We start from the raw sequence: 71223 nt of genomic DNA on the forward strand, positions 1-71223 counted from the left end.
ACTGAGCAGAGGGTGCTGCTGGGAGCCCCTTCACTCTGCAGTTAGTGTCCTCACTGAGCAGAGGGTGATGCTGGGAGCCCCTTCACTCTGCAGTTAGTGTCCTCACTGAGCAGAGGGTGCTGCTGGGAGCCCCTACACTCTGCAGTTAGTGTCCTCACTGAGCAGAGGGTGCTGCTGTGAGCCTCTTCTCTCTGCAGTTAGTGTCCTCACTGAGCAGAGGGTGCTGCTGTGAGCCCCTTCCCCGCCCCAAAGCACTCACAGGCGCCACTTTCTCACTAGATTTAGAAACTTTTCACGACTTCTTAGCAATTTCATTTATAAAAAGCGACTAACGACCAATTTAGCTCCTTATTCAGAGCATCAGGGGAAAATGGAGAACTATGTGGTTGGCCTAATTTATTCCCATGCATGTGGCTCAGAGTCAGGTTCAGTAAACAGTCTATGTGTCCGTCTCTGTCCTCTCACGCAGCAGCACTGTTGTTGTCAAGACGACAACCCCACGGGGGGGCATTTTCAAATCCGGTTTCAAAAGATCCCATTTTCAGGCACCAATAACACCGGCTGCGTGTGGATAGTCGTCCAAAAACGATACTAAAGTTGTGCGGATACAGGAAAACGCGCCTCCATGTGGATTGGCCCTTAGTATAGTTGTGACATCACAACCATACAGGAAGCAGCAGCAATGTTGTTGTCCAGACGACAACGCCACCGGGGTGTTTTCAAATCTTCCCCGGTTTCAAAAGATCCCATTTCCAGGCTCCGATAACACCGGCTGCGTGTGGATAGTCGTCCAAAAACGATACTAAAGTGATGCGGATACAGGAAACCGCGGCTCCGTGTGGATGGGCCGTTAGTATAGTTGTGACATCACAACCATACAGGAAGCAGCAGCAATGTTGTTGTCCAGACGACAACGCCACCGGGGTGTTTTCAAATCTTCCCCGGTTTCAAAAGATCCCATTTCCAGGCACCGATAACACCGGCTGCGTGTGGATAGTCGTCCAAAAACGATACTAAAGTTGTGCGGATACAGGAAAACGCGCCTCCGTGTGGATTGGCCCTTAGTATAGTTGTGACATCACAACCATACAGGAAGCAGCAGCACTGTTGTTGTCCAGACGACAACGCCACCGGGGTGTTTTCAAATCTTCCCCGGTTTCAAAAGATCCCATTTCCAGGCTCCGATAACACCGGCTGCGTGTGGAAAGTCGTCCAAAAACGATACTAAAGTTGTGCGGATACAGGAAACCGCGGCTCCGTGTGGATGGGCCCTTAGTATAGTTGTGACATCACAACCGTACAGGAAGTGATGTACAGGACAGTTTGAAAACTAGCTGTGTGTTTCTCTCTGTGCATTTAGCAATTTTGATAATTTCACAGTATTTATATATCACCTCCACCTGCTTTATTATCATAAAACGACATGAAAATGGTACTTTTTACAATACGGGACCTTTAAGTTATAGCAACGTGAGATACAAACATAATTTGGAAATGTAAGTATGAGGGTCACACAGTACTTTACATCTAAAAAGTGATTTAATTAGTTCACTGCGCGGGATTAGACTGTGTAGCGTGACTCAGCTCCTCCGCTGTTTCTATGGTTTCCGTGCTAACGTCGTTTACCTCTTTTCCTCCAGCTCTCTGTGGATTTCTTCATCTTCTTCGTTTTCTTCGAGCTCCTCTTCTTCCTCCTCCACGGCCCGAGAAAACACCGACAGCACTTCACCGAAAAACGTCGCCATTATCCCCCGAGTTCACCGGAGGAAGAGCAGCAAAAGCGAAAGCTAGCCGTTAGTGCTTCAGGAGAGGACGGGCGGCAGCCATGACGTACATGCGTCACTTCCGCCGGCAGCAACATCCCTTCAAAATAAAAACCTGAAAACCCAAAACCAAACAGAATTAGTCTCAGAATAAATAAATGTATAAGTAAAAACAGGAGTACATAAGTAAATACATCCTGAAATATATGAATAGATAAATTATAAAATAGTAAATAAATGTTTAAATAAATACAGCAATAAATAAATAAATATATCCTAAAATACATGAATAAATAAATACTATATAATAATAAATACATGAATAAATAAATACATGTATAAATAAATACAGGAATAAACAAATACATCCTGTAATATATGAATAAACAAATAAATGAATACATAAATACATGTATAAATAAATACAGGAGTTAATAAGTAACTACATCCTGAAATATATGAATAGATAAATTATAAAATAGTAAATAAATGTTTAAATAAATACAGCAATAAATAAATAAATATATCCTGAAATACATGAATAAATAAATACTATATAATAATAAATACATGAATAAATAAATACATGTATAAATAAATACAGGAGTACATAAGTAACTACATCCTAAAATATATGAATAGATTAATAATAAAATAATAAATAAATGTCTAAATAAATACAGCAATACATAAATAAATATATCCTAAAATACATGAATAAATAAATAATTAAAAAATAAATGCATAAACAAATAAATACATGTATAAATAAATACAGGAATGAACAAATACATCCTGAAATATATGAATAAACAAATAAATGAATACATAAATACATGTATAAATAAATACAGGAGTACATAAGTAACTACATCCTAAAATATATGAATAGATTAATAGTAAAATAATAAATAAATGAATAAATAAATACAGGAATAAATCAATAAATATATCCTAAAATACACGAATAAATAAATAATACAAAATAAATACATAAATACACAAATAAATACATGTATAAATAAATACAGGAATGAACAAATACATCCTGAAATATATGAATAAACAAATAATAAAATAGCACATAAATACATAAATAAACGTATAAATAAATAAATGCTTTACATTTATTTCTACATTTTGTTCACCTACATTTATTTATTTCTGTGTCGATATGTTCATGAGCTAGGAGGTCCCATTTATTCATGCATTAATTTATTCATTCATTTATTTCAGCATTTATTTATCTATATATTTATTTATTTATTCATTTATTTCAGCATTTATTTATCTATATATTTATTTATTTATTCATTTATTTCAGCATTTATTTATCTATGCATTTATTTATTTATTCATTTATTTATTAACCCTTGTTCCTTCCTTGGGCAAAAAAATGCCATTTATATATATATATATATATATATATATATATATATATATATATATATATATATATATATATACACATTTTGGTAGTACTCTTCTTTTTAGCCAAATGTGTCTCTATAAGTTCATGTATTTCTTTCCTTTTTTTTGTTTTTTATTCAATTTTTATTTGAGCTTTTTATATTATTATTATTATTATTATTTATTATTTCACTACACACTCTATACCCCCCCCCCCCATGGAGATCAGTAAAGGTTTATCTTATCTCACGTTGTCTTATGTTATGTTATGTTATGTTATGTTATGTTATGTTATCTTATCTTATCTTATCTTATCTTATGAAATCTTATCTTATCGTATCTTATTGAGATCTTTTTTATTATTATCCAAATAATAACCAACACATTTAGACTAAATACGCAGAGATTCCTTCAGTATAGAAGCTGAAACAAACGCACTAATGCAGCTGCAGACGTGCAGCACCAGTCGCTCCCCACCATCCCTTTGGGAAGCTCAGAGAACGGGGCCCCATGCACGAGTGCTGCCTCTTCCACGTGCTTCGGCCTGAGCTGCTCATTTAAATCAATGAAAGATTTAAGGTCTGTGTCTCTCCACTGGTTTCACATGGTGTGTGGTTATACAATGCATACAGGGGCTTTGGATATGACTTACAATTAGGAACATTTGACGTGCTATTTTTGGCCTTTGTGCCAATTAAGGGTAAAACCTGACGTACCACATGACTCCTCCGGCTTCTTAGTGCTTATACATAATTAACTCGAGTGGAAGAAAGCAGGGAAACATCGTTCTTAAAGGATGCTGGCAGATCATTCGCTTGTACAGCTCGGTGGAAACATAAGCCAAGTCATGTTAGGGCAAATTGGCCTCAAGTTGACTGGAGAACATCCATCCTTTTCCATTGTGTTGTATAATTCATTTTTGCTGTAAACTGTGCCCTGGGAGACGAGGGACAAACAGAAATGTGATGACATCAGCACGGCCATAAAAATGCTTCATTGTCGCCAGGAAAGAAAAAAAAAAAGTGTAGTGTTGGAAAGACAAATTGGATGGCAGGGCGAAGCCTGGAGTAGAATAGAGAGTGCGTTCTATTACGGGTGATGGAGCAAGAGGCCATAAAGCAACAGCAGAAAGATTTGCTGTCACAACATGGAGCAACATGCTAGGAGGAAGCTTCAGGCAGCTGTTAATGTACGTGATAGTAGAGAGAGAGGGATGAAGAGAGAGGGAGGGAGGGATGTTCAACCAAAATCTGAGGCCTCGCTTCTTCGCTGCTCCGTCCGTCCGTCTGTCCTGCACTCGTGAGCCCCACATGCTTCCTGCACAGGCTGGTTAGCAGAGACATGCACACACATTTTGCACAATTCAAGTGATTCAAGTTCACGAATTCAGCATCAGAATTATTTCTTTTATTGCCAAATCTTCGTTCCTACCCTCACCTGTGGTCGTGAAAGCTGGGTCAGGACCGAAAGTACGAGGCCCCGGCTGAACTGTGTTTCCTCAGGAGGGGGTCTGGAGTCTCCCTGAGAGAGAGGGGGAGAAGTTCAGCATCCGTGAGGAACTCGGAGTAGAGCCGCTGCTCCTTTGCGTTGAAAGGAGCCAGTTGAGGTGGTTCAGGATCATCTGGTAAGGATGAACCCTGGGCGCCTCCCTAGGGAGGTGTTCCAGGCACGTCCAGCTGGGAGGAGGCCTCGGGGAAGACCCAGGACCAGGTGGAGAGATTAGATCTCCACACTGGCCTGGGAACGCCTCAGGATCCCCCAGTTAGAGCTGGTTAATGTGGCCCGGGAAAGGGACGTTTGGGGTCCCCTGCTGGAGCTGCTGCCCCTGAGACCCGACCCCGGATCAGAGGCTGAAGATGAGATGAGATGAATGTGTCTTGGTGTTTTAATGCATACCAATACAACAACATAAAAGATAACAGCAAATCCCTCTGACGCTCGAGGAGTATAAATAAAACAGAGACCGCAGCTGAACACTTCTGCGTATAAAGTGGAGAGAGAATATGCAAAGACGATATTTTATTTAATGTACATTACAGCTCAAAGTGAAGATTGGCTTTTATTTTCTTGCATCTTCAAATCTTCATTCGATGCCAAGAAGAAGAAGCACAAATGTGTAGAAGCTGCTTTTCTGTCTGTGATGGATTGCGGTGACATATTGTTGACGCATGCAGCTCCTCTGTGTCTTGATTCATGAACCCTGCACCTCTTTGTTTCACAACACATGCAAAGTCCCTTGACTCACCATTATATTCTTTAATGACCACTTACAGACAACAGCAGGGGTATTTTTTTTTTTTATCATTTTGCATCTTATTGTCATGGTTTTGCATCTATTTTTAGTCATTTTCCATCTTTTTCTGGTGGTTGTGCATCTTTTTAAAGTAATTTTTCGTCTTTTTGTGGTGGTTTTGCATCTGTTTTATGACATTTTGCGTCTTTTTTGATGGTTTTGCATTTATGTTTAGTCATTTTGATTCTTTTTGTGGTGGTTTTGCGTCTTTTTTTAGTCATTTTGATTCTTTTTTGATGGTTTTGCATCTATGTTTAGTCATTTTGCATCTTTTTGTGGTGGTTTTGTGTATATTTTTAGTCATTTAGCATCTTTTTGTGATGGTTGTGCATCTATTTTTTGTCATTTTGCATCTTTTTGTGATGGATTTGCATCTATTTTTAGTCATTTTGCATCTTTTTGTGGTGGTTTTGCATCTATTTTTAGACATTTTGCATGTTTTTGTGGTGGTTTTGCATCTATTTTTAGACATTTTGCATGTTTTTGTGGTGGTTTTGCATCTATTTTTAGCCATTTTGCATCCTTTTGTGCTGTTTATGCATCTATTTTAAGTCATCGTTCATCACATTGTGTCACATTGGTATATTTTTATCTCTACAGTGATACAGGGAAAACGTCCAGCTCTGTACTCTTTTCTGAGCCGTTGTTATAGAAACATTTATATCCACCCATGAATTTAAGTGCATCATAAAGACTGTGGGGATGGAGGCGTGTGGGTGTTTTTCTTGAGAGGCCACTGTGTTCAATAGCGGTTCTATTGTTTTACTGTGAATTCTGCGTGTACGTGCTGTGGCCAGGTCTCCAGATTTTCAATCTCAAAATAAAGTTAATGCAAAGTGCAGTGTCTACGGGCTGGGATGGGAGTCAGTGTCAGTGGAGGTCCGGTGACGAGGCCGACTGTGTGTGTGCGGAGGTTTTACTCGTGGTGGGAAAGTTGAGAGCATGAATCTTGACCGTAAGGGCTCATCTCACGCACACCTTGAATATCTTGCAGACAGGTGCGTAGGAGGAAGTGTCCATGGGCAACAGAAGAGACAATTCCCACATCACATGTCCTTTTACTTGCACTAAAAATGTATCTAAAAATACAAGGTTTCAGTCCTTAGACAGCATGAATTAAACATCTGCTTACAATTCTTTTTTGCCCATGACACCTGCCGAGCGCTGTAGAGGAGAGAAAGCTTTGGTTGAACTAACTAAACACAAGGAAAGCTGCGACTTAAGACGACAACGACGACTGAAGATCGTTATGAACAGCAGCTCACAATCGAGATATCTGAGCAGCAGTAAGATCAGTACTATAAAGGATGTTGTTTTTTATTTCCATGTCTTCAGCCAAAGCGGCCAAAGAGCCACGTCCCTGACTTGGTCCCAAGAGGTGGATTCCTAATTATACTGGTGACATTTCCACCAGTGACACCGCGTCCCACAACAACAACAAGAGAAATCGATATCTAGCTGGAGGATTACCATGAAATTTACTCTGCAAAGCCGTGCTCCCTCTCAGATTCATCTTTCCAGGCTTAAACCAGTTCTTGTGTGCCATGTACAGACGGCAAAGCCTCGTGTTTTAAGCCACTAAAGTGCAGCCTTTTTGGGGGGGAATCATTAAAATCGACATTTTGCATCTTTTTGCGGTGGTTTTGCATCTGTTTTTAGTCTTTCTGCATCTTTTTTGGTGATTTTTAATCTATTTTTCATTATTTTGCATCTTTTTTTGGTGGTTCTACATCTATTTTTAGCCATTTAGCATCTTTCTGTGGTGGTTTTGCATCTATTTTTAGCCATTTTGCATCTTTCTGTGGTGGTTTTGCATCTATTTTTAGCCATTTTGCATCTTTTTGATGTGTTTTTTGGACTTTTGGGGGGGAATCATCAAGAAATCATCAAGAAACCACTTACAATACACAGATGCATGAAAACTGGAAAGATTATTAAGACAAATGCCACATGAGACCTTTGAGCGATCGTTATTTCCATGATTTATAGTCGTCACAAAGAGATGGAGCCTTTCACACACACTCAGACTACACTAATGCACCCGTTTCCATCAGGCCACCTACTCACACACTCGCTCGTATAGGGCAAATTGATTGACTGATTGTTTTGCATCTATTTTCATCCCTTTTGTATCTTTTTGGTTTAAGGTATTTTGCATATTTTGTGGTCATTTTTCATCCATTTTTAGTTGTTTTGTAGGTTTTGCATCTATTTTAAGTCATTTTAAGTCTTTTTTCTGTTTAATTTAAATCTATTTTTAGTCATTTTGCATCTTTTTGTGGTGGTTCTGCTTCTATTTTTTGTTATTTTGCATCTTATTTTGGTGGTTTTGCATCTGTTTCTGGTCATTTCACATCTTCTGTGGTGGTTTTTGCATTTATTTTTAGTCATTTTGCACATTTTTTGGTGGTTATGCATGTTTTTGAAGTGGTTTACATCACAGATTCATCTTTTCAGGTTTAAACCGATTTATTTTGTGCCATATACAGATGGCAAAACCTTATATTTTTAGCCACTAAAGTACAGTAGGACTTTTCTTGGGGGGGACAAGAAACCACTTACAATACACAGATGCATGAAAGCTGGAAAGATTATTGAGACAAATGCCACATGAGACCTTTGAGCGATCGTTATTTCCATAATTTATAGTCGTCACAAAGAGATGGAGCCTTTCACACACACTCATACTACACTCATGCACCCGTTTCCATCAGGCCACCTACTCACACACACTCACACTCGCTCGTATAGGGCTAATTTAAAGTGTTCATTCCAGCTGAGCTACACGTCTGTGGATTGTGGGAGGAAGGTGAAAGCGCCTGGAGGATTTGCCACGCAGACACACAGAGAACATGCAAAAAAAAAAACCCACACACGCAGAGGATCAGTTGCTTAGGAACAGAATTGTTCATCAACTGGGGGTGTGATCACTTTTGAGCAAAAGTGTGGGTTTAATCGTGTGAACTTGCAAGCTGGGCTCTGATAATAGTCAAAGTGCCTGGAGGTGGGTGGAGAAGGTGAGCTGATGGTGGTGGTGAGGATGATGATGATGATGATGATGATGATGATGATGATGATGATGATGATGATGATGATGAGGATGATGATGATGATGATGATGATGATGATGATGTATTGTAGCCCTATAGTCCATAAATGTTGCTATCTCTCACAAAGAGACTCAAAACAACCACAAAAAGACACAATAAAACACAAAGAGGCATAAAATGACATCACAGTGACACAAAATGACCACAAAACAAACACAAAGAGACACAGAACAAACAATGAGAGTCAGAACAACCACAAAATGACCACAAAGAGACACAAAACAACTAAAAAGAGACACAAAACAACTAAAAAGACACAAAACAACTACAGAGAGACACAAAACAACTACAGAGAGACACAAAACAACTACAAAGAGAAACAAAACAACTACAAAGAGACACAAAACAACTACAAAGAGACACAAGACAACTACAAAGACACACAAAACAACTACAAAGACACACAAAACAACTACAAAGAGACACAAGTGACCTCAAACAGACCAAAACAACTACAATGAGTCACAAAACAACTACAGAGACACAAAACAACCACAAAGACACACAAAACGACTACAAAGAGACACAAATCAACTACAATTAGACACAAAACAACTACAATGAGACACAAAACAACTACAGAGACACAAAACAACCACAAAGACACACAAAACGACTACAAAGAGACACAAATCAACTACAATTAGACACAAAACAACTACAATGAGACACAAAACAACTACAGAGACACAAAACAACTACAAAGAGACATAAAACAACTACAAAGAGACACAAAACAACTACAAAGAGACACAAACAACTACAAAGAGACACAAAACAACTACAGAGAGACACAAAACAACCACAAAGAGACACAAAACAACTACAAAGAGACACAAAACAACTACAAAGAGACACAAAACAACTACAGAGAGACACAAAACAACCACAAAGAGACACAAAACAACTACAAAGAGACACAAAACAACTACAGAGAGACACAAAACAACTACAAAGAGACACAAGACAACTACAAAGAGACACAAAACAACCACAAAGAGACACAAAACAAATACAAAGAGACACAAAACAACTACAAAGAGACACAAGTGACCTCAAACAGACCAAAACGACTACAATGAGACACAAAACAACTACAAAGAGACACAAAACGCCCACAAAGAGACACAAAACAACTACAAAGACACACAAAACAACTACAAAGACACAAAACAACTACAAAGAGACACAAAACAACTACAAAGAGACACAAGACAACTACAGAGAGACACAAAACAACTACAAAGAGACACAAAACAACTACAGGGGCACAAAACAACCACAAAGAGACACAAAACAACTACAAAGAGACACAAAACAACTACAAAGAGACACAAGACAACTACAAAGACACACAAAACAACTACAAAGACACACAAAACAACTACAAAGAGACACAAAACAACTACAGAGACACAAAACAACCACAAAGACACACAAAACGACTACAAAGAGACACAAATCAACTACAATTAGACACAAAACAACTACAATGAGACACAAAACAACTACAGAGACACAAAACAACCACAAAGACACACAAAACGACTACAAAGAGACACAAATCAACTACAATTAGACACAAAACAACTACAATGAGACACAAAACAACTACAGAGACACAAAACAACTACAAAGAGACATAAAACAACTACAAAGAGACACAAAACAACTACAAAGAGTAACAAAACAACGACAGAGAGACTGAAACAACTACAAAGAGACACAAAACAACTACAGAGAGACACAAAACAACCACAAAGAGACACAAAACAACTACAAAGAGACACAAAACAACTACAGAGAGACACAAAACAACTACAAAGAGACACAAGACAACTACAAAGACACACAAAACAAATACAAAGAGACACAAAACAACTACAAAGAGACACAAGTGACCTCAAACAGACCAAAACGACTACAATGAGACACAAAACAACTACAAAGAGACACAAAACGCCCACAAAGAGACACAAAACAACTACAAAGACACACAAAACAACTACAAAGACACAAAACAACTACAAAGAGACACAAAACAACTACAAAGAGACACAAGACAACTACAAAGACACACAAAACAACTACAAAGAGACACAAGTGACCTCAAACAGACCAAAACAACTACAAAGAGACACAAAACAACTACAATTAGACACAAAACAACTACAATGAGACACAAAACGACTACAAAGACACACAAAACGACTACAAAGAGACACAAAACGCCCACAAAGAGACTCTAGATAACCACCATGTACATGTCCGAGCCCAGGGGCCCTTTGTCCCCTGATCCGTCCACGTGTCCGAGTGAACAGATCGGTCCGACGTAAGAGATTTTTGTCTCTGTAGGCGAGACTTCTGGTCACCTCTGGGCGAACGCAGCGCCTGCGGCCTGTGGGTATCCTCACCGTCTCCCCGTGTTTCCTGTTCTGTTCCTCGACTGTCACCATCTGATGAAGCCATTTTACCAGAGGAACAGAGCTGGGAGGCTGTGCGTCTTCATTAACATGCACAAATGTAAAAATCCTAAATGAACACAGTTTATCACACACGAGCACGACGCGGTGACAGGGTCATCATTAAGAAAGAAGAAAAATCAATTTGCGGAAAGACGTTTCCTCTCTGTGTGCCTCATTCACTCTGACTCACAGTCATTATCGTAGCGCACAAAAGGAAAGTTGGCCCGTCTGTTTGTATGTGTGTGTGTGTGTGTGTGTGTGTGTGTGTGTGTGTGTGTGTGTGTGTGTGTGTGTGTGCATGCATGAGTGCATACATGGTAAACTGGATTTTGTGCAGTTCATTAGAAATTCTGCTGACAGAGACTCGCGGTGAAAGCAGCGGTGTGAGCGTGGAGGGAATATCAAGAGGATGCTGCCTGGAGATGGCCTGCAGCTTACACACACACACACACACACACACACACACACACACACACACACACACACACACACACACACACACACACACACACACACACACACACACACACACACACACACACACACACACACACACACACACACACACACACACACACACACACACACACACACACACACACACACACACACACACACACACACACACTGACACACACAGAGGCCTTCTCATTACAGTTAATAATCCTGATTAACACAAGCTGCTACAAGGGAACCGAGTGGCTCAGTGTTGAGTCATTAAGAAAGACAAACATGTTCATTTACAGTTTGGGTTTTTAACGACGCTGTTACTGAGTACGTTTACAGTTTGGAGGTATTCTGTTTTATGACCATCTGGAAACTTCTTACACCGCTGCCTGTGTGGATGGCGCTGGCAGAAGAACTTCAATAGTTCTATGTGGTCGTTTTGTTTCTCTTTGTGGTGAATTTACGTCCCTTTATAGTTGTTTTGTTTGTCTTTGTGGTGATTTTGCATCTATTTTTAGTCATTTTGCATCTTTTTCCGGTGGTTTTGCATCTATTTTTAGTCATTTTGCATCTTTTTGTGGTGGTTTTGCATCTATTTTTAGTCATTTTGCATCTTTTTGTGGTGGTTTTGAATCTATTTTTAGTCATTTTGCATCTTTTTGTTGGTATTTTGCATCTATTTTTAGTCATTTTGCATCTTTTAGTGGTGGTTTTGCATCTATTTTTAGTCATTTTGCATCTTTTTGTGGTGGTTTTGCATCTATTTTTAGTTATTTTGCATCTTTTTGTGGTGGTTTTGCATCTATTTTTAGTCATTTTGCATCTTTCTGTGCTGGTTTTGCATCTATTTTTAGTCATTTTGCATTTTTTTGTGGTGGTTTTGCATCTATTTTTAGTCATTTTGCATCTTTTTCCGGTGGTTTTGCATCTATTTTTAGTCATTTTGCATCTTTTTCCGGTGGTTTTGCATCTATTTTTAGTCATTTTGCATCTTTTTGTGGTGGTTTTGCATCTATTTTTAGTGATTTCGCATCTTTTTGGGGTGGTTTTGCATTTATTTTTAGTCATTTTGCATCTTTTTCCGGTGGTTTTGCATCTATTTTTAGTCATTTTGCATCTTTTTCTGGTGGTTTTGCATCTATTTGTAGTCATTTTGCATTTTTTTCTGATGGTATTGAATCTATTTTTTAGTCATTTTGCACCTTTCTGGGGTTTTGATTCTATTTTAACTAATTTTGCATCTTTTTCCGGTGGTTTCGAATCTATTTCCAGTCATTTTGCATCTTTTTGTGGTGGTTTTGAATCTATTTTTACACATTTTGCATCTTTCTGTGTTGATTTTTCATCTTTTTTTAGTCATTTTGCATCTTTCTGTGATGATTTTGCATCTTTTTTAGTCATTTTGCATCTTTTTGGGGTGGTTTTGCATCTATTTTTTGTCATTTTGCATCTTTCTGTGGTGGTTTTTCATATAATTTTATTCATTTTGCATCTTTTTGTTGGGATTTTGAATCTATTTTAAGTCATTTTGCAACTTTTTCCGGTGGTTTTGAATCTATTTTTAGTGATTTTATGTTTCTATATCATTGTTTTGTTTCCCTCTGTGCTCATTTTACATCTATGTTTAATTATTTCGCATGTCTTTGTCATTATATTTTCTCTCTATGTGGATATTTTGTGTCTATTTTCAACAACATTTCATGAGCCAGGGCCCCTGACCTTATGGGCCCCTCGTAGGCCCATGCAGTGATCAATCCTGCGGTGTCACATCTCAGTAACATCCCACCGCTGGACTGGCGTCGGTCAGGTGGTCTAATGTGTGTCAGTGTGACCTGTAAAATGGAGCGGCCCTGCATGAACATTAACACAAGTGCTATAATCACTCTCTGTCCAACAGCCCTTAAACATATGCCAGGCTTTAAACTGTGCATGAACAGCTGTATGAATCTTTCAGTGCGCACTCATCTCAGTGAGTTCATCATCCAGGGACCTTCTCTCCCTCCGAGGCCATTCATTTTTCATGGAGCCCCCCCTGTAGTGATGGAGCACCTTGTAAGTAGCACCGGGAATTACCCCCCCCCAAAAAAGCACCTTTGTCTGCTTTGATGTTACTTCTTTGGTTCGATCTGTTACAAATACACCTTGGTTCTCATGCAAAAAAAAAATCGCTTAAATGTCTTTTAATTTTCTGCTGTGAGAAAAAATAAGAGACGTCGAATCGAGATGCATCAAACGTTCATAACCATCTAAATCTGAGCCAGGTGTGCTGAATAATGTTTGATTAGTAAAGCCCCCTAAACACTATACAAGGGCCGGTGCAGTGCCGTGTGCAAACACTCGGACACATGACTGAGAACTGGAGAACCAAAAAAACAAAAACGTCTGGGGTGAAATTAAAATATATTAAATACATTTTAACGAATCGAGTGTTGGTACTGGTGTTACAGGGGGAAATCTTTTTAATAATCTAATATATAAATATAATAATATATTATATATATATATATATATATATATTATGTTTCTCAAAGTTATTTGTTGTCGTGTGCACAACAATTACCCAAAGGCTCCTTCAACAATCCTTATTGAATATGAATTTAAAAAGAAATCACACTTAAAATCGGAAACCAAGACATAAATGTACATTAGAATCACAGGGCTGAATATAATCATAATAAATCATGAATAAATGAATCTATTTTTAGTCATTTTGCATCTTTTTGTGGTGGTTTTGCATCTATTTTATTCATTTTGCATCTTTTTGTGGTGTTTTGAATCTATTTTTAGTCATTTTGCATCTTTTTGTGCTGGTTTTGCATCTTTTTTATTCATTTTGCATCTTTTTGTGCTGGTTTTGCATCTTTTTTTAGTCATTTTGCATCTTTTTGTGGTGGTTTTGCATCTTTTTTTAGTCATTTTGCATCTTTTTGTGGTGGTTTTGCATCTTTTTTTAGTCATTTTGCGTCTTTTTGTGCTGGTTTTGCATCTATTTTTAGTCATTTTGCATCTTTTTTGTGGTAACACACTTATATAATAGGGTGGGTAGCAAATGTATCTGCAAAGGAAAGTAATAAACATACACACAGAGGTATAAACAGTACATATGTAAGTTAAAGCCGTGGGAGAGTGAGATGCAATGATGAGCTCAAATAGTGAAAACTGTGAACTGTGAAAATAATTATTTTCACTTCCGGGAAAATACGAAAAGGTGAATCCCAGAAAAACAATTTCCCTCACAACTCTGAAATTCTGCAAAAACTTTAGATCAGAGTGGGAAACACTGAGGTCTCCTCCGGGTCAGTGACCAGCACAGAGGCGTCAGGACGTGACCCGTCTCCGAAAGAGCTGTGTATCCGCCTCTGGCTCCAACTCTGACTGAGATACAGCTGCTCTGATAACAGGCTGTGTTTTGTCCTTCCCCTCAGGGCAGGGGGAGAAAATTCTGCTCCTGGAGAGCCCCAGTCCTGTATGTTTTAGGTTTCTCTCTGCTCCAACACACCTGAGTCTGATGCTCTGCCCGTTATTAAGCAGCTGAAGCAGGACAGTGGCTCTCCAGGAGCAGAATTGCCCACCCCTGCCTTAGGGGGTGCAAGGTCGCACTCACACATCCACACACTCACACAGAAACACTCACGAGGGCCCGTCAAAGACAGAACCCACCGGTGACACAGACGACCTCAGATAGTTTCACTGGAATATCAATTTCATGACAATAACGTCTCTGCATGCAGAGTTTAACCTGAGACACTTCAGGTGAATAGGAAAACAGTATGTCTGGGACATGGAAACAGGAAATGAACCCTGTTTGCCGGGTGAAAGTCCACAACCTGCCTCCCTAAGCGGAGATTCGCTGTCTTACATACGTCCCCTGCTTTTAATACGTTGAATACCCACATAATAAATATGCACAAATTACTGTGCATTAGCTTTTCATTGTTATATGTACAAAAAACGCACGAGAACAGCCTGATTGGAGAGATGCAGGTCGCGTCTGATCTCTTCAAATACAGCTTCAGTTTCAGCGCAGGTGCAGTTGGTGCTCTCGCAGCGTAGTTTCTGTGGAGTCACAACAAATTAGACTCTGCATACTCCCTCTGATGTTACTTCAGGTACCAGTAAGATTAGCAACACAATCCTGGAAGTCCAGTGAGAGAAACAGGCCAGGAGCCAAAATGCATGCTAAAGTGCCCTCTAGGAACCAAAATGCATGCTTAAGTGCAATCTAGGAACCAAAACATGTGCTAAAGTGCCCTCATGGGACCCATAAAACATGCTCAAGGGCCCTCTAGGAGCCAAAATGCATGCTAAAGTGTCCTAATGGGAGCAAAAAAACTTGCTAAAGTACCCTCTAGGAGGTAAAACGTGCTAAAGTGCACTCATGGGAGCCAAAACCAATGCTAAAGTGCTCTCAAGGAGCAAAAATTTGCTCTAAAGTGCCCTCTAGGAGCAAAAACTTGTGCTAAAGTGTCCTCTTGGGAGCCAAAATGTGTGCTAAATTGCCCTCTAGGAGCCAAAATGTGTGCTAAATTGCCCTCTAGGAGCCAAAATGTGTGCTAAAGTGTCCTCTAGAAGCCAAAACATGTGCTTAAGTGCCCTCTTGGAGCCAAAATGGTTGCTAAAGCTCTAGAAGCAAAAACATGTGCTAAAGTGCCGTCTAGAAGCAAAAACATGTGCTAAAGTGCCCTCTAGGAGCCAAAATGTGTGCTAAAGTGCCCTCTAGGAGCCAAAACATGTGCTAAAGTGCCCTCTAGGAGCCAAAACATGTGCTAAAGTGTCCTCTAGGAGCCAAAACATGTGCTTAAGTGCCCTCTAGGAGCCAAAATGCTTGCTAAAGTGCCCTCTTCAGTGGCGAGGAAGCGCCTTTTTTTCCTTTCCGCCCTTGCCCTTCAAAAAGTCTGTGCGCGCCACTGGATTTCACTGTATTGGAAAGTTTTCGCAGCAGCAATCATTTCGTGTTTCTGGGTGAAAATCACAAGATAAAAATGAATGAGTGTCAGATGGCACACTGAGGGGCAGTTAATGACTCGGGGTGACGCGGGTAGTAACGTCAACACCAATTAAACTTCACAAATAGACACTGAAATACTTGTTTGTTCGATTTCTGCTGTGTTCACACACCTGTTTTAATGATTTGCAGCTGTCAGCAGGCTCTACCATCCATTTGTGCAATGCATCAAGGGAAAACGGTGTTATCAATCAACACCACGCTCAAAAAACAGCCTTTTTTAGCGTGCATACTTTACCACTTTTCCGGTGTCAACACATTACATGACTCAAACCTGCTTTGAATTAGTATGTAGTGTGGAACTGGGATACAGATCATCTCCTATAGATGACACCAGGAAACTCTGATGCTGCAGACGTGATCAGGGAGAACACAAAATGGAAAATGTGCGGAGATAAAGTGTGTTTTCACAATGCTTAAAGGTAGGTCAAGGTGTGGCCTCGTTGTAGAAGCGTCTCCTCGCTGCCCACACTTCTATTTTTGGACTGCATGTCACACAGCCTGCAGCAATCTTCCAGCCACAGAGGAGCTGGGCTCGATGCGTTGGAGGTCTAAATGAGGGGTTTTATAACTTATATCGAGTAAAAGATTTAATCTCTTCGCGGAGAGTAAGAGTGAGGGTGTAACATGTATTATTCAAGAGTAGTTTAAATGTGAAATCAAGTGCTTAGCAGTTATATAAAGCCTCTTATTTGGAGCATTTCCCTAATGCCATAGTGAACTTTAAGTCTATGAAGATTATCCAAAATGATCGGCTGTCAGTTCTGTCGTCTCAGTCTGGACCTTGGTGGACATGAGGAAGGGAACATCAAGTTGTAAGAAATTGGGGCTTTTTGGATGGATACAGATCCTGTATCGCAAAGTAAGGGTCAGAACCGAACCTATTTTTTAAATCCGGTCCCCAGTCACCCAATAATGCAGTCACGCCCTGCGGCTCAGGTCACGTTGAGTGTGACTGAATTCATGATGTGTTTTTGTAAGTTCGGGTCCCGGGGAGACTCCAGACTTGTGTGGTGTCTCCCGAGCTGAAAAGGTTTTGGCGCAAAAGTGCAGATTTAAGAATGAACGAAGGTCAGTTTCAGAAGTGAAGGATCAGGTGAAAAGATTATCAACGGAGATATCCCGGAGAGTCGCTAACAGCCGCTAACAGTCGCTAACAGACGCTAACAGTCGCTAACAGTCGCTAAGCGCTGATTAGCTCGAGGCAGTACATAAAAATCGGCGTAAAATCATCCCAGGGTCTTTTTTACTTACATCGAATAAGCCATTGAGACTATTTTTGTTGTGTAACAAATATTAACGGAGAAATCCGGTAGAGCTGCAAACAGCCTGACGTGGCTAACAGTGATTAGCTCGGGGCAGCACGGTGAAGGCATTCAAAGGTCTTTTTTAACCACTAATGCTTCTGAAAATAACAGCAAACCTCTGCAGCAGCATGAGAAGAGTCCCTACACAGGAAACAAAGCACCAATGGGCTCCTTCCTTTGGGATTGACTTTGGTAATCCACTGTAATGGACTTTACTATGAGAGGAGCTGGTACAGGAGCCAGTAGGTAAGTCTTTAAAACACTCTTTAATAAACTCTGGCTTCACTAACTACGCTGATGCTGCTTTGTTGTGTGTAGGGACTCTTCTCATGCTGCTGCAGAGGTTTGGTGTTATTTTGAGCAGAATGAGTGGTTAAAAAAGACCTTTGAATGCCTTCACCGTGCTGCCCCGAGCTAATTCGTGTTAGCTAACAGCCGGCATATCTCCGTTAATTGTTCATACATGAAAAAAAATTGTCTCTGTGGCTTATTTGAATGAACGAATTTGCTGAAAAAGACCTTGGGATGAATTTACACCGGAATTACGCTTTAAGTTTCTGGTGGGGGGGGGGGGGGGGTAATAACTGGACACATACATATTAAGCTTAACCCAAATGAATGCATGGCACCTGGGCATTTATCTCATATAATCCTCATCATAAGGTTTAAAAGCTTCAAACCCTGCAGCATCTGACTGACCACACCCTCAGGAATGCTCTGCGTATTAAAACTACTTTACCTCTGAGTCCATCATGATTTGATTCAAGCATGGACTAATATATTTACACTGTGATGAGTGGGGGGAACACGGGCACTCTGGTGTTACAGACTACATTTGACAACCAAAAAAAAACAAAAAAAAACAGCCCTGCCAGCTGACTATACGGGACCTTTAATGCAGCTGCAGCTCTTCATTCAGATGCTGAGTGGAGCAGCGGATGACCGGAGGAGGAGGAGGAGGAGGAGGAGACGCTGCTCTAGGAAAAAAACACACCACAGCTCTTATTATAATCGCGTTTTTCTGAATGCAGATCCTGCTGAGGGATCTCCCCTCGTTGCTTATAGCGTTTAACCGGGGAAGTGCCGTCCTGGGGGCAGGCTGAGCGGATTGCGGCACTCAAAGCGCGCCCTGAGTGATCGGAGCTCAGCAGCATCTCATTGTATGAAATGCGTCACCACCATCCTGTTCTCCCATTTACACACATCGGCTCTCCACTCACGGACTGTGCGCCGCACTGACAATTTCACCAGGTAAGAATTCCCCTTTATTTAAATGAATGCCAGGCTCCAGATGCAGCAAAATGGAGACATTACACTCCTGATATTAAAAAACCGTCTGTGCGTGGAAGTGAGGGAAGGAGAGGGTGGTTTCTATTTGGTTAAATCTCGCAGGCCTGCACATTACAATAGACGATGTATTGTCCCGACTTCATTTCATATTCATGGCAACGTCCGCTAATCTAATTGATCACATGCTCTATTAAAGGTTGGTTTTTCATCCATAACGTTGTGTCAAATGGTGCACATTAGTTGTTTCACGTTGGTGTTATTACTGATGAAGCCCGGAGCAGTTAATGAGGGTTAGTGGGCGGGTTTTCTCATTGTTCTGACGGGAAATCTCCTCCGGAGCTGGATGCGCGGGTCTCATGTGTCTTCTTTTGGGTGCAGGTAACCACATGCGCGGGCCGGTGTCACCGCGCTGAGCCCGGAGAGCACGAAGGGTACAGGGGGGTCAGAGAGACAAGAGCGGCCGGGAAAAAGGTGGACCGGATGACAGCCAGGACCTCTGAGGCCTCGGGACTGTCGGTGCCTCTGCACCGCTGTCACGGCCAGGCCAGTAACGGCACCTGCGCGGAGCAGCTCAGCTTCTTTCCGCCGTTCTCCTCCACCCTCGCGCTCCTCGTGCTGGTGGCCGTGCTCGTGGGGATCGTCCTCGTTTCCCTGGCAACGTTCCACTTCCACAAGAGGAAGCTCCGGAACAGGAAGATCCAGCGCGCGCAGGAGGAATACGAGCGCGACAGTCGCAACCCGGCGCGCTCTTGCGCTCCAGCGGCAGCGGCAGCGGCAGCGGCAGCGGCGAGCGGGGAGACCGCGCGGCCGTGCGTCATCGTCCGACCGGTGAGATGTGAGGAGGAGAGGCTCTCGTGCCAGAGCGCGGGGAGCGCGGGCGCAACCGAGGCAGCTCCTCTTGACTGCTAACTTCAGGGAATGAGACTGTGGAATAAACAGGAAAAGCAATAAGGCACAAAGAACTCCCACAAACATCTCTGCTGCTTGTAGACGTAGAAACGCAGAATACTGAGCAGAATAGGCGGCCTGCAGAGGTAGAGCTGCAGCGGCACATAGGACATAGGTACACACCTTCTCATTACACTAGTATTTAGCCAACCGGTAATTCCTTAATGGGACTGTGTAAAGTATTTGCCTGCTTTGACTTTTTGGACCTCTCCCTCTTCCCAACTTAAACCCCTCAACCGTGTTTAAACTTTAAAACCCTCCCTGAGATGTGTGACACACGGTTGTGTTCAATTATTAAGAGTTTGGTGACACAACACAGACCTTAATGGCTCGCTGATCTTCCTTGGCATGTCTCTCTGACACACTACCAGTATGTAGTTAGACTATAATGGATGTTGTGGTGCTGTTAGGCAGTGCAAAGCTGCATATAGGCTGTAGAACAATGGCTTATTTGTTTGCGTAGTATTTTTTCCTTCAATTAAGTGACTTAGCATATTTGCCTATAAAGTACTGTCCTCCAATGTCTGTTAGACATCTGTAGGTAGCTCTAGTTAGCCTAACAGGATGCAACTTTTTTGCTGTAGTGATGCACATAATATTTTTTTTAAATGTGTCAGATCGTAAGGTTTAGCGCTAATACAGTATTTTCCTTTTTTGAGTATTTATAATGTATTCTCTGACATGTACCGAAGTGAGAATCCTTCCAACTGAGGGCTTCATCAAGCCCCTTCCTATAATATTCATTTTTTTTTTATTTAAATCTTACATATTGTATCATTCATAGTGGGCCTAATAGAAATTCTGTGTCATTTACTATATGAATTCACTGTACATGTATGCCATTATGAGAGCTGGAATGTTTTACAGTAACGTCATCTTTCTGGAGTTCATATTCTCTGCCTTATCAAAAGGAAAAATATGTAATATTCTAAGTTTATAAATAAATACTTATGTTATGTTAATCCTTTGAATGTGTCGTCAACCTTAAACACTCGGTGACCGTTACCCAACACACCTGAATGCCATACTCATATATCGAATTAACTGGTGACATTATAATATGGATACGTTTGGATGGATTTTCATTACGTCACAGATGACCTTCCTATGTGGGAGATCCACAGAGGGTCCGCTGAATAAGAAAAGCCTTTAAGCTACCAGAGAATCAATGCTTACACAATTTCTATTGCACACAGGAGCATGTGAACGCGCAGATCCACTGCATATGACCAAGTCTACTGTATAGGCGCCATTAATCTTTCTATGTGATTTATTGACATGAAGGTTATCCATAGAAGTACCACCCTTAATCTCAAAATCTCCCCCTAATGTCTTATTCGAGGTCAGTGGAAGTGAATCAGCATCAGTCAGTGCGTTGGACAGGTACCAGGACACCATGTTCCTAATTGTCCCCTGGCCTGGGAATACGGAGCTGTGTTTTTGGCGAGGCTCCAGCTCCGGCTGGAAGATGCACTGACAGACTGCCCCGTCTATCTTATCTCATTGGCATAAGTGCAACAGAATGAAACCATTTATCTTCCCGGGGAAATTGGGAGGAAGTCAACGGAAAGATGACTAATGCATTCTACATTCAGACGTATGTTTCCGCATCCGCAACGTCGCACGTGTTTGTAGGATAGAAAATGTGAATGATGCAGCTGAAGCTACGGTTCAGTCAAAAGCAGATATAATTGGTGGAAATGCTTTCAAGCATTCCCAACTATTGTTATTCTAATCTTTATTATTGTTATTCCTACGTCTTCTGTGCATTTTTCAGTCATCTGCTTCATACTTTCAGCTTTAAAAACCATTCAACTATTAAAATAATCAGCTCATTCATGCTCACCTACAACTATTTCTCTGCCTTTCATACTTTAATAATGCAAATCAATGGAGATCAGCTTAAAATCCTCAAAAACACGCCTCTCTTTGAAATGCATCTAGTTACAACATTTTGATCTTCCAACCGTCCTGTGGGCATCTCTCCGTACGACCTGGCTGTGAGAGACATTTCCTCCTTCTGCTAAAGGTGGTGTTCAATTTAATTTCATTTTGTATGTTTGGTTGTAGGATGAGGGATGAGGGATGAGGCTGGCTGGCTGTCAGTGGAAAAAGAATGGATGCAACCAGGGATGGATGGAGGTCAATGATGGATATTGGCAGCTGAAGATGGATGAGTGGGTAGAAGTAAGTCACTGGGAGGTGGCGGGGTCAGGGAGCTCAGCAGCGGGGATGGAAGGAAGTCAGTGGCTGGGATTGGATGAAGCTCTATGGATAGGAATCAGTGGAGGTCAATGGTCATAGGAATGTGTCATGTTTGGGGGGTAGGAATGGATCAAGGTCCATGAATCAGTGGAGGTCAGTGGAGCTAAGGTTGGTCAGTGTCTTAGAGGGGATGGAGCTTAGCAGTGGTCAGTAGCTAGGAATGAATGGAGGTCAATGGCTAGGAATTAATTGAGAACAGTAGCTAGGAATTAATGGTGGTCAGAAGTTAAGAAAAGATGGAAGTCAATATCTAATAATCAATGGTCAGTAGCTAGGAATGGAGGAAAATCAATGGCTGGGAATAGATGGAGGTCTGAGCTAAGGTTGGTCAGTGTCTCAGAGGGGATAGAGCTTAGCAGTCAGTAGCTAGGAATGAATGGAGGTCAATGGATATAAATGAAATGATAAATGAAAATCAGAGGCTAGGAATGAATGGAGGTCAGTAGCTAGTTATCAATGCAAGCTTGTGGCTAGAAATGGATGAGGAACAGTGGCAAGGAATCAATAGTAATCGATAGCTAGGAATAGATGGATGTCAATGGCTAGAAACTAACAGTGAGCGTTAACTGGGAATAGATGGAGGTCAGTGGATAGGAATTAATGGAGAACAGTAGCTAGGAATTAATGGTGGTCAGAAGTTAAGAACAGTTGGAAGTCAATGGCTAATAATCAATGGTCAGTAGCTAGGAAGGGAGGAAAATCAGTAGGTAGGAATGGAGGAAAATCCGAGGCTAGGAATGGATGGAGGTCAAGTAATCAATGCAAGCTTGTGGCTAGAAATGGTTGAGGAACAGTTGCAAGGAATCAATAGCAATCGATAGCTAGGAATAGATGGAGGTCAATGGCTAGGAATTAATGGTGGTCGGTAGCTAGGAACTAACGGTGGTGGGTAAGTAGAAAAAGATGGAGGTCAATGGATAGGAATCAAAGGAGAACAGTAGCTAGGAATTAATGGTGGTCAGAAGTAAAGAACAGTTGGAAGTCAATAGCTAATAATCAATGGAGGTCAGTGGCTAGGAATGGAGGAAAATCAATGACTGGGAATAGATGGAGGGTAGTAGCTAATAATAAAGCTTAGATCTGGCCCAGAAAATCAAGCCCAACCCTCCCTGAGCATGTGCATGTTCTGTCCGAGCTCGGCCCAGCACTTTTTTTTTAAATGCATGGGCTGTTACATCTGAGCTTGGCAGTTGTTGGAACTACAGAATGGAATTGATCACAAAAGGAACTGAAACGTGAACCGCACTAAATGCACCGGACAGAGCCGACACTTGTGCTGTCACTGCCCACGACTTGTTTGAAATGCTTCCATACCTCAGACTTTCCTCCAGACTTGATAAAAGCTAATTGTCCTGTTTTTATTTCATCCTTTACACCTTTATCTGCACAGCACAGCAGCAGGCCTGTTGTGATGCAGGCGAGTGGAGGAGACACTGAGCTGCAACATATGGCGGCTTTTTTTTTTACTTTGTGCAACTTTGCACACGTTTGCTACTTAGGCATACTCTGCTAAATATATATAGGCCTACAGTAATTCTGTTTATGGCGTAGCTTTCTCCTCAGATAACAGAAATAAAGCGATTATTTATATAAAAAAAAATAGGATAGTGGTGGGAAATGTAGGCCCAACCCGGACCGTGGGTCAGGTCATGTCAGGGTCGGGCTCAGGCAGAGAATCTAAACTCTAGCTAATAATCAATGCAAGTATGTGGATAGAAATGGATGACAGTCAGTGGATATGGATGGATAAGTCAATAGTTAGAAATCTATGGAGGTCAGTGGCTGAGAAACAATGGAGGGCAATAACTAGTTCTTGAGGAAGGTCACTGGATAGGAATGGATGAAGATCAGTGGCCATGAATGGATGAAAGTCAGTAGTTTGAATCAATGGAGGTCAGTAGCCAGGAATCAATGGAGGTCAATGGCTAGGAACAACAGAAGGTCAGTAGTTAGGAATGGATGAAGGCCAGGGACATGAATGGAGGAAAGTCAGTGACTAGGAATCAATGGAGGTCAATGGTTAAAACTGGAGGGAGGTCCGTAGCCAGGAATCAATGGAGGTCAAGGGCTAGGAACAACAGAAGGTCAGTAGTTAGGAATGGATGAAGGCCAGGGACATGAATGGATGAAAGTCAGTGACTAGGAATCAATGGAGGTCGATGGCTAAAACTGGAGGGGTGTCAGTAGCCAGGAATCAAGGTAGATTGAAGTCAATTTCTAAGATTCAATGGAGGTCAATGACATGAATGGATAAAAGTCAGTGGTTCAGAGTCATCAGAGATCAGTGGCTATCAATGGAGGTCAAGGGCTAGGAAAGGATAAAGGTCAGTGACATGAATGGATAAAAGTCAGTGGCTAGGAATCAGTGGAGGCCAATGGTTAGGAAAGGATGAAGGCTACGCCTGGTGGTCACTGGCTAGGATTCAATGGTGGTCAGTTGTAAGAAATCAATGGAGGCCGGTTGTTAGGAGAGGGGCAAATACTTTTATGGGACTTAAATTTGCTCTGGGAATAGCCTAGTTATTGTGTATGGCCTCATTTAAAATTAATGAGGCCAGTTTTCAGGGATTCACTGTCCCACGGGGTTCTGATCCTCAGTGCTGCAGGGGGACGTTGGTTGGCCAGAGAGTGGATTAGGTCCTCTGAGGCTGTTTATTATAGCATTATTATGGTTGTGTGTAATGTGCGTCACCACAGGCAACCAGTCTTCAGTTAATACATCTTATAAGCATGGAAGCAAGATCACATAATCTAATACAAACATATTTGGTGAGCATTTGTCCTTTAAGAGAATGAAGCCCTGGTTTTGTTTTATAAAGTTTTATTTGCTTACTTTAACTTTGATTTATTGATGCACCAGGCCTCTCCCTAGGACAAAAACCACACTATTGGTAAGTTGATGAATTGGCTAAACCCATACCTCAGTTTTTGAGAGATGGTTTGGACCGTCTCAGCTCTAGAAAATGCTTTTTTGATCAGATCTGTTGAGCACACAGTGTTCACTATCCCCCCCCACTCATCTGAATGTGTTTTTTCAGTCATCCAGACAACCATTAATTTTTTCCTTTCATTTCTGGGAACAATCAATTTGATATTTAGTGGAATCAGCAATCCTCGGTGAGCCTAACAACCAGACTTGGTCTTTTTGCTTCCTTTAGAAAACCGTCAGCGTTATTGTAAAAGATACCGCGTGAGTTATGTAGACAGCGGAAAGAGACGGGTATGGACATTGAAATTATTACAATAGGAAGATTTCTGCACAGCAAGTGTTGAACGGGAGACTGTGAGGCTTGCAGATTTGGACGTACTCCAAGTAACGGTAGATCTCGATTCAGGGTTGTACAAGGCCTGGCAAGTAAACTACTGGGTGCGCTAATTAATGGGTTTCTGGTTGCGCTCAATATAGAACTAACACCGTGCCAGCAGCCTGCCAACCTTCCTGCTGTGGCGCTTCAGACTCCAAAGGGGCCCCACTTTATCCCAAAGCAACATGGGTGAATACAAAATACTTCACAAGGCAAAGGGGATTTATCATGCCTGCATTCAGCTAACGCGTACTCATATTGATGAGACTTTGGCCTCAACTTTACAGCCCACTCTGATTATTCCTCTGAGCTGCATTAGCAGATTGGTTTCCGCGCTCCATATCTCAACTCGCAAGCGATGACAAGTGACAGTTCACTGTCAGGGAGAGAGGACACCGCTGCTCCCATTCTCACCCCTGCTGTCAGGGTTCGAGGTGGATGATTTGTCACCACCAGTGTCGGTTTATATGCTTCATTACTGCAGGTTCAAGCTGCGGCTGCCAGGGTACAGTACCAGAACTCAGACAAATAGACCTTGGAATAACAGCCCAGCCTTGTTCAACGATTGCATCGTTTTTTCTACGGTGCAATCTTTACGTTTAACTTCTTGTTGGAGCTTTTGAACATGTTTTACCATCTGATACAGCAACATCCATAACCTTATTTAGAACCACTATTGACATCATTAATCATACGCATCACTGTTTTACAAGAGTTTATAAAATGTATGAATGTGACAGAAATAAAACGTTACTTTATTTCCCGGTATATTTATATTTATTTCATCGCTAGTCGTCGCAGTGTGTCTCCAGGGATGGTCAGCCTACAACTTTGATCCAGACTGAAATATCGACAACTATTGGATGGATTACAATGACATGTTGTACAGACACTCATGGTGTCCAGAGGATGGACCCTAAGGCGACTTTCCTCGAGTGCCACCAGCAGTTAAATTGTTTCACCTACACTGGAGATCGAAATTGAGGAAAACATTGTTAACACTTGATTTATTCTGAAATACTGTTATTTTTTATTGTTAATTCAGTAACTGTAGTGGGTTTCTTACACATTACTTTGTTGCTAAGGATTTCCCAGAGATTCTCTATGAGATTTAGATCTGGACTCTTGACATTTCATTGTTCTAATATTCTCAGCTTCAAGGAACGGCTTCACCTGTTGTGCAGTGTGGCGGGGGGAATTGTCTTGCATCATAATTGCAGCTTATCTGGAGACAATTGCAGTGAAGATATTTCATGTTACTGAAACATTTGAATTCAATCCACCATGTAGCTGCACAAGAGGCCCAACTCCTGCTGCAGAAAACATCCCCCAGACCATGACATGACATTAAAGTTCAATTTACTTGTGTCTGATGGGAAACATTATGTTCGGCATCCGACTGAGGAATGACTGAACCCAGAGTGTGTAAAGAAGTGAGTTCAATTTGGAGGAGGAAGTGTCAGAGATCTAAACCTCATAGAGAATCTCTGGGAAATCCTTGGTGACAAAGTTTGTCTGATAAACCCACTACAGTTAGTGAACTGTGGAAGAGACTGAAGAAGAACGCAGATCAAACCAGAGCAGTGTGAGAAACTAGTGATGTCCTGTGGGCGCAGATGTGCTGAAGTCATTCAAAGCTGTGGCCTCTACACTTCCTGTTCATGTTTGAATCCTAGAGAAGAAAACAGTGTTGAAATCTTCTCTTCTGACACAATCAACACTGTTCTCTCATTTGGATCACTGCTTTTTTTTAACAAAATAAAGGTTTTTGTTAAAGTCCCTTGGTTATTTAAAAACAAACATGCTAGTACAGCAGTGCTAAAGCCAAAGCTGATATCCTATCAAATTATGAACAATAGAAAAAAACACAATTTCAGAATAAATCAAGTATTTATCTCCAGTGTATATCCATAAAAGATCTCAACATCTACCGGATGGATTAGAAAAAGACCTGATAAAGACTTTTATGGCTCCCAGATGATGCATCTTAGGGCGTACTCACACTGTCCTCCCGGACCGAGACCCGGACTTTAGGGTACTTTAGGTCCCCCCTCCCTCTCCCCCCCGCGCCCCAGCCCCGTTTGTACTCACACTACCTGGGCCTCGGCCAATGCTTCTTGCTGTCCATACGACATCACGCCGTAACACGTCACACGCATTGATCGCGTGTGTGTGGCTTTGTTTACAAATCTTTCCGTAGACCTCGGAGTTTTTGTGCGTCTTGTCGACTGTTTTTGAATCTTTTCATCGACCAAATCTGCAGTAAACACTCCACCTCCGCATCACACCAACGTGAACCTTTCACCACCATTGTTGTTGTTGTTGAATATCCGCGCATGGTCCCTCCTTCTATTTACATGTCCGAACAGGCGGACATAACGCTACTGCCGTAGGGCTCGTGCTTGTGCTCGTACACGTGCGCATGCTCGTGCTCGTACATGTGCAAACGGCTCCGCTAAAGCCCACCTCTTTCAAGCGGGCCGTGGAGGGCCAGCTGGCCGCAGTTGAGCGCGGAGCGGGTGCGCTCACTCTGCTTAAAGGTACTAGACTTTAGCTGAAAACCGGTTTTGGCCGCGGCCAAAAGGACAATGTGATCACGCTCTTATTGACTTTGGTGATCTGATTCACGGTGTCAAGAGGATGAATCAATAATTGTCAATCAATTAAGGACGTTGTCGGTCTTTGCTCGTAGACGTAATTGGCCTCCCTTGATTCTTTTTTTTTAACGTTTCTTGCACAAAGCAGAGTTGAGGTTTGAACCCTTGAAAGTGGAAAGAAAACTCACCCAAAGCGTGAATGACTCATCATCTGTTGAGCATTTATCTTCACTTCACTGATGCTGGTGTCAGAGGAGAAGTTACACGGGTCACCAGAGTAATTTGAGATCACCCTTTTGGCTCCATGACAGCGAGTTTAATGACGATCTGATCAAAGACCAAAACGTTAATTTAAACTGATTACACTCTGAATTAACTCATGTTTTTGGCCACCTGGGAGATTACTGGTATTTACACATCCAGCAGAACTACAGCATCATTGGTTTTCACGACTGCAGGGCCCGATGAACACACGCTTGTTGGGAGCTGATTGCTTGGCCCCCGTATTGCTGCCTGCAGCTTTCCGCCGAATCGTTCATCCAAACAACTTCACACTTAACACTGTGCTTCCTGTGCAATACACGCTCCGAGTGTGAAGTCGATCAGACTGAAGAGGAAGGAAAATCGAAACCGAAGGTCAGACAGACGGAGACTCCTTCCATTTTAGATAGATTTGGGGTCCTTTTTCTGGCCACGCAGGGAGTACGTTTAATATGATCGCTCCTTCAGCTCCGTTTCTACCAACGCCCGAGGGAAATATCTGTCTCTTTATCTGCTAAATGCTCCACTTTGTTCCCCAGCTAATTGCTGACTGTGTCTGTCTGACATGGTGTTTTTTTTTGTTTCCCAAAACAGCTGCATGCTGTTGCTGGAAACGAGTTGGAGGAGTGCAGAGTGAGAGTCAATCAAAAAAAAACAAATAAAGGTCGGAAATAAGTCTGTGAATGTTCTCGTGTGTCCAGGTCGTCGTTCTCCTCAAAGCAATTTCAGTCAAAAGCAACTGGACTTTGTCAGGAAGACGTTTCACCTCTGATCCAAGAGGCTTCATCAGTTCATGTACACATCTGACCAGGACCAGGACCAGGACCAGGACCAGGCTGGGACTGGACAAGGACCAGGACCAGGACCAGGCTGGGACTGGACCAGGACCAGGCTGAGACTGGACCAACTAACTGGTGTGTAGATCCAGGTATTTAACCTCTAGTGAGGGCGTGCACAAGGCCCGATGATGTCACTGGCACCCTTTGTGCTCCAAGTGCCGACCGAGGATGAGAGGTGAAACGTTTTCCTAGACAAATAACCAAGTCCAGTTGCTTTTGACTGAAATTGCTTTGGGGATAAAGGTTGGATGTGTAGAATCTTCATTAAAAGATATATATTTTTTAGATAAAACACTCACGGGGCAGGGCTACACGGTGGTGTAGTGGTTAGCACTGTCGCCTCACAGCGAGAGGGTTCCTGGTTTGAATCCCGTCTGTGTGGAGTTTGCATGTTGTCCCCGTGTCTGCGTGGGTTTTCTCCGGGTTCTCCGGTTTCCTCCCACAGTCCAAAGACGTGCAGGTGTTGGGTTCATTGATGACTCTAAATCACCCGTAGGTGTGAATGGTTGTCTGTCTCTGTTCGTCTCTATGTGTCCTGTGATAGACTGGCGTCCTGTCCAGGGTGGACCCCGCCTCCAGCACCCCCGCGACCCCGACCCCGGGATAAGCGGTTGAAGATGAATGAATGAATGAATGACTCACGGGGCATTTTGAGGGTTACAGAATGAAAGTATTGCTTTTCCATAAAACAATATATTTAGTCTGAATTAATATTAAAATTAAAATGTGTGATTTGCCGGAGGGGATGTGTTCAAACAGGCTCAAACAAACTCCGGTCTCCTGTGGGCTACTGGGCCGGGTCTGACAAGTTATTTTTTGTTGTTGCGACTACGATCTTGAGACACTAGATGGCGGTGTTGTGCTCATTCTCCACATTCAACCTTTAAGTTGGGGCAAAAAAGAGCTTAAAGACGCTAAAATGCTTTGCAGCGATGATTGAAACGGCAGAAATGTCATTACGATGCTTTCCCAAACAAGTATGCATGTGATCCGTTGTTATGATTAAAATATATCCATAGACAGACTTCAAATATTGGTTAAAGCAGCTTTAAGATCAGATTGACTGGAGCAGCACTTGTTCTGTTTGGCTGCAGATTCACACAGTGTCAGGACGAATACAGCACCCAACGACATGCTGTTAGATGCAAGATGGCTCCTGTTGAGAGCCACCACTGAAGGCTCCTTTAAGATGAGATAAACTGATGGATGAGGCGGCTACCTGCCTGGCACATCCGCAGATTTATGGCAGCACGGCTTCATGTCCTGTATAGTAATCCATTTCTGGGACACTGCATCATCTTTCTGACAGCTGAATTAAGGTGCTGTGTTATTGCTCACCTTAGTTTATGGCACAAAGGCTTGCAACACCCAATCCTGTGCCAGTGATGTTTGTCCTAATAAGAACATTATATAACGGAGTTACGTTTCTGTCAGCGGAGCCATGACACAGAGAGGACACACGCCCGCTCACAACTTTCAGAAATGGTTGACCAGAAGTTTTTGGTTTTGCCCCAAAACTCTCGACAAACTTCGACTGAAATGAAAATGAGCTGAAAGGAGTCACTCGTAGCGATGAAGCTCCAGAGACGGATCCCTTTAATCTGCAGCTCACCTCGGTTTTACAGATCTTTAATGAGTTTCAGCTCCTTGTTTTATCTGTCGGGCCTCAACTTTACTGTTCTAGTTCACTCTCGTAGCGTCGCTTTCAGACGAGAAGGTGTAAAAACTGTAGGCAGACACAGTTAAGCTGCGTTTTGAACCAAAGTTCCTGGGAATAACTTTTAAAGAAACTAAAAGGTTCCTTCAGTCCATTGTTGCCTAAAAAGAGGGAGAGTGCCATCAAGTGGACTCGGAAAATAAAGAAAATACTTCATACGCTCCAGCTTCATGAAGCGTTCGGGAATCACTGCTTTTCCCTCCTTCATACAAGAAGATTCAGCAGCGGCATTGCTCATTTCTCACCTACGGTGTTTTGAGAAAGATATTTCGACGGAATAACAAAGTTTATGAGCAGGCTGCCATGTTGTTGTGTCCTGTTTGAAACAGCAAGTAGAGTGCGTGTTTATCCGGTCAGGTGTCTTCCACAGTAGGGTACGTCACCTATTTTGGAAACAGCCGGTTACATAAAGAATCCTCTAGCCTCGTCAACGTCTCTGGTGGAATTGCTCCGTAAAAGCATCTGCCTCCAGAGTCAATCATCTGTCGAGTGTTTGATGGTTATTTGTGCTTAAGAACACAAACACTCTTTTCTTTATAGACCAGCTGGTTAGCGTGGTGCAGCATTTAGCAGATAGACAGATACGTATACTTCCATCGGGAGAACATGGACACAAAGATTCCTAATAAATCATCATGTTTCTGTTACTGCTGGGTCTAAATAACTATTTTATAGGGATGGGCGTGAGGGTTTGGGCATCTAGTAAGGATGAACCCTGGGCGCCTCCCTAGGGAGGTGTTCCAGGCACGTCCAGCTGGGAGGAGGCCTCAGGGAAGACCCAGGACGAGGTGGAGAGATTAGATCTCCACACTGGCCTGGGAACGCCTCAGGATCCCCCAGTTAGAGCTGGTTAATGTGGCCCGGGAAAGGGAAGTTTGGGGTCCCCTGCTAAAGCTGCTGCCCCCGTGACCCGACCCCGGATAAGATGTTGAAGATGAGATGAGAGGAGTAGTTATTTCCAAGATCCAGGGAACGCATAAATTCCTCGGGGGCCAATCTAATACTTGTTTTACCAAATCTATTTTTAGAAGTCAACGCATCTTCCTGCAGGAATGAGGCTGCACAGAAATGCAACCTACCCACACTCACAGTTCACCTTTAAGGATTTATTTTTTCACAACTTCAAAACATTGTTGCCTTACAAAAACGTGATTAAATCCATGTTCCCATTCTGTTAATGGTCACTCAGCTGTGGAGAACAGGCGCTCCTCTGACAGAGAGGTGGCAGGGATCAGCAGCTGCTGCTTTGACACAACGCTCAGTGTTTTTGTACCGGTGCCTGTTGGACTTCCACCGCTCCAGTGGGTTTGTCTGAGGACGAATGCACCGCTCACTGAAACAAGCGTCCGACTCGTTGACGTCCATATTTTCAAATGAGTCCTCCTGAAGAAGGTGTTCACTGCCTCCTCGCTGCAGACACGAACGTCTCTGCCTTTCCCTCCATGTCATCTGAGCCCTGCACAGTAAACTCGTCATGTAGGTGACGACTTCTCTGATGGTGAGGTGAAGATCCGGTTCCAAAAATCAAAGGTGTTTGTGTTACGGCTGCAGAAGCAAGAGGTGCCGCGAGCGCACACACAAACAACTCGAGTGCCGTTGTTTACCAATCAAGTTCATTTGAAGTGAGGACTACTCTCGAGGAATCGATCACTCACGCCCATCCCTACTTTTTAAAGACACAAATTGTCTCTTAAAGGTTTAGAAACTGGCACATTTGACGTATACTGAGTCGGTTTGAAGATATTACAGTCAGGAATTTATATTAATTCCTCAATGTAACAAGCTAAGCGTTACATTTTACCTTTGTTTAAACTGTAGCAGGTGAAAACGTGTTATTCTGAGGGTTGATTCTGGATTTTTAGACAAAATATGTGTACATGACCACTTTTGGGGGGTATTTCCAAACCCTGGCTGTGACAGTGAAAAAGCACGACAGTGGAAACAATAATGTTCTCTGCAGAAATACCAAATGGTCAGAGGAAGTGCTGATGAAAGGAGCTCGATCCTACCCGTCAACCCCTCAGAACAGACTTATATTCTGCCTTTCGCTCGTCTAGATGTTTTTCACTAATGTTGCTTATTAATGCTGCATAACACTGTGATGGATCTCCAGGGGGACAATTTATTGTTGTAGACATTTTTTCTTCAAATCAACAACGGTCACACATTAGAAAAATACTCCATCTTAGCTCAAATGTCCCACACATTTAAAGTTTTCAACATGTAAAATAAATCTCATGTTGAAACATGTCGCCCGGACTGAACTGGCAGCAAAGTAAAAAAAAGACAAAAGCGTCTTTAAAAAGGAAACATTTAAATAGCAGCTTACAGCACTTTACATCTGCCCTCCTCCTCCTTTCTTCTGCTTGGGTTTCTTCTTCTTCTTGTTCTCAGGCGCCGACGTCTTGCTCTTCTTGGCCGCGTTGGGCTGAGAAGCTGTGGCGCCGTCTGCCGGTCGTTTCTGTTTTGTTTTCTTATCCTGTTTCTTTTTGGCTTGTTCTGCACCCGCTTTGTTTCTGGAGGTCCAGTTTCCTGGCCCTGCCGCCGCCGCTGCTGCTGCTGCTGCCGGCTCTAAAATTGGCTTGTTGCGCTTTTTACGCTTCTTGGTTTCTGGCAGAAAACCTTTCTTCTTCTTGGGAACTTGCTGTTGGTCTGCCTCCTTTTCAGGCTTTGTCTTTTCAACTTTGGGTTTCCTGTGAATGTGAACATGAACACATAAAGAAGGTCAACACGGTGGCTTCGATCCAGCTAAAGAGCGAGGAATCTCTGTGCGACTGTCTGGTTTAAATATCTGGAGAAGCGTTCATCTGATCACACTTGGTGCGATAACAGAAGACTTTACATTTTGGCCTGGAACTTTTGAACCCTAAGGGCGCACTCACACTGTCCTCCTGCACCGGGCCAAAACCATTTTTTCAGCTAAAGCCTAGTGCGTTTGACCAGTCTGAGTGAAACCGCTCCGCGCATAACTGCGGCCAGCTGGTCGTCCACGGCCCGTCTGAGAGAGGTGGGCTTTAGTAAAGCGTGTTTGCACGTGTACGAGCACGAGCGTGCGCACGTGTACGAGCACGAGGCCTACGGCGGCTCTCACGTCATTTATGTGCCTCTGTTGGGACGTAGAAAAAAGAAGGAGGGACCATGCGCGGTTCTTGCATTATCCCAAATGGGTCCAGCAATGTTCAAACCAAAGAAATGTGTCATTTTATTCAAGGTAATGGTTCGTGACATTCGATTGCCCGTCAGTAGCGTTGTGGTTGTCAGTCAGAAGCTTCATAAATTATTTTTTTTTATCAAAGTTGGGTGCATGTGGCCCTTCGTAGCGAGGCGATGGCTTGTCCCCGGAAGTGTTGCTTGGTGCGTTCTGGAGAACGGTGTGCACATGTGCAGGACAGTGGGGCTGACAGCCGAGCACATAGAGGTGCATCCTTAGATTCAAAATAATGCAATTCAAAAACTGAAACTGACATTTGACCGCTGTAAAACATGTTCATGTTCAGAAACGCTCCGACACACTTTGTCTAATGCATTATTTTTACATTTCTGGCCCACGTGCATGATATCTCAAGAGAGCGTTGAGCATGTGTCTTTACATTACACAATAAGTGAGCTATGATACTAAAACACTAAAATGGGTTTCTCATGTGCACGCAAACACACACACACACCACGACAACTCACATGACTCCAAAGTGTTTCACCACGGCCCAGTAGGTGTCCTCCAGCTTGCCGGTCTTCTTGAAAGCGATGGCGCTGGTCAGGGACTCCAGGACCTTCTGAAGGGGCTCCAAGTCCACAGACAGCTTCTACACAAGTGCAGGCGGCCAAAGCAGAGACACGTGAGTCCTGAGTGAAACCACATCAATGGTTCTCTCCCTCTCCATCTCTCTCTGGAGAGTAGTTAACCCTCACACCTACCTGCTGGTGAACGTGCTTGACCAGGAACTGACAGAGCTCCAGGGTTTTCACCACCTTCTCCCTCACCACCTTGCTGTCAGTTTGACCGACCCCCTGGAGACTCTGAGAGGAGAAGACACTGAGGTCAGACTGTTATCCATGTTGGACTTATTGTCATCCACACAAAAGGTGCAATATAAATACTGTGGAATAAAAAAAATGCGCAGAATTACGAAACTTGTTCAAAGGAGCTGTCAGGACTTCTGTACAGTCAGAGCAGACTGAGCTTTTAAAGAGACAGGCGCTAAATACAGAATACATGTGTATTCAGACAGACAGTACAAGAAGAAGAATCTGATTTTTGAATATTAAAGCATGTAAACGCGTTCTAGTAGAAACCCAGAATGCAAGTGCAAATGTGAAAATGAGCATGATATGGTTCTTTAACCCATTTAGACCTAAGGCAATGACTGCGCGTAAATACCTTCAAGACCTGAGGCGTCCTGTGAACGTTCAGGTCAGCGTTATCCCCAAAGACATTTAAGTCAAAAGCAACTGGACTTGGTCATTTGTCTAATGTTTCACCCCTCATCCAAGAGGCTTCATCAGTTCCTGTACGCATCTGACCAGGACCAGGACCAGGACCAGGACCAGGCTGGGACTGGACCAACTAACTGGTGTGAAGATCCAGGTATTTAACCTCTAGTGAGGACGTGCACAAGGCCCGATGATGTCACTGGCACCCTTTGTGCTCCAAGTGCCGACCGAGGATGAGAGGTGAAACGTTTTCCTAGACAATAAACCAAGTCCAGTTGCTTTTGACTGAATTTTCTTTGGGGACCTGAGGAGTCGTTTGCATGTATATCCCTATAAGACCGGATGCAACATTTGCGTGTATATACCTTTAAGACCTGAGTCGACGTTTAAGTGTAAATACCTTTAAGACCAGATGCAGCGTTTGTGTGTTTTGAATGAGCTCACTGCTTTTTACTTGATAAATTGACAAATTAGCAAAGTTCCTTATCTACACAGAAGTATCTGCTCCTTCAGGTAACTTACCGCCACCAGCTGACCTGACACCGTCGCACAGAGCTCCGTCCATGGAGCGCCGCTCATCAGCAGCTGCACCTCCCTGCTCTGCATCGCCCGCAACACCAACACACATGCTAGGCCCTAAACACACACACACACACACGAAACAATGTCCACCAACAGGATCGTACACATGAAAGAGCTGTAAATGAATATGTAGCATCTGAGGGAGGGTCTCCTTTACCTGCTGGTGCACTCTGAGCCCAGATGTGATTTGCTGCACGACTGCATCCAACAGCTTCACACACAACACCTGGAAATATAACACGCATTAGTTCCCGGCTGCAGAGGCGTGGCTTCTGTCTCCACGGTGACCTTCTAAGATGCATCGCAGTACTCACGGGGAATCTGGTGAACAGGTCCATGAACATCTGAGCAGTCAGCGGGCTCTTCCTCCTGCCCATGAAGGAGCTCAGGGCATCTCTGAAGATGGAGGCGACCCGATCCACATCCGCATTGCCCATGAAACTCAACTGCACACACACACACACAAACAGCATGAATGAGTAAACAACACATCAGGGACGTTTCTTTCGGACATGTGTGGATGTAAGGAAGACTTTTTCATTGGACGTTTGGTTGACGGTTTGGTGATTCGTACAAATGTTCTTGTGGCTTTACTGAGTTTCCCTCGAGTGCCACCATGAGGTTGACCTGTGTGGGTTTATACAACTAACATAAAGGTTCAGATATCTTAAAGTGTGGTTGAATGAGGAATTTATCCGCCCCCAGTTTGGAGAAACATGCAGGAGTCCTGACACAGACGCTAAACAATGTCCTTCTGTGATCGGGTCAAATGCTAAACTTAATGTAGATGCATAAAAAAATCAGTATCAGTTTAAGAATATCCTCTTTTTACGTCATTTTGTACTCTGAACGCAACGGTAACAAGTGTCCCCAGTGATCTAAACACACACTGAGTTGAGGTTTTAGACGTGTGTGTGTGTAAACTTACGTCATTTGCTGCAGCTCCGTCGGCCGTCTGCTCCTCTTTGGCTTCAGCGGGCGGAGCTCCTCGCAGCACTTTCACCACGTACAGAGACGCACTGCAAGGACGGGTTCAACGTCAGCAAAGCGCTAAACACCCGAGACTCAAATGATGGGTACGGCCTCCGTATTTCATCTGTGACCTCGGAAGACAAGACCCTCGGGTCCTGAGAGGATTACTCGTATGTTTGATCGCTCTTTGATGCTTTGAGCAGTTGAGTAAGAAGAGAAACCGGAAGCCTTTCATCTCAGAACGTGTGCAGGTTTAAACAGGAACAGGTTCCTGCGCCGCAGCCGATAACAAGCTGGAATTCACTCGATCGTTGCAGGAGTTTGATTTAAAACACGCGCAGTGTGTGGCTTTGACTCCTCTGTGAAATCTTACCTTCATTCATCCCTATAAATTAAGACCAAATCACAGAATATTAAGTTAAAACCGCTGCAGTTTGAAGTACGAGTGCAAATATCTTGGAGTTTGGATCGATGACACTTTCAAACATCGTGTGTCAAAGTGAACTAAACTCAGACACCCTCCTTTCCTCTTCACTGCAGGAAGAAACTTATTAGGGCAACTTGTCCGTCAGTTTTACATTTTGGAGACGTTTTATTCATGCGTGCATCAGCTACAGCTCTACACCCACTTGACTCCGTGCGTCACTCGGCCCTGAGAGTTATTCCAGGCGACGGCTCCGACGCTCATCACTGTGACCTGTATCCTAAAGCTGAAGGGCCCTCCTTCCTAACAGGCGTCATAGACACTGGATTTAATTTGGTTTTAAAGCTCTCACCGGTCTCTTACCGTCCTTTATCACTTCTTTAGTGTCTCTTAATGCAAGTCTCCGTCAGACAGACACGCTCAAAGGACTGGATCACGCTGCAGCTTCCCTCCGTTTACACCAAATTAGGAAAATCTTGCTTTTGCAGAACCACCTGAACCTGATCATTAGGACAATTAATATTAATAATAAATCCATAACTGCATCTTAGGGCGTGATCACACTGTCCTCCCGGACCACGACCCGGACTTTAGGGTACTTGTCCCCCCTCCCTCTCCCCCCCGCGCCCCAGCCCCGTTTGTACTCACTCTACCAGGGCCTCGGCCAATGCTTCTTGCTGTCCATACGCCATCACGCCGTAACACGTCACACGCATTGATCGCGTGTGTGTGGCTTTGTTTACAAATCTTTCCGTAGACCTCTGAGTTTTTGTGCGTCTTGTCGACTGTTTTTGAATCTTTTCATCGACCAAATCTGCAGTAAACACTCCACCTCCGCACCACACCAACGTGAACCTTTCACCACCATTGTTGTTGTTGTTAAATGTCCGCGCATGGTCCGTCCTTCTATTTACATGTCAGAACAGGCGGACATAACGCTACTGCCGTAGGGCTCGTGCTCGTACACGTGCGCACGCTCGTGCTCGTACATGTGCAAACGGCTCCGCTAAAGCCCACCTCTTTCAAGCGGGCCGTGGCGGCCCAGCTGGCCCCAGTTGAGCGTGGAGCGGGTGCGCTCACACTACTTAAAGGTACTAGGCTTTAGCTGAAAAAACGGTTTTGGCCGCGGCCAAAAGGACAGTGTGATCACGCTCTTATTTGACTTCTAACTGCTCCTGTTTTTGACTTGATTTCTGTCTTTTCATTATTCTGTATCACTTTACTTTTCTGATATTTTGGATTTGCTCGTGTGTTTTTCACATGTGTTGTGTTTTGTCCTCAAATGTGTTTTGGTCTCTGCTTTATTGAAAATGAGGTTGCTCCTCAATATATTCCAGAGTTTAATTAAAGGTTATGAATAAAAACTAAATAAACTTGGGTGGTGTGTTCACTGCGTTTCCAAAAACATAACGGCCAATTCAAAAACGCTCTTGTCCATGAGCGGACGTCCGGACGTTGATATGATCCTGAACCTTTTCTTCCTTTCAGACGGTTACGTCGGCCGTGTTTGGGAGCGCTCTGACAGACAGCCCAGTCTTTCATTCACGATTTAAAAAGAGGAAATACAAGAATGTTGCAATAATTTTTACAGTTTCTCTCAGTTTTTATGCGTTTTCTTATAATTGTCAACTGTTTTCCAGCACATGTGGGAACCCTGACTATGGGCTATGGATGCAAACACTGCGTAGACCGCAGAGGGCTCAAAGAAAAACTAACTAACTCAATATTTAGAGGCACATTGCATCAACATCCAAGTCCAAACAGTATTCTCCCATCATGCAACACTGCAGAGACAGTTTGAACCGTGTCATTCTTCTTCTTTTGAGTCCAAAATGATTTCAAATAAGACATTTGGTCTCTGCATTACACTGTTTTTTAAATCTCTGTTGAAATAGTTATTAAAGGAAAGATAAGAGCTCATTCTTAACTTCAACTGCTTTTCACAATCATATATTTCACATTTTCCATTATTTACATGTTCTACTGCTGAAATTGTCATGATGTGTGTCATTCAACAGACAGTCTTCACCTCTTCTGTATGTCGTTATTATTATTCAGCCGTGGGTTTTACCTGAAGTAGTAGAGGCAGACGGAGGAGTCGGACAGCTTCTGGCTTTTAGTCATCAGTTTGTCCAGCAGGCCGTGGAGCTCCCCCTGTCTGTCCCCGGCGGTCCTGCAGTAAACCTTGGACCTGCACAGCTGGTTCCTGAAAAAGAAATTAAAGTTACATTTTAAGACGCCAGCTGTTCGCATGACTTTAAAAAGTACATTTTTGGTGTGAAACCGTGGAAGGGAGTGAGCACGGAGCTGAAGCAACCTCCAAACATGGTCAATTTAAAAAAAGGTACGGAGGCGAGGGAGGGCTTTAAGAAACAAAGAAACAAAAAATTGCTTTGTGTATAAGGACACACTCACACTGTGCGTCCGTCCCGTGCTTTAGGGTCCTTGTCCCCCCCTCCAGGCCCGTTTGTACTCACACTACCTGGGCCTCGGAGAATGCTTCTTGCTGCCTATACGTCATCACGCCGTAACACGTCACACGCATTGATGACGTCATGGCGATGCCTGGCTTTGTTTCCAGATCTTTCCGTAGACCTCGGAGTTTTTGTGCGTCTTGTCGACTGTTTTTGAATCTTTTCATCGACCAAATCTGCAGTAAACACTCCACCTCCGCATCACACCAACGTGAACCTTTCACCGCCATTGTTTTAAATGTCCGCGCATGGTCCCTCCTTCTTTTTTCTACGTCCCAACAGACGCACAGGAAATGACCTCAGAGCCGCCGTAGGCCTCGTACAAGTGCGCACGCTCGTGCTCGTACACGTGCAAACGTGCTTTACTAAAGCCCACCTCTCCCAAACGGGCTGTGGACGGCAAGCGGCCGCAGCTAGGCGTGGTACGGTTGCACTCACACTGGTAAAACGAACTAGACTTTACCTGTGAAACCTGTTTGGGCACGGTACGGACGGACAGTGTGAGTCCGCCTTAAATATGGGCTATATATGTATGTTTACAGTTGTATATATGTGTATGTAGATGGATTTCTATGGATGTTTATAAAGGCCTACTAATGATATAATACTACTTTATACATATGATTTATAAAACTGTATAAATGTATTACGGTATAGTTAGATTTACAAACTGTAAATAGATTACAGCAATTACTGAACTGTGAAAAAGGGTCCGATTAAATAAGTGAAAACTTCTTCCTTCTCCTTTTCAGGCAGAGTTAATTGTATATACCTTATGTTGTTCAATTTTCTTCCTCTTATTTGTGAACTAATTTAATTGTGTACAGTTTTGTATTTTGTCTGAAATAAATTCATAAAATTCAAATTCAATTTAATTCAAAGTCAGAAACCATTTGTCATCCAACACAAAGCCGTGGAGGTTTGAATCCCTCGCTGAGGTGCGTTACCTGAAGATATCGGCGGCTCGGCGGAGGAAGTCCTGCTCCTGCTGGTGGCTGTCGGAGCTCATCCCTCTGTCGATGATGGCGAGCAGAGGCTCCACCAAACCCAGAACCAGAGGACTGCCGGCCTGCCGGGCCACGAACACCTCGAGCAGGTCCAACACCTACAGCAAACAGAAAGGAAGGAGGGGTTGGGGTTGAGTGACGGTGTCGTCTTCCCCCTGCTTCTACTCGTTATGCTAAGCTGTGATAGGCTAAATATCTCTGCAGTGTATTTGGTGTCCTGGACGAGGTACCTTGATCTTAAAGTCTCGCACCAGCATCTTCTCTTTCTGGATTTTTGTCTTTTCGTCCTTCTTGGCCTGAGTCTTCTTCTTCTGCTCTGAGAACAGCGCCGCCAGGCCCTTATCCAGCTCCATCATGGCGTCGTCATCCAGGTCTTCATCGCTGCTGCCGTCCTCCTCTGTGGCCTGAACACACAACACAGCGAGGGGACTTAACGCGAGGCTGCGTCCCTGACAAATGTACTTCCGTTTGCCTCGTCTAAGACCGCGTACCCAAGTGTTGCATTATCAATAACGTGTTTATGAGCGCAGGTACACACGTGCTGGGTTTAAAGTTGTGCAGCATCGCAGCAATACGATTCTTGGAGCCGGGAATAGCACTTTACGAAGGCGTTACGCCGCGACTTAAAGACCGGATATTCTGTTACTGAAACTCTGTGACTTGTGACACATTGTCTTCAGATGTGAGCGGGTGTCACAGGTCTCCTAGTGTTGGCAGGCCTTATCCGCACAGAGCTTCACAGACGTAAAAACACGGAGAGCACGCCTTAAAAACCCACCAGAGCATTCTGCTTCTGCAGGACCTTCATCAGCTCCACGCGGAAGTTTTGGTCCACCTCTCCCTCCAACACCTCCTCCTCTTCCTCCTCCATTGCTTCATCCTCTTCATCCTCATCAGACTCGTCGTCGTCATCTGATCCGTCAGACTCGTCGTCCTGCAACAGTAAAGATGCGTTTAGAGTGGATCATTTAAATGAACCCAGGATGGATCACATCGAGCAGTACAACAACTGACCTCCATTCCCTCCTCCTCGTCCTCCTCGTCCTCTTCCTCATCTGGGTTCTTCTTCTGGGCTCTGTTGTCATCAGTGACGCCCACAGCACCGTCCTCCTCGTCGTCATTCTCTGGATCCAGGACCTGCACAGAGAAAACACTCAGCATCACTGTCACTGACCCCTCCTGCCAACCTGTAAAGAGCTGCTCTGATGTCCTTGGAGGACAAAAACTGCAATAAAAATACTTTAATTAATACTTTAATACTATTAAAACTATAAAAATTGTGCGATACTGTACTCAGTGTAGTTTAATGTCGCACAGTGTGACGTCAAACAATATCAACAAGAAATTGCGGCTTCCTTCGGTTCTCCTGTCCACACATGACCGCTGAAACCGGACTTTTGGGAAAAGTTCAGTTACAAGAACTCCGGTTCCAGGAGCTCACAACTGCGCTTACGTGTGGATGGAAGGCCAACCCCTACAGACGTGAGACTGAGAAACACGCGGTTTCTAAGATACCTGTGTTCGTATGGACGGCCCCTAAGTGGCTGTGTCCACACATGAGCCCACTCAGAGGTTAGCTGCAGTTTTGATGAATGTACAGTTTGACTGGCTAGTAAAGGTTGTGGCCACAAGGGGGCGTTGGTCAAACGAGATGTTCCCGTTGATTATTCATTGCGGTTAAATGAGGATGTGTGCAGTTGAGGGGTTCAGGGGACATTACTCACGTCTAAGATGGCGGTGAGGGCGGCAGCGGTCACATGGGGGCAGATGGAGGAGAAGACGGTCTTGCAGACCTGCCTGATGTGACGGCTCGGCTGCGACAGCAGGGACAACAAGATGTCCACCATCACCTCCACCCACTCTGGCTCCTCCTCCTCCGGCTCTGTGGCTGAAACAAGGGAAAACGCACAGACACTGAAACTAAGTGCCTTTACTCAAGTCAAATACAAACACCTCCTAATAGTGACCGTTAAACATAAATCCTGTACGACATCATCAGTGTAAATTAAGCCTCACTTTGTTTCTTCTTCTTCTTCTTCTTGGCCTTCTTCTCCTGAGCTTTGTCCACGCAGCTCTGCAGGTCCTTCATGATGTCCAGCAGCTCCTCTGGGGCCTTTCAGGAGAAACTCTTTGCGTCAGCTTCAGAAATTAAACCACGGTACATCTTTAATGCTGCTGCAGCAACAACAACGGCACGACTATAATCACGGCTCTGGCAGCACGCTTGTACCTTGAAGAGGTGCATGCCGACTAACAGGAAGAGCTGCTGGAAGGCGCCGCTCTCTTCAGTCAGGCCTTTCTTTGCGTTCTTCTTCAGGCTGGCCACTGACTCCAGCATGCTGCAAGAACACACATGAACATCTTAACTGTGGTAAACTGAATGATCCGTTAAAGCTGTACTATTCTGACTCCATTAGAAGAAGAGGAAGCGTTAAGGTCCTCGATCCTGTCGTCCTACCTGTCCCAGGCCTGCCTCTGCTCCGGGCTGAAGGGCTGGCTGCTCTGGACGTGTTTCGGCTGCTCGAGGACGACTTGGGCGTACTGGACCAGGTGGTAGATCCACATGGTGCCGTCGGCCGTGACGCCCAGAACGCGCTTTTGATTGACTGCTGCGCCTTCGCTCGACTCCTCAGAGGTCAGCGGCAGGTGGTGCATGGACATGAGGAGTCTGGAGGACAGACAGAAGGTTACAGGGATGCAGCAGTGACACCCGAACACGTGTGAGGTCACGCGCTACACGTCAGATTTGTAATTATATTGCGGCTGTCAGTGAAACGTGAACAGTCCAGTTTCCAGTTACGGAATAATATTATGGTGCTTTTCACACCTAACTGGAATACCCAAAATGATTGCTTCGTTCATCTCTCACCCAAAGAATGAATTCACGAGCACTGCTCTGGTTTTATCGTCCAGCGGGACGGACAGCTTCCCCTTCGTCTCTAGGATGTCCGCAGACGCCTTCTTGGCAGTGAAGAACGCATGGAAGAAGACAAACCTGGAAAAGAAACAACCACACCACACTGGCTGACGGCCTTCTCTTCATCAAACACGTGAGACTCAGCTGTTGCTTCACTGCAGCCACGCCTCACCTGGCCACGTCCATGATGAGATCCTCCGTCTTCTTCAGTTGGTGGTTGTCGACGATGGACGAGAGCCGAGAGACGATCCACTTCCTCAGGCGGAAGATGGAGTTCTCCTTTCTGGGGAAGGATAACCAAGAGTTACGTTGGTACGGTTTCCATCCAGACACACAAACGCAGCCCAGCAATACAACGGGTGTGCACACTCACTGTTCTTTCCCCTCCTGGCTGTCTTTCTGTTTGCGGGTGCTGAAGTCCAGCAGTTTGTCCAGCTGCGGCTGCAGGAACATGCTCTTCAGCCATTCGATGTAGTGCTGCAGGGCGGCGGGCTGCAGGTGCTGCACCACCCTCCACACCGACGGCACCACAGGGTAGCCCTGGTGGGTCAGCGAGGAGAAGCCCACCATCACTGTCAGCTGTTTGTCGGCGTCCTGGCAGCCCTGCAAGAAGTCCCACACGTAGGTGTCCATCTCTGGGGCCAGCTTGAAGCGGTCCGGTTTCTGAGGGAGACACGACGGATGAGAGTCATATAAGTAATAAACAGAAAATATAAATACTAAATACTTTAACCAGAAACCACGGGTTCATGCTCTAAATAAGTAGTACAGCACTTCTGATCAAAACCAAGCCAACGTCAACTAGGGTTGAGTGATTGGATGAATATAAAGTGCATCGCTGGTTGTTTCTTTTGGGGTGATTTTACATTTATTGTATTCATTTTATATCCCCGCCTCTGAAGAACGAGTGAAGCGACGGCAGAGAGAAACAGCAGCTTGAGTCAGCATTTTTTAAGGATAAGGAGTAAGTTAGTGATTGTTAGAACGGTGGAAAGACTGCGATGGTTTTCTTGAGTTTTATTTTGTTTCTGTCATTTTACGATGAGTTAAAGAGTTCGTTGTTTCTATTCGACTCAGCTGAGCTAGCTCAAGCTAAGAGGACTTGTGCTGTGTAACAAAGTCTCAGCTCGAACACATTAAAAAGACTTTTAATGTGAAACTTCTGGAGGAAGTGTTGAGTTTCATTCACGGTCACTCATCATTGTTCAGGGCAAAGTGCACGGCATTACATAACTGTCCGCTGTACTGATGCATCGGGTTTATGAAGACAACAGGGAAACATGGAGCACATTTAGAGTTACCACTAAAAAATAAAATTAAAAGCCTGTCTCTAAGATGAGCCCAGTACAAAGGCCCCGTTCTCTCTGCCGCTGGGGTTCAAACTGCAGAATTTATGGGCACACAACTCTGCAACACTGTATTTTGACATTGATAAAAACAAACATCTCATTTGGTTGCATGTTCTCCTCAGTTAACTAAATCATGAGCTAATAATAATAATAATAATCAGCTGTTTATGGTGAACAGACGGAGCCCCTGACCTGAGCAGACACCACGTGCTCCCCGTAGTGCGTCATCACCTCCCCAGACAACACCTCCTTTAGCTGGGCTGCAGACAGAAGAGGCAGGGCGCTGCCCAGCAGACGGAAGCTCAGGTAGCTGCACACACACAAGACAACGCCAGCGGGACGCGTTAAGAGGGAAGTCAACCAGGACGGGACCATGTGACAGATAGCACGCAGACATGCTGCAGGTTCTCTCTGCAGCGGAGGAAAAAGCTCTGGAGGACTCACTGGGCCGGCCCCGGCGGCTCCTTCAACATGCCGTTGATGATGGCGTTATTCCAGAAGAGCTGGAAGGTGTCTTCCTTCAGAGAGAGCTGCAGGAGGTCCAGGACCACCGCCGGGAGGACGCGCTCCTTCGTGCGGGCCGCCATCTTCAACACCTCTGTCAACCTGCGAGTCAACGTCATGTTAGAGCTTTTTGTCTGTTTTTTGCGATGGTCCGTGGACTCGTGTTACTCACTTGGGGATGTTGTCGGTGTTGATGATGGTCGAGGAGCCGAGCAGCTTCTTGAGTTTCTTGGGTTTGAGCGTTTGCGGGAAGCGCCGCAGTGCGACCAGCAGCAACTGCAGCTGCTCCGGAGTCCTGAAGGCCGACTCCAGGTCCGTCTGCAGGGCGCTCAGCAGGACCGCCTCAAACACCTCCTCTGGGATCTGACGGACCGGACGCACACGTTTGTTTTAGGAAAGAACGGAAGGAAATGAAAAGCATTAACCTACTGTAGAGAGTCTGATTATGGTTAAAGAGCTTCGTCCTGTGGTATCGTGACAGGCGTGAGGGAGCGGCGGCTGTCACCTCGTTGAGGATGTCCATCATGGTCTTGGTGGGCAGGTCCTTCAGGTGCTGTTTGTGCTGGCTGAGGCTCTGCAGGAGCTGCACACACCCCAGCACCACCTGCGGCTCCTGCACAAACACAACACGGCAACCATCAGTTCTCTCTTTGCATTGTGAAAATAAAGAAATAAACCTGAACGCTTCCTTTAAAAAACGATGGCGAGACTTACGTTAGAGAGGCGGCTGGACTGATGAAGTGCAAGGACGCCAAACAAGTTTCCAAACAAAGCGTTTCGGAAAAGTTTCTGAAAAAGGAAAAGACGCACGAATAAAAAAAGTCTCTAAAAAAGTGTTTTGGAGCCGACAGAGGAAACCGTAAAACACGCTCACCTTCTTCACCGTCTGTAAATTGTGCTTTTCCTTGATCCGGTCGAGGATGCGCTGCAAAGACACGTCTGCGAAGGCGCTTAAGACCTGAAAAACACACACTCAAAGACATGACACCTGAGCGCGCTCTGGGAGCCGATCTACGGATGGATCAGTGGGACCGGGTGAAAGCACTCACCTGCCCCAGAGCCAGGCTGAATCCGGGCCTCGCAGCCTCCCGTGTGTGAGCCAGGCCGTCCACCAGCCTTTTAAAGGTGTATTCCAACTCATCTGCCTGCAGAACACAGAGCAACACGCCATGATGCAATCCTGTACCGAGGAGGGGACTCAACACGACCCAAGTCCCAATAAATCAATCAATAAATGCATACATTAATATATAAATAAATAAATAATTACAGGAATAGATAAATGCACACGTTACTATATAAATAAATAAATAATTACAGGAATAATAAAATAAATAAATAATTAGAAGAATACAGAAATAAATAAATACAGAAATAAATAAATAGTTACAGGAATAAATAAACAAATAATTAAAGGAATTAATAAATATATAAATGCACAAATAAATGAATACAGAAGTAAATGAATAAATCAATAATTACAGAAGTAAATGAATAAATCAATAATTACAGGAATAAATGAATAAATCAATAATTACAGGAATAAATGAATAAATCAATAACTACAGGAATAAATGGTGCAGACTAAACCTCTTTAACATACGGATACAGGAATAAATGAATGTAGGTGAACAAAGAGATAGAGCTCATTTATTTACTTCTGTTTTTATTAATTATGCTTTTATTTATTTCTGTATTGATTTATTTACTCATACATTTACTTCTGTTTTTATTAATTATGCTTTTATTTATTTCTGCATTTTTTTCAGCATGTACTTATTTATTATTTATTCCTGTACTTATTTTTACATGTTTTATTTCAGCCTGTATTTATTCATTTATTTCTGTATTTATTTATTCATTCCTGTGTTTTTTTTCACATTTTTAATACGACTTTACTTTTATATTTACACATTTATTAATTCCTGTATTTATTTTTAAATAACTATTACAGCATGTTTATATGTATTCATTTATTTATGCATTTATTAATTCATTCCTGTATTTGTATACATTTTCCCATCTCTTTATTTATACATTTATTTATTTATGCATTTCTTTTTACATTAACTATTACAGCATGTATTTATTTATTCATTTATTTCTGTATTTATTTATTTATTCATTTATTTCTGTATTTATTTCTACATTCCTGTATTTTTACACATTTACTATTACAGCATGTATTTATTTATTCATTTATTTCTGTATTTATTTATTTATTCATTTATTTCTGTATTTATTTATTTATTCATTTATTTCTGTATTTATTTATTTATTCATTTATTTCTGTATTTATTTCTACATTCCTGTATTTTTACACATTAACTATTACAGCATGTATTTATTTATTCATTTATTCATGTATTTATCTACTTATGTATGTATTTATTTATTAATTCCTGTATTTCTTTTTACATTTACTATTACAGCATGTATTCATTCATATTGTATTTGTACATTTTCTCATGTATTTATTTATTGATGTATTAACTCCTGTATTTATTTACTCTCTTGTGTATTTATGTATTTATTTATTTATGTATTAACTCCTGTATTTATTTACTCTCTTGTGTATTTATGTATTTATTTATTTATGTATTAACTCCTGTATTTATTTACTCTCTTGTGTATTTATGTATTTATTTATTAACTCCTGTATTTATTTACTCTCTTGTGTATTTATGTATTTATGTATGTATGAATCTAATTTCTCTACTCTCCTGGTGTTAATTCCTCCTCAGTGAGACACACACACACACACACACACACACACACACACACACACACACACACACACACACACACACACACACACACACACACACACACACACACACACACACACACACACACACACACACACACACACACACACACACACACACACACACACACACACACACACACACACACACACACACACACACACACACACACACACACACACTTGTGTCGGTGTGTCGGAGCTCTGCCCACCTGGTTGTTGGTCTTCAGGTACTGGATCAGGTCTTCCACCGCCCGCAGCCGGACCTCCTGATCCGGTTTGGCCAAGTCCCAGAAGAAGTCCAGAAAGACGCGGTTCTGCTGCAGGAGCCCGGCCGCCGGTCGGACCGGAGCCGGTGTCTTCACGGAGAGCTCCACCATCTCTACAGACATCTGCTGCTGCTGCCGCTACTGCCTCTGCCCATGCTGCTGCTTCTGCTGCTGCGGAGGAGGAGGAGGCGGAAACACGTGCGCGCTGTACGCACTGCTTCCGGGTCCAGCGCTTTTTTTTCACTCCGCAAAACTTTATTCAGCAAACTGAAACAAAACAGGGATTATATGAGATTCTATTATAACATTAATGATGATAATAATATTAATAATAACAAATTTATTGCGATAATATGCAAATAATAATAGTATTGGTGGTAATAATAATAATAATCAATTAAATAATAATCATAAAATGATGCTAGTGTGTAAACAATAAGAGTATTGCTAATGACAACAACAATAATAATAATAAATATATGAAGATGCTATTAGGCTTATACAAATCGTGGTAATGATAATAAATTATAATAATGCTAATGTGCAAATAATAATAGTATTGGTCATAATAACAATAAAAATAATAATACTACTAATAATAAATAATAATATTACTATGAAAATAATATAATATATAATAATCAATAAAGTCATAATAATAATGTGCAAACAATAATAGAATTGGTAATAGTAATGATAATAATATTACTATGAAAGTTGTATTAGGCTGATAAAAGTAATGATGATAATAATATTAACGCTAATGTGCAAATAATAGTATTATCATAATAACAATAAAATTATTAGCATCATTACGATTATAATAATAAAAACAATAATATTACTATGAAAATAGTATTAGGCTGATAAAAATAATCAATACAATCATAAAAATGATGCTAATGTGCAAATAATGGTATTGTCATAATAACAATAACAGTAATAATACAATTACTGTGAAAATGATATTAGGTATTATTTATTGATTATTAATAATAATCAATAAAATCATACTAATGTGCAAATAACAGTATTGTTATAGCAATGATAATATATCTATGAAAATAGCATCATAGTTTATACTAATCTGTGTTTTTCTGTTGACTGTTGCACTGATGTACCTATTTCACACACACACACACACACACACACACACACACACACACACACACACACACACACACACACACACACACACACACACACACACACACACACACACACACACACACACACACACACACACACACACACACACACACACACACACACACACACACACACACACACACACACACACACACACACACACACACACACACACACACACACACACACACACACACACACACACACACACACACACACACACACACACACACACAATTAAAGGGAAAGATAATTTCTGGGCACGTCCAGCTGGGAGGAGGCCTCGGGGAAGACCCAGGACCAGGTGGAGAGATTAGATCTCCACACTGGCCTGGGAACGCCTCAGGATCCCCCAGTTAGAGCTGGTTAATGTGGCCCGGGAAAGGGAAGTTTGGGGTCCCCTGCTAAAGCTGCTGCCCCCGCGACCCGACCCCGGATAAGAGGCTGAAGATGAGATGAGATGATTTTTATGAGGACCAAACAAAGATGTTGATTTACGTCCGTAGAATACGAGGTGTAGCATCTCTGACACGATTCATTTAGAATTATATTTTCACTCATTTCCCCTTTAATAAATACTTTGCCTCCTGATTTGATGATTGTTATATGATAAAAGTTTGATTAAATGTTCAGCTCCAACTCAGATCAAAGGAATTTCCCCTGTGGTGCTCAAATAATTAATTATTATACTTTTTCCCCCAAGCCCCTTGCGTTGTTGCAAACTGCACCACGATCGTCTTCCAGACTAGTTGTGATGTAAAGATGTAAAGTTGAGCAAAGCGACACTTTGAGCAGATAAATGTGAAAACAAACACAAGCATCACTCTGAAGGTGAAGGAACTAGAATCAAAACGCACTTCTGAGCGAGGGTCGGCCTTTAAACGGAAGCTGCAGAAATATAAAAACAGCAGAGATCACAATGAAGACGTTACGGGACATGAAACAAGCCAAAAGATCTGAACATTTTATTCTTCCATAAAAATGTGTTCATTAGTAAAACTGCATGCAAACTCTGTGATTCCCAGAGCAGACGGAGGGCGGCAGAGGGCGAGTAGAGGTTAGCGGTCAGAGTTCGGGGTCTCAGTCGACGGGAGCAGCCAGCACAGTGTCCAGGGTGCTCTGAGCCTCTCTGATCTGCTGCTGCAGTCTCTGCTTCATGGCCTCGTTCTGAGCTTTCTTCAGCATGTCCTGCATGTCTCTGATGGCCGCCCGGTAACCTGGCGCGTTGTGAAACACTCGGATGGCCTTGTCGCCGCTGCACGCCAAGAAGCGCCCGTTAATGTCAAATCTAAGGTCGTTAATCTCTTCGCTGTGGACGCCGTGCAGCTCCTCTTCCAGCTGGCCGCTGGTGGCGTTGTACATGGCCACGTTGCAGCCGTCGCTGATGGCCACCACCCGGCCGTCTGGAGACAAGGCGGCCCGGCTGCCTTCAGAGGAAGCACAGGGGACCGTCTTCAGGAGGTAGGGGTCCTGCTGCTTTTTGTACTCCACATCTGTGTTCCACAGCTTCCACGTACCGTCTTTGGAGACAGTCACCATTCTGATCATTAAAGGAAGGAAAAGAAAGCAATTACCAGCCTACCAGCACCTCTGAAGCGCATTAATTAGCATGTTATACCTTGTTTATTTAATCTGTACAAAAAAACATTCATTTTAAGGTTGAAAAAGGTGAGTAGATGTATTTTTGAACTTTGGACAGAGCCAGGCTAGAAGTTTCCAAACTTTATGCTGAGCTAAGAAAGCAAACAAGGGTGCACTCACACTGTCCGTCCGTCCGTGCCCCGTGCTTTAGGCTACTTGTCCGAACAGGCCCACATAAAATGACCAGAACCACTGTGGGCCTCGTGCTCGTACACGTGCGCACGCTCGTGCTCGTGCATGTGCAAACTGGCTTTACAAAAGCCCACCTCTCCCAAACGGGCCGTGACTCACACTGGTCAAACGAACTAGACTTTAGCCGAGAAACGTCCTGGGGCACGGTACGGAAGTACAGTGTGCGTGCGAACCAAGCATAAGTATAGTGATGAGAAAACCTTCAATACCTGTGAGAGTCATTGGAGAAGGCGAACGCGTGAACTCCTGCGGAGTGGCCCTTCAGGTCAAAGGCTCGCACCACCTCTTTGAACTCTCCTCCCTTCCCGAAGCAAACCTCCCACACCTTCACGTCAGGGGTGAAGCCGCATGACGCCACAAACCTGGGAACGCAGAGACACACAACACACCCGATAACATCTCCACTGAAGTCACTTATGACCGTAATTCGTTTTTATCTGCGGTTTGAAAGAGATTTGTTTATATTTTGACAGTAAAAAGAGTATTTTCCTGCTTATCAGTATCAGCTTCAATATAAAACATTAAAAAGATGAAAAGGGGGAGTGAACAGGTTTTCTAGGTACGCTACATCTGAAGGAGATCCCAAATGGATCTTTCAAGTGGAAGAGCCGGGACTGACCTGCCACACGGCGAGACGGCAGCATACGAATTGGTTATCTGGTTAGTGTTGATAGAGGCCAGAACGTCTCCTTTCAGGTCCCAGATGTGGATGCTGGTGTCAGTGGAGGCGCTCATGATGAACTTGCCTGCAGAGAGGAAACACAGAATCAGTCCATCTGGTGATTAAACGTCTTTTAGACAGAAAGAAGAAATTCTGAGGATACTGAAAACATCTCCCACCACACAACTTAATCTTTAACCTTTAACCCTGCAGGTGTGGAACTTTGTCTCCCCCCTCAGGCAGTGAGAGTCATTACACAACAGTGTCGACGCTAGACTGCAGGTGAGCTCACTACATCTCCCCCGCCCGTCCCCAGGAACGTTCTCTTCAAGTCTTCCCGTGCAAATAAGGGCAGAACGAAAGAAACGAAACCAATGGTGATCCGTGTGTTCCCTCGCTGTCGATTGCTTTATTTTTTACTTTAATTCTTCCTTTTGCCGTCAGATAAACCAACAGGTGCCTTTCGGAAAAATGTTCTACCATTGTTAAAGTAGTGTTTTTGTTTTGTCCGTGCCGTACACCATTGTTTTGTTCTGTTCTGTTATTTACTGAATGTTTTGTGCTCCATACCACGATACTATGACCAAGAGCCGTTAAATATAAGATTCATATAGTAATGGCAACATTACAAAAGGAGAAAAGCATCGACTATATTTACTATACTTTTTTTAAACATAAAACAATAACACAAAGAAAAACCACAAATCCATAAAAGACATTTTGTGCGTACCTGTCTCCGCAATGCCAATGTTGAGGATGGGGGCCTTGTGTTTCTGTGGGAAGTCCTCGGACGCCGCTTTGAAGGTCATCGTGCCGTCCTCCTTTTTAATCATTTTGAAGATTCGGATGGTATCTCCGTTGGCCAACCAGGTGATAAACGCCCTGCAGTGCAAAGGTGAGAGTCAGTTTCATCCTTTCAGTTTGACAAACACAGAATTCTGTCCTGGTTATTTCTGATGTGTTGTGCGTATTAAAAACGGACAAGAGGAACAACAAGCTGCTTAGAACAGCTGCGTTGATGTTTGTATCATAAAATCTCAGTGCTGCTTGAGGTGTAGGACCTGGTCTAAGGGTCACGTTAGTCCTGGTTATGCGTAGGATTGCAGTTCTGATCGTTACAGTTAGGTTAAAGGCAGTTAGGGGACGCGTTATGTCAACGAGGGTCTGCACAAGTACGGTAAGAGAGAGGTGGAGACCTGGAGTCCGGGCTGAAGCGGACCAGTGTGGCGTGATCCAGCTCCACGTTGGCCCTCAGGCACTTGTGCTCCCGCTCCAGGAAGTCCTTGGTGCTCCATATCCGGACGGTGCGGTCGTCAGCACATGACGCCAGGTACTTCCCGTTACTGCTGAAATCCAGGCACGTAACATTTGCACTGTGGCTCTGATAAGAAAACCAGACACAAACACACGCATGCTTCAAAGAGTGGCTTTGGACCTGAAGTGAGACATCATTTGAAGATAAATCTACATCACAACGGACATTACACAGACTTGGAACTATGGGAGCTAGCAGGGTAAAGTCAGTCACAACTGTACTCAGAGGCTCTTACAGCGTGTGTGTTTTACTGTGTAACCGTGTGCTCCAGTTTACCTTCAGCGAGGCTGCCAACAGCGGATGACTGAAAGTGTGCTGCGAAGCTTTGTCCTTACGGGCGCGCTGCTTCTCCTGCTTCGGTTTCTTGGATGCAGCGGGGCCCTTGGCAACACTGCCTTCAGCTGAGAGACAAAACACAGAGCGACTGAGGAACGTTTGGGTCTAAGAACCACACGTCATATTTAATAGATGTTGCATTAAAAGCGGGCGTTTTTGTTACAGGCTGCATTATTGTGCACCGTCTACCTATCTATAACAGCAAGGAACAGTCTGTAAGCGTGTCAGTGTGTGACTACCTCAATGGCTACCTCAAGTGTCCACCTCAGTGTGTACCTTGGTGACTACCTTTAAGGCTATCTTAGTGGCTACCTCAGTGACTACCCAGCGACTACCTCAGTGTGTACCTCAGTGTGTACCTCAGTGTGTACCTCAGTGGCTACACCAGTGACTAACTTAGAGAGTAATTTAGTGGCTGCCTTAGAGGCTACTTTAGTCGCTACCTCAGTGACTCCTTTGGTTGCTACCTCAGTGACTACTTTAGTTGCTACCTCTGTGACTACCTCAAGTGTCCACCCCAGTATGTACCTTGGTGACTACCTTATACGCTACCTCAGTGACTACCTTAGAGGCTACTTTAGTGGCTACCTACGTGACTACCTTAGAGACTACTTTAGTCGCTACCTCAGTGACTACCTTAGAGACTACTTTAGTCGCTACCTCAGTGACTACCTTAGAGACTACTTTAGTCGCTACCTCAGTGGCTGCTTCAGTGACTACTTTAGTCGCTACCTCAGTGGCTGCTTCAGTGACTACTTTAGTCGCTACCTCAGTGACTACCTTAGAGACTACTTTAGTCGCTACCTCAGTGACTACCTTAGAGACTACTTTAGTCGCTACCTCAGTGACTACCTTAGAGACTACTTTAGTCGCTACCTCAGTGGCTGCTTCAGTGACTACTTTAGTCGCTACCTCAGTGGCTGCTTAAGTGGCTACTTTAGTGGCTACCTCAGTGACTAACTTAGAGGCTACTTCAGTCGCTACCTCAGTGGCTGCTTCAGTGACTACTTCAGTCGCTACCTCAGTGGCTGCTTCAGTGACTACTTCAGTCGCTACCTCAGTGGCTGCTTCAGTGACTACTTTAGTGGCTACCTCAGTGACTAACTTAGAGGCTACTTTAGTCGCTACCTCAGTGGCTGCTTCAGTGACTACTTCAGTCGCTACCTCAGTGGCTGCTTCAGTGACTACTTCAGTCGCTACCTCAGTGGCTGCTTCAGTGACTACTTTAGTTGCTACCTCAGTGACTACTTCAGTCGCTACCTCAGTGGCTACCTCAGTGTCTACCGCAGAGACTACTTTAGTGGCTACCTCAGTGGCTACCTCAGTGGCTGCTTAAGTGGCTACCTCAGTGACTAACTTAGAGGCTACTTCAGTCGCTACCTCAGTGGCTACCTCAGTGGCTACCGCAGAGACTACTTTAGTGGCTACCTTACCTATAAGCCAGTAATCCTATCATAAAAGTTGTGTAAATGTGTTTCATTTTTTTTCATAAATGTATTTTTAAGTTATAAAACGTTGCATTCCTGTTTTTGTATATTTTCAGACATACTTTTTACAATTTGTCGGACCTCCTGCGGTAACTCTGGGGACCCCCTGAGGGCCCCGGACCCCCTGTTTAAAGTCTCTGGTTTGGATCATCATTTATTCAGTCTATGGTTTAAATAATACCAAATGAACCAGAGAGAAAGCAGCCATCGCATTGGTCCGTCAGTGAAACCTTAGACGATTGGCTAACGACAGGTGACAGTTACTGAAAGTTAGCACAGTTTCTATCTTCGCAACGTAAATCCACGGTTTATCACCATGATAATGAATGAATGAGTGAATGAATGAATGAATGAATGAATGAATGAGTGAGTGAGTCAAAGAGCACAGAGACAGTGTCAGAGCCGGTGACACACAGCCCTCCCCTCCTCCTCCTCCTCGGCTACAGTTACGTTAGCCGTGTGTGTGTGTGGCTCTTACCGGTAAATTCCGCCGCTTGCTGTATCTCCTCTGAGATTTCTTCTTTCCGTCGACTCACCGCTAACGCGACCAGAATCACCAGTGCACCGAGCAGCAGAGTCAAGGCGAACAGCGCGGCTACTTCCATGTCTAAAGTTTGATGCCACGTACTTTGCACTGCCGCTAAGTGAACGTCTACTTGGCTACTACACGCTACTGGGCTGAGTGCGCATGCGTACAAAACCTTCGTCGTCGATTAGAATGTTTAACGGCAACACAGAGATAACCGCCATTACCGCCCCCTGACGGAAGTTCATAGCTTTTGAATTTATGTTATTTTTATTTTATACATTTATAAATACATCTTTTGTATTGTGTATAACACTGGAACTGGGACATGTAAGAAAAGTAATTCTTTATAATATTTAATCTTTTCAATTAAAAAAACGAAAAAAAAACCCACCGAGATAACCGCCATTACCGCCCCCTGACGGACCGGAAGTTCATAGCTTTTGAATTTATGTAATTTTTATTTTGTACATTTATAAATACATTTTGGTTGTTATGTATAACCCTGAAACTGGAGCGTGTAAGAAAATTAATGTTTGTAATATTTAATTTTTTCAATTAAAAAAGCGAAAAAAAGAAACACAGAGACAACCACCATTACCGCCCCCTGACGGACCGGAAGTTCATAGCTTTTGAATTTATGTAATCTTTATTTTGTACATTTATAAATAATTTTTTGGTGTTGTGTATAACTCTGGGACTAGAACATGTTAGAAAAGTATTTTTTAAATATATAATCTTTTCAATTAAAAAAACGAAAAAAGAAACACCGAGATAACCGCACCCCCCCCCCCTCCCCCCATGGACCGGAAGTTTACAGCGTTTGAATTTATGTAATTTTAATTTGTACATTTATAAATTCATTTTTGTTTTTGCGTATAACACTGGAACTGGGACATGTAAGAAAAGTAATTCTTTATAATATTTAATCTTTTCAATTAAAAAAACGAAAAAAAAAAAACACCCTCTCCGGGAACCATCACCTTATCGTGGTGGAGAGGTTTGTGTGTCCCTGAGAACCTGAGGGCTGTGTTGTCTGGAGCTTAATGCTCCTGGTAGGGTCTCCCATGGCAAAGTGGTCTCAGGCGAGGGGCCGGACTAAGAATGGTTCACAAAGACTCAATGGACAAACAACAAAGAGGAAGAGAGACCCTGCCCGGAGGAAGCCCGGGGCCCCCGTCAGGAGCCAGGCCCAGACGGAGGGCTCGCCGGCGAGCGCCTGGTGGCCGGGTTTGCCACGGAGCCCGGCCGGGCACAGCCCGAAAAAGTGACGTGGCACCTCCCTCCTCTCCATCCTGTGGGCCCACCATTCGCAGGAGGAACCATTTGGGTCGGGTGCGCTGCTGCACGGGTGGCAGTGAAGGTGAGGGGCCTCGACGGACCAGACACGGGCAGCAGAAGCTGGCTCTTGGGACGTGGAATGTCACCTCTCTGTCGGGGAAGGAGCCGGAGCTTGTGCGGGAGGTGGAGCGCTACCAGTTAGATCTGGTGGGGCTTACCTCCACACACAGTCTCGGTTCTGGAACCGTTCTCCTGGATAGGGGTTGGACACTATTCTTCTCTGGAGTTGCCCAGAGTGAGAGGCGGCGGGCGGGTGTGGGGATACTCACAAACCCCCGGCTGAGCGCCGCGGTGTTGGAGTTCACCCCGGTGGACGAGAGGGTCGCCTCCTTACGCCTGCGGGTGGTAGGGGGGAAAACTCTGACTGTTGTTTGTGCATATGCACCAAACAGCAGTTCAGAGTATTCGGCCTTCTTGGAGACCCTGAATGGAGTCCTGCATGGGGCTTCAGTAGGGGACTCCATAGTTCTGCTGGGAGACTTCAACGCCCACGTGGGCAATGATGGAGACACCTGGAGAGGCGTGATTGGGAGGAACGGCCTCCCTGATCTAAATCCGAGTGGTCGTCAGTTATTAGACTTCTGTGCTAGTCACGGATTATCTATAACTAACACCATGTTCGAACATAAGGATGCTCATAAGTGTACGTGGTACCAGAGCACCCTAGGCCAAAGGTCGATGATCGATTTTGTGATCGTATCATTTGATCTGAGGCCGCATGTTTTGGACACTCGGGTGAAGAGAGGGGCAGAGCTGTCAACTGATCACCATCTGGTGATGAGTTGGATCAGAGGATGGGGGAAGATTCTGGACAGACCAGGTAAACCCAAACGAGTAGTGCGGGTGAACTGGGAACGTCTGGAGGAGGCCCCTGTCCGAGAGATCTTCAACTCACACCTCCGGCGGAGCTTTTCTGGCGTCCCTGTGGAGGTTGGGGGCATTGAACCGGAGTGGGCAATGTTCAAAGCTTCCATTGCTGAAGCTGCAGCGGTGAGCTGTGGCCTCAAGGTCTTAGGTGCCTCAAGGGGCGGTAACCCTCGAACACCGTGGTGGACACCGGTGGTCAGGGAAGCTGTCCGACTGAAGAAGGAGGCCTTCCGGGATATGCTATCCCGGAAGACTCCGGAGGCAGTTGCAAGGTACCGACGGGCCAGAAGGGCTGCAGCCTCTGCTGTGTCAGAGGCAAAGCAGCGGGTGTGGGAGGAGTTCGGAGAAGCCATGGAGAAGGACTTTCGGGCGGCACCAAGGTGCTTCTGGAAAACCATTCGACATCTCAGGAGGGGGAAACGGGGAACCGTCCAAGCTGTTTACAGTAAGGACGGGACGCTGGTGACCCCAGCCGATGAGGTAATCGGGCGGTGGAAGGACTCTGAGGAACTCCTTAATCCGACTAACACGCCCTCTTTTGTAGAGGCAGAGCTGGAGGCTGATGGGGAATCATTGTCAATATCCCTGGCGGAAGTCACTGAGGTAGTCAAGCAACTCCACAGTGGCAAAGCCCCAGGGGTTGATGAGATTCGTCCAGAAATGCTGAAAACTCTGGGTTGGGAGGGGCTGTCTTGGTTGACACGCCTCTTCAACATTGCGTGGAAGTCTGGGACAGTGCCAAGGGAGTGGCAGACCGGGGTGGTGGTTCCTCTTTTTAAAAAGGGGGACCAGAGGGTGTGTGCCAATTACAGGGGTATCACACTACTCAGCCTCCCTGGTAAAGTCTACTCCAAGGTGCTGGAAAGGAGGTTCGTCCTATAGTCGAACCTCAGATTGAAGAGGAACAATGTGGATTCCGTCCTGGACGTGGAACAACGGACCAGCTCTTCATTCTCGCAAGGATCCTGGAGGGGGCCTGGGAGTATGCCCATCCAGTCTACATGTGTTTTGTGGATCTGGAGAAGGCATATGACCGGGTTCCTCGGGAGATACTGTGGGAGGTGCTGCGGGAGTATGGGGTGAGGGGGTCACTTCTGTGGGCCATCCAATCTCTGTACACCCAAAGTGAGAGCTGTGTCCGGATCCTCGGGAGTAAGTCGGATTCGTTCCCGGTGGGGGTTGGCCTCCGCCAGGGATGCGCTTTGTCACCAATCCTGTTCGTGATTTTCATGGACAGGATTTCAAGGCGTAGTCGTGGTGGGGAGGGGTTGCAGTTCGGTGGGCTGAGGATCTCGTCTCTGCTTTTCGCAGATGATGTGGTCCTGATGGCATCGTCGGTCAGTGACCTTCAGCACTCACTGGATCGGTTCGCAGCCGAGTGTGAAACGGCCGGGATGAGGATCAGCATCTCTAAATCTGAGGCCATGGCTCTTAGCAGGAAACCGGTGGATTGCTTACTCCAGGTAGGGAATGAGTCCTTACCCCAAGTGAAGGAGTTCAAGTACCTCGGGATCATGTTCACGAGTGAGGGGACGATGGAGCGTGAGTTTGGCCGGAGAATCGGAGCAGCGGGGGCGGTGTTGCAGTCGCTCTACCGCACCGTTGTGACGAAAAGAGAGCTGAGCCGGAAGGCAAAGCTCTCGATCTACCGGTCAATCTTCGTTCCTACCCTCACCTATGGTCATGAAAGTTGGGTCATGACCGAAAGAACGAGGTCGCGAGTACAAGCGGCCGAAATGGGTTTTCTCAGGAGGGGGGCTGGAGTCTCCCTTAGAGAGAGGGGGAGAAGTTCAGCATCCGTGAGGAACTCGGAGTAGAGCCGCTGCTCCTTTGCGTTGAAAGGAGCCAGTTGAGGTGGTTCAGGATCATCTGGTAAGGATGCCCCCTGGGCGCCTCCCTAGGGAGGTGTTCCAGGCACGTCCAGCTGGGAGGAGGCCTCGGGGAAGACCCAGGACCAGGTGGAGAGATTAGATCTCCACACTGGCCTGGGAACGCCTCAGGATCCCCCAGTTAGAGCTGGTTAATGTGGCCCGGGGAAGGGAAGTTTGGGGTCCCCTGCTAAAGCTGCTGCCCCCGCGACCCGACCCCGGATAAGAGGATGAAGATGAGATGAGATGAGATGAAAAAAACACCGAGATAACCGCCATTACCCCCCCCCCCCCCCCCCCTAACGGACCGGAAGTTTACAGCTTCTCAAACGTTTGTTGAATCAAACATTATTTTGTTCCATTTTAACTTTTTTTAATTTTATTTTTAAATGATTTGTTAGTCATATATCTACTGTTGCATTATTTGTTCTTTCTTAAATTTCCTTTTTTATTAAATTATTATTTATTTTTTGTTATTTATTTAAACTGACAGGAATTTCACAAGGGCCAAGGCTGTTGCCTAGCAACGGAATTCTGTTGAAAATGTCCATTTATATCATATATATATAATATTTACACTTTGACTACTAAAATATATCAATTCGTTTATAATTTTTTATTAAATCACATAACTATGCAATAAATGATAATATATTTGATAGGAATATATGAAAATTACATTGTATTTTGTTAGATACTTGTCACGTAAAGTTTTTATTTAAATTGGTTGAATAAGAAAAGTTAAAAAAATTGAAATTAATTATAGAGAAGGGGTGGGATTAAATAAATGTATACCCGCTCCTTTTAAGACATGTATCTCTATGCTTTTTAGCTGTGTAATGTTATTTTCTGTATGACCTTTTCCGTTTTCACTTTTACACGTTTGAAATAAAATTTGAATAAATGAATCAAAACTAAGAGAAACTAGCTCTGAACTCGGACTCGAACTGCTATTTGCACTTCACTGCACTACCTCACCTTAATGAACAATACCGCTCTACCTCAATTCAACAAATGTCATTGCTCTGTTACTGTCTATTTATTATTATTATCTTATTCTGATTCATACCACTGTCATTTTCACTTGTCTCTTTACAATCCACTGCCACTTTACATTTTTTACTCTTTGTATATTTTTATTCTTTTTATTATGTTGTATATATAAAAAAAAAATTGTTAATTCTTATGTCTATTTTTATTTTTAATTATTAATATGCCGATTGCACTGGGTCTGAGAGGACTGTAATTTCATTTTTTGCATTTTGTATGTCATGCATATTGCAATTTTTGACAATAAAACTGACTTGACTCTGTAAACGTTTCAGATTTAATCTATTTAGACATTTAGAGTAAGCAGGATTCCTATTCAAGCATTTCAATGTACATGTTCATACAATACACGCATGTTTACACAGTCGACTGATATTTCACTGCTTTTATCAGATGAAATTAATATTTTTTTTCTATAAACAAACAATTCAATTGTGTGGCAGCTTTCAACACGTTTGTAACCTGCATTTCAAGCAGTTTCACGTACTTTGTTAAAATCTTATGGAGGACTAAACACGACTTAAGTCTCAATAAATAAATAAATGTATAAATAAATACAGGAAAAAAATAAATGAATGGTGAAATAAATAAATGCATGAATAAAAGGGACCTCCTACGTCATTAAGACGTGGACAAATAAATAAATAAATAAATGTAGGGGGGTAGGTAGGTAACAGAAATGTAGAAATACATTTAAAGCATTTATTCATTATTTTATTTATACATGTATTTATTATTCCTGTATTCATTTATAAACATTTATTCATGCGTTTATCAATTCATTAAATGTTTTTTAATTGAGACTTTAAGTCATGTTTAATCCTTGAACTTTAAAACCCTTGAAAAAGTGTTTTTAAGGATTCCCAGCAGCCGTAAGAACCCGCCAAAGGTGTTTTATAAGACGTTTATCACTGTTTATCTTATGTTGGTACATGTTTGGATATATTGTTAATTAACCGTCAATATTAATCATTTTCTGAGCTGCTTTGATAATAAATGTCTCTGATCTTCCGCGCCAGTAAAGCGTATTTGAATCTGATATTTAACAGTCCTAATGTTACATTCATAACATTTAATTCTTGTAATTACCATTTTATATTTAATTTAAACAAGTATAAGCGTATATATTGAAACCCTATCACATTAAAAAAATCTGTAATAAAACAATTATAATACCTGATTGAGTAAACCTCTTGTGAGGGTTCATACGCATGTAAAGTTTATTAAAAACTGTTTTGTCATTACGGAGATTTCTGGAATGAAACTAAAGAACTTGGATATTTGACTTCATTCCCTGAAGACTTGAGATTAAAAATGTATCGTCCAAAAAATCGTTTTCCATGTCATTTTTAAAAAAAACGACAAACTATTTGATCTAAACCCCGGTGGAAGAAGGACTCAGATACTTTACTGAAGTAAAAACAGTAAAATCCTCAGTGAAGTAACAGCAACACATCATCAAAAGGACTGAATGTGCAGTAAGATGTTCCCTCTCAGTGTGTGACTGTTATATATTTCATGTTTCTGCATTAATATGTTTTTTTCCCTGCTGTAGATGTTTAAGGTTGTGCTCATTTAATCTCCTTTAGATCCTGTTGGGCAGTTTAATCCAAAGTGATGCTTCATATTCTAGTAAGTCTGTGAATGTTCTCATGTGTCCAGGTCGTCGTTATCTTCAAAGCAATTTCAGTCAAAAACAACTGGACTTGGTTGTTTGTCTAGGAAGACGTTTCACCTCTCATCCAAGAGGCTTCATCAGTTCATGTACGCATCTGACCAGGACCAGGACCAGGACCAGGACCAGGACCAGGCAGGGGCTGGACCAGGACCAGGACCAGGACCAGGCAGGGGCTGGACCAGGACCAGGACCAGGACCAGGCTGGGACTGGACCAGGACCAGGACCAGGACCAGGCTGGGACTGGTCCAACTAACTGGTGTGGAGATCCAGGTATTTAACCTCTCACAGGCCGATGATGTCACTGACACCCTTTGTGCTCCAAGTGCCCACGCCCGTCGTTAGAGTGACAGTCGTTGGTGGGCAGTTGGTTTCGACTTGGTTAGTGCTCTATTGAGTCTGAACGACAGTCGTTGGGGTCACCCGGGCCATGTGTGAACAGTTGTCCTTTGAGGTTGGATTGTTGGATGAAGGGATGAAAGGGCGGCATTGTAAATTGGAGATAAGTGGTGTCTCAGACCCCCTCCTCTGGTTAGCGATGGTTTCTCCACTTTTACATAGATGGCTTCTTTTACTCCTCTTTCAAACCATCTGTCCTCTCTGTCCAGGATTTGGACATTGCTGTCATCAGAGGAGTGGGCTTTCTCCTTGAGATGTGAGTGGGCAGCAGAGTCCAGGCCTGAGGAGTTAGCTCATCATCATATTCTCGTAGATCATGTTTGCATCGTCGCTGTCCTGTGAGAACCACGCAGCTCTAAAAACTAACTCTTCATGTCATTTAATCCTTTCAGCTGTTCTTTACGACTGTATTTAGGACCAAGCATGAAAAAAACATATATATATATATATAAATATATGGACCCGGGGGAGGGAGGGGTAATAGTTCCTGTCTGTTATAGTGAAGGTTTTCAACGCCACCGTACTCTACGGGGGAATTGTTGGGTCTCTGTAAATCATAAATAAGTCATAGAGTGTGGTCTTTACCTACTCTGTAAAGTGTCCTGAGATAACTGCTGTTAGGATTTGACACTTTAAATAAAATTGAATTAATATTTTGAGGAAAAGTCTCAGATTTATGAGATTTAAAGTAGCAAATCTCTGATAAAAAAGTTCCCGATCAGCATTAATCGTGCGTCAAACACAACAGTGCCGTTAAGGTTTTATTGTGTTTATAACGTTGGAAGTGCCACAGAGCCGTCTCTCATCCACTGCAGTGTTACACACACGTCGTCATCGGACCTTAACGTGTTCTTCATTCTTTCTAAACTTCAAAACAGTATTTTTCAGAGTTTAATGCAAAACATCGAAGTCTGCACGGCACGCAGCTGTGGTGATCCTGAGCCATTTACTTCAACAGGGAGTTTAAAACAAAGCACTATTTTTACAACTTTGAATCTGCAACGTTTTCTCGTAGATTTTTCTACTTTTAAGCTCATAAATCTGCGACTTTTCCCCCAGATTTGCTACTTTAAATCCCATAAATCTGCAAATTTCTTATTATAGATTTGACACTTTAAATCTCACAAATCTGCAACTTTTTTCTTGCAGATTTGACACTTTAAAGCTCATAAATCTGCGACTTTTCCCCCAGATTTGATACTTTAAATCTCATAAATCTGAGACTTTTCCCCCAGATTTGATACTTTAAATCTCATAAATCTGAGACTTTTCCCCCAGATTTGACACTTTAAATCCCATAAATCTGCAAATTTTTTCTTATAGATTTGACACTTTAAATCTCACAAATCTGCGACTTTTCCCCCAGATTTGATACTTTAAATCCCATAAATCTGCGACTTTTCCCCCAGATTTGATACTTTAAATCCCATAAATCTGCGACTTTTCCCCCAGATTTGACACTTTAAAGCTCATAAATCTGCGACTTTTCCCCCAGATTTGATACTTTAAATCCCATAAATCTGCAACTTTTCCCCCAGATTTGATACTTTAAATCTCATAAATCTGCGACTTTTCCCCCAGATTTGACACTTTAAATCTCATAAATCTGCGACTTTTCCCCCAGATTTGACACTTTAAATCTCATAAATCTGCGACTTTTCCCCCAGATTTGACACTTTAAATCTCATAAATCTGCGACTTTTCCCCCAGATTTGACACTTTAAATCTCATAAATCTGCGACTTTTCCCCCAGATTTGACACTTTAAATCTCATAAATCTGAGACTTTTCCCCCAGATTTGATACTTTAAATCTCATAAATCTGCGACTTTTCCCCCAGATTTGACACTTTAAATCTCATAAATCTGCGACTTTTCCCCCAGATTTGACACTTTAAATCTCATAAATCTGAGACTTTTCCCCCAGATTTGACACTTTAAATCTCATAAATCTGCAACTTTTTTCTCAAAATATTACCTTCTCCCCCAGGTCAGTAATTATGTTTTTTATCATACTAATACACCGTCGAAAAATAATTTAGATCAGACTTTGAAAACAGATCGCCAGATTACCCCCCCCCCCCCCCCCCACACTTGCCTCTCAGGGCTTCCTTTAGAAACAGACGCATTAGACTGAATACCACATTAACATGATCTCACAGGAGAAAAGCAGAAGAACGGGACCTTGAATTGTGAAAAGTATATTCTAGTTTGAACATCCACGTCCAAAAATCTGTTTTTATTCATTCAAAATTAACCATCAAAAAAACTGCATCAGATACCAGTGACTTTTCACAAGAGGAGGTGATTGTTACTGAGAACAGGAATTATCTTAATAATCTAACCTTTGCTGACATTAATGCATTAACTGCGGTTTTTGTTTTCCGTAATCGCCGAAACAGATACAGGCTTCCAATTAGACAGTGTACGTTTTAGTAAATATGTTACGTTACTGTGGTGTAACAGTGACTTTCCAGAAATGGGGATAATGTGTGCAGACTGTTTATTGAGAAAGTACGTCTGCATCTGCAGTAGTTTAAAGGTAAAATCTAAAATCGATCCTGTCAGATTGATTCTTTTCAGTGAAGTAACACGGGACCCAGTGCCTGGAGTAGAGAGAGGTAGTCTGGCACAAACAAAAGTCAGGATTTAAAGAGTCGATCACAGATTCTTTTTTCACAGGCATGAAGTTGAAGAATTGGCTTTGGTTTCGTCCGCACGGGTTAAGAGTCGACATCCTAATCAGATACTGACCTGCTAATCACATCAGTGTTGGCATCACTACATTAAAAAAAGGCCGTCCATGGGAAGACTCTGGGAATGCTCGCAACGACAGAGTATGAAACAAGAACACGAGGTCTGCACTAACTACGTTAAGACATTTACTAAGTCACCCCTTGTGAGTGCAGGAACACATCATTCATTTACACGGTCAGAGAGCCAATTAAAAAAATAATTTAAAAATGCAAACACCTCAGAACTTCACATGTACACCGCGGTGTCGCGCACCTCATCTGAATCAACTGTGCCTTTCACCCGCGTTAGACTTCGTTCAGATAATGTACGCAAATGTTCCTCGAACATACAAACCAGTGAGTGCTTCACGTAAAAAAATAAACGTCTGAGCCGAGGCTCCGTGTCTCTGCTGGACTCAACTTTCTCCTTAAGACGAACCAATGGGAGTGTCCACGTACTGTAAAGGAAAAAAAAGGGAACTTTGGATATGCTTTTGTTCAGAATCAAACTATTCAATCGTCTTCTCTCTCTCTCTCTCTTCAAGTATAGTACATCGTTAACGGATTCTGTCTCCTCACTGCTACATTCCCTCACTGGGTCATGTAGCTGCCAGGCAGCATTAGCTCAGCGAGCTGGTGTGCTCTTTCTAACTCCTCTGCAAAAACAATGTTTCGGGGCCAGCACGACCCGCCGGAGCAGGGGAAGGAGGCAGAGGGCGCGGTGGCAGCCTGGTTGGAGGAGGGGGCGGGGGGGGGGGGGGTGTTGTTGGGCTTAGAACAGAGCAATGTTAGCCAGATTAACCATGGCGGCAACAGCGGAAGTCCTCTGAAAGCGGTGCTGGACACACGCAGCTGGTTACTTCTTCCTGTTGTGTTGCCTCCGCGCCTGCAGCCTCTGGCGAGCTCCAGAGGGCTTCGATCCAGCTCCGATAGAGAAGGAAGGAGTCGCTGGGGACCCTGATGATACAAACACAGGACGGGTCATTTCTAAAGGATCGACATTAACAGTACTTCCTACTACGAACATTTATACATAAATATCTCAGCTGATGGCTTTGACAGGGACTGCAAGGGATTCACTTGAAAAGGCCTCTATTTTAGTGTCAGACACACATCTTGAAAAGTGTCTCTGGTGCATGCCTCCTGAAAACCCCATTTGTGATCAGAGTGGATGAGAAAACAGTAAGCGAGTGTGAGAGTTTGCATCTTACTACTCTGCTATCCTTTCTACAGATCATTCTTATTATCATTTATATTACATTTAGGTAATTGTAAGACAACGCAGACTGTCATGCTTTCATGCTGTGTTTTTATGCTTACAGTGATTCAAGATAATGCAATGTTTTCACTCAATGTGTTGACGTGTAACGTGTAACATGCAACAGCCCCAAAAAGACTAACTTTTTTCCTCCACAACCAATGGGTTTAACCCACATTAATAGATTAATTAATTACCCCATTTTTTACTGTGCTGTGACATGTTTGAAGCCCAGGTGTGCAGTGAGAAAGTTTCTATCTCTGTGGTTTGGAGTTTACCTTCATTCCTTCGCTCCTGTTAGATATCAGCCTCATTTTACTGTTGATGGTTTGTTTTGTAACTGTACAGTGACTGTACAGTTATAGTTAAGCAGAACTTTGTTAACGGCACTATTCTTTAACAAAACGGGCCCTGATGCGAGATATATTTTGAACTATTTGGCCCGCGGATCAGTTTTAAATACTACATGAAGAAAAAGGCACAAAGAGTCTGCAACTCTTTATCTAGCTGCTGCCACTTCCCATCAACTGCTTTTATCTTGCTGTGCTGTGGAAAAACACTCATAGCATAGCATAGCAGGGAGAGTCATGGTCGCTCAGGGCTCAGCTGGGGGGAGTATCGCCACCGAGTATACAAAAAAACCCCAGCATTAATGACTTACCAAAAGGAACAGCGTTGAAGCCTTGGACTGGAGTTCCAGGACTTCCAAAGGGAATTGGACCTCCGGCCGCAGCAGCGCTCTGGCCGAAGGACGGGGTGGAAGTCCCTGCAGAGATGGAAGCACTCAACTTAATTAACCAAAAAATCAATAAAAACAACCAGATAAAAACCACTCAGTTCTACTTGGACATGAACAAATGTGGACCGGGTCTGTTGCTCCAGGGGATGGCACAGAAAGACTGAAGCATGACAGTAAAGCTGCACGCAGTGTAGTGGAAACAAAGCAGTTCCAGTTTTCCTTTTGCTTTTCTCCTTCAGTCAAAAGCTGGTAAAATGTTTCCAAATTATTGCAGTTTACTATTTCAAATAAAAAAGCTGCATACTCTCACACACGCTCCTGTTTTTTCTCTCTGTCGCAGTGACCTTCATCCAGACCAGTCTGCTGAACTGTTAACAATAGTTTGACACACACTGTACTGGACTAAGAGCCTGAAAATAGCACCATGTTTCTTTCTGCTTATTGACTGCAGCATCAATTCTAAATCAAATGGTAAGATTTAGGATTTGGTTTAGATTGAAAGGAACATTCCCACCTGCAGTTAAATAAATCAATACAAATATTGTGTTCGGAAACTTTTTGTGAGAAAGAAATCTCAATGTGGCTGGATTTAAAGTCTAAACAAGCAATTTATCCCTTACCAAAAGCTGGTTTGTCAGTAGCAGCAGCCCCAAAGTTGAAGCTTCCCATCTGTGGTACACGATTATTGGCGACTGGTGTTCCAAACTGGGGACATGGCATACCAGCACCAAAGTTAAATCCACTGGGTGCTGGCTGAGCAGGGCCGGAGGGAGCCGGCTGAGGAGCAGCACCGCCGAAGGAGAAGGTGGCTGAGGAGGAGCTCTGAGTCTGGGTTGCTGCTCCGAAGTTCGGTGCAGCTGAGGGTGCAGCTGAGGGGGCGGTGGTGCCACCGAAAGCGAAACCAGTGGAGTTGGCTCCAAATGGTGGTTTAGCTGGGGTCCCGAAACTGGCTGCTGTGGTGGCAGCAGCTGACCCAAAGGGGAAAGGAGGTGGGGCGGTGTTAGAGGCAGGTGTGGATGATGCCCCTCCGCTGACTCCAAAGGAGAATGGTTTGGCGGGTGCCGCCGATGAGCCGAAGGTCGACGGTGCAGCCGTGGAGGAGCCGAAGGTGGACGGTGCTGCCGTGGAGGAACCAAAGGTGGACGGTGCTGCCGTAGTGGAGCCAAAGGTCGACGGTGCAGCCGTGGAGGAGCCAAAGGTCGACGGTGCTGCCGTGGAGGAGCCAAAGGTCGACGGTGCTGCCGTGGAGGAGCCAAAGGTCGACGGTGCTGCCGTAGTGGAGCCGAAGGTTGATGGTGCAGCCGCAGTGGAGCCGAAGGTCGCCGGTGCAGCCGCAGAGGAGCCAAAGGTCGATGGTGCTGCCGTAGAGGAGCCGAAGGTCGACGGTGCTGCCGTAGTGGAGCCGAAGGTTGACGGTGCAGCCGTAGTGGAGCCGAAGGTCGCCGGTGCAGCCGCAGAGGAGCCAAAGGTCGCCGCTGCTGCCGTAGAGGAGCCAAAGGTTGACGGTGCTGCCGTCGAGGAGCCAAAGGTAGACTGTGTTGCTGTAGAGGAGCCAAAGGTCGACGGCACTGCCGTAGAGGAGCCGAAGGTTGACGATGCTGCCGCAGAGGAGCCAAAGGTCGCCGGTGCAGCTGTAGATGAGCCAAAGGTTGCCGGTGCTGCCAGTGCTTGAAATGACGACTTTCCAAAGGGGAAGTTGGACTGGGTGGTGTTGGCAGCAGTGGTGGAGGCTGTGTTGGCCATGGTGAAGCCTCCAAATGAAGCAGTGGTTGTGTTCTGGCTGGGTGCTGCCTGGCCAAAGGCAAATACCTTCTGGTTGGCTGCCTGAGGGTCAGTCTGTGTGGCGCCAAATGTGAAGCCGCTGTTGCCTGAGGTTGTGGTCGCAGCAGCGGGGGCAGCTGCACCTGCAGTAGTGGTGGTGGTAGCAGCTCCAAACTGAAATGTGCTCCCTGTATTAGGGGCCTGCGCTGAGGCTGAGCTGGTACTTGTTGTGGATGGTGCTGACCAGTTTCCAAAGAGGGATTTCCCAGCTGGCTGTGCTGCAGGCTGTGTGGTGGTGGTGGAGTTGGTGGAGGCTGTGCCAGCAGGGACAACGGTCATACCAGGAAAGACAGATGGGGTAACTGTGGTGCTGCTTGTTGATCCAAACATTGAGGATGTAATACTTGTAGAAATGGTAGAAGCTGGGTTGGGGGCGGTGTAGGGCGGAGGCTGTCCAAAGCCAGCACCTGCAGCGACCGTTCCAAAGATGGGCTTGAAACTTTGGGCGGGGAGTTTGTTCTCTGGGGCTGATGCAGCTGAGGAGGTGGTGGTGACGGAAAAAATGGGTTTGAACCCTGAAGACAGGAGAGGGTTGGTGTTACCGAGTGATGCTGAGCTGCTGGCTGGAGCCGGAGCAGCAGCTGTGACCGGGTTAGAGGATGAAGAAGCAGTGGGGGCGCTGAGCTGGCTCGACAGTCCAAACAGACCGGCTCCTGCTAGAGACGGGGTGCTGCTGGAAGCCTTGGAGACCTGACTCAGCACCTGAGTAAAGGCAGAGGGCTGCTCCACACCAGCAGACGAGGACAGGGAGGACGGAGGGAGCTGTGGGGTCACCGCTGCGGTGGAAACCTTCAGGGTTAAACCGCTGGGTTGCACCGGTGTTGTTGATGCGGACACTACAGACATAAAAACATCATGAGTCATGAGATACAGAAAATGTAACTACTGTGTCAAAACGTGAAAATAGTAACACAACAAAGACAAAGTCACAATTACTTTATTGTTCTTTTTTTATTCTGTGGTGTTTGGGATTTGTATCCAGCTAATTTAAAATATTTAAAAAATAATAATAATAATAATAATAGTAATTCTCTGTAGTTTTCAAGCTTCAAAGTTACAAGTTACAAATTAGGGCTGCTCATGTAGATCCAACTTAATCCGCCCGGAAGGCTCAAACATACGCTCTGCAACTGCGGACAGCTGCAGACTTGAACCGGTCCTGCAGCCAAGATGTTGCATGCATTGTCGTGAACACATGCAGCCTCTTTCACAGTAGTGGAATTGCTTGAACAGCCGCACGACGAGTAAAAGTCTGCAGCTGTCTGCGGAGCAAATGTCCGAGCCGTACTCCACGGCATCCACCTGCGACGGTTTCAGCTGTGTGGAGGACCGCCGCTATAACCCACCAGTCCTCATCGATATAGTAGCAGAAAAAAAGCTTAAAATGCAACTTGCTAGTGCAAAGTTAGCACTAGCTGTTAAAAAATATATTGTTATAGCCATATT

The 71223-nt window shown here is 43.8% G+C and overlaps 5 protein-coding genes across 6 annotated transcripts in view; 1 reads left to right on the forward strand and 4 right to left on the reverse strand.

Moving 5' to 3' along the window:
• Nucleotides 1–1833, reverse strand: part of psmg1 (proteasome (prosome, macropain) assembly chaperone 1) — a 13223-nt gene extending 11390 nt beyond the window's left edge. The window contains exon 1 of the mRNA XM_083927123.1: nt 1627–1833. Coding sequence (XP_083783249.1) covers nt 1627–1745 — 119 coding nt within the window. The 5' untranslated portion in view covers nt 1746–1833. The remainder of the gene's footprint in view (nt 1–1626) is intronic.
• A 17022-nt stretch (nt 1834–18855) lies between these two features.
• On the forward strand, nt 18856–20011 carry LOC310956188 (uncharacterized protein C11orf87-like). The gene is made up of 2 exons (XM_083926340.1): nt 18856–19051; nt 19469–20011. The coding sequence occupies exon 2, from the start codon at nt 19571–19573 to the stop codon at nt 19997–19999; it is 429 nt and encodes a 142-aa protein (XP_083782466.1). The 5' UTR covers nt 18856–19051; nt 19469–19570; the 3' UTR covers nt 20000–20011.
• mybbp1a (MYB binding protein (P160) 1a) lies at nt 19892–48887 on the reverse strand. 2 transcript variants are annotated; one of them, XM_083926339.1, is made up of 28 exons: nt 48662–48887; nt 46732–46827; nt 46557–46640; nt 46397–46471; nt 46188–46295; nt 45855–46045; nt 45623–45784; nt 45371–45488; nt 44203–44492; nt 44002–44112; nt 43782–43907; nt 43371–43580; nt 43143–43251; nt 42929–43025; nt 42637–42800; nt 41927–42049; nt 41691–41846; nt 41143–41316; nt 40853–41010; nt 39503–39637; nt 36964–37054; nt 36350–36481; nt 36193–36261; nt 35976–36089; nt 34938–35039; nt 34701–34825; nt 33352–33715; nt 19892–20014 (listed from the first exon to the last, which is right to left on the reverse strand). In XM_083926339.1, the coding sequence occupies exons 1-27, from the start codon at nt 48839–48841 to the stop codon at nt 33358–33360; spliced, it is 3858 nt and encodes a 1285-aa protein (XP_083782465.1). In that variant the 5' UTR covers nt 48842–48887; the 3' UTR covers nt 19892–20014; nt 33352–33357. The 2 variants fall into 2 exon arrangements, with proteins under 2 accessions (XP_083782465.1, XP_083782464.1); XM_083926338.1 differs by lacking the exon at nt 19892–20014 and having other exon boundaries at nt 33125–33715.
• Nucleotides 48888–50858: 1971 nt separating this feature from the next.
• On the reverse strand, nt 50859–56155 carry tbl2 (transducin beta like 2). Its single transcript, XM_083926441.1, has 7 exons — nt 55978–56155; nt 53953–54077; nt 53558–53742; nt 53092–53243; nt 52320–52446; nt 51910–52062; nt 50859–51407 (listed from the first exon to the last, which is right to left on the reverse strand). Exons 1-7 carry the CDS (start codon nt 56102–56104, stop codon nt 50948–50950), a joined length of 1329 nt encoding a protein of 442 aa, XP_083782567.1. The 5' UTR covers nt 56105–56155; the 3' UTR covers nt 50859–50947.
• A 10533-nt stretch (nt 56156–66688) lies between these two features.
• pom121 (POM121 transmembrane nucleoporin) overlaps nt 66689–71223 on the reverse strand; it is a 9525-nt gene continuing 4990 nt past the window's right edge. Inside the window, exons 11-13 of the mRNA XM_083926521.1 lie at nt 68577–70613; nt 67879–67983; nt 66689–66916 (exon numbers count right to left, since the gene is read on the reverse strand). Of these exons, the coding sequence (XP_083782647.1) occupies nt 66816–66916; nt 67879–67983; nt 68577–70613 (2243 nt within the window). The 3' untranslated portion in view covers nt 66689–66815. The remainder of the gene's footprint in view (nt 66917–67878; nt 67984–68576; nt 70614–71223) is intronic.

Source organism: Echiichthys vipera, assembly GCF_963691815.1.
Source record: "Echiichthys vipera genome assembly, chromosome: 14".
In the NCBI taxonomy this organism is placed as follows: domain Eukaryota; kingdom Metazoa; phylum Chordata; class Actinopteri; order Perciformes; family Trachinidae; genus Echiichthys; species Echiichthys vipera.

Coding starts and splice junctions, on each gene's coding strand:
- LOC310956188 (XM_083926340.1), top strand. CDS start 19,571: ATGACAGCCAGGACCTCTGAGGCCTCGGGACTGTCGGTGCCTCTGCAC.
- tbl2 (XM_083926441.1), bottom strand. CDS start 56,104: ATGGAAGTAGCCGCGCTGTTCGCCTTGACTCTGCTGCTCGGTGCACTG. Junction 53,244..53,557: donor CGCTTCAGCCCGGACTCCAG/GTCTCCACCTCT, acceptor TTTGCACTGCAG/GGCGTTTATCACCTGGTTGG. Junction 51,408..51,909: donor TTCTCCAATGACTCTCACAG/GTATTGAAGGTT, acceptor TTTAATGATCAG/AATGGTGACTGTCTCCAAAG.
- mybbp1a (XM_083926339.1), bottom strand. CDS start 48,841: ATGTCTGTAGAGATGGTGGAGCTCTCCGTGAAGACACCGGCTCCGGTC. Junction 46,046..46,187: donor TGATGGACATCCTCAACGAG/GTGACAGCCGCC, acceptor CCGGTCCGTCAG/ATCCCAGAGGAGGTGTTTGA. Junction 45,785..45,854: donor AACACCGACAACATCCCCAA/GTGAGTAACACG, acceptor GTTGACTCGCAG/GTTGACAGAGGTGTTGAAGA.